At 46.0% G+C, this 72,089-nt stretch overlaps 2 protein-coding genes across 2 annotated transcripts in view; both read right to left on the bottom strand.

Moving 5' to 3' along the window:
- Positions 1–2,222, bottom strand: part of ndufb9 (NADH:ubiquinone oxidoreductase subunit B9) — a 21,741-nt gene extending 19,519 nt beyond the window's left edge. The window contains exon 1 of the mRNA XM_056237140.1: positions 2,076–2,222. Coding sequence (XP_056093115.1) covers positions 2,076–2,164 — 89 coding nt within the window. The 5' untranslated portion in view covers positions 2,165–2,222. The remainder of the gene's footprint in view (positions 1–2,075) is intronic.
- A 20,124-nt stretch (positions 2,223–22,346) lies between these two features.
- Positions 22,347–57,553, bottom strand: mboat1 (membrane bound O-acyltransferase domain containing 1). The gene is made up of 13 exons (XM_056237137.1): positions 57,249–57,553; positions 48,325–48,470; positions 40,941–41,018; positions 32,482–32,577; positions 31,152–31,207; positions 30,972–31,026; positions 30,154–30,334; positions 29,171–29,363; positions 28,474–28,577; positions 28,291–28,355; positions 27,714–27,846; positions 27,075–27,226; positions 22,347–23,139 (listed from the first exon to the last, which is right to left on the bottom strand). The coding sequence occupies exons 1-13, from the start codon at positions 57,399–57,401 to the stop codon at positions 23,016–23,018; spliced, it is 1,536 nt and encodes a 511-aa protein (XP_056093112.1). The 5' UTR covers positions 57,402–57,553; the 3' UTR covers positions 22,347–23,015.
- Positions 57,554–72,089: the final 14,536 nt, after the last annotated feature.

Below are 72,089 nucleotides of genomic sequence, written 5' to 3' on the forward strand. Positions count from 1 at the left end.
AGACGCAATTTCACAAACAGCGTGAGTGTTCAGCGGTGCCGCGTCTTCTATCTCTTCTCATAATGTGTTGTGCAAGGCATCAAGCGCTGCGGCGATAATACACACTCGCGTTTAGGAGTCGGGACCATAGACTGTAAGGTCGGGACATGACGGATATTCACTTGCACAATCGGGCCAGCAGTGCATCGTGACTGAAGTCTTTTTAAGTCTCACCAGTTTAAACATTCAAGGGATTTTAAACTAATCAGTGCTCGCACGCTCTCTGAGATTATTTTCTATGCGCACATTCATAGAAAATCCGCCTCAAAAACAGCTGGCCAGTAACTATTTTTCGCGGATTATATTGCTTTAACGCGCAAAATTGTCAATTTCGGTCTTTGTGAGTATACTCTAAACATAGTCGGTTTTGTCTTTAATAAGCATAAAACGCATGCCAGTATAATGAGCACAGGATCCGTGCACTAGCTCTTAAAGTGACGGCAGCCATATGTGTCCGTCATTAATTTTGAGGTCAAAACAACAAAAGATAGCTTTAAGTTAAAGGAATCAGGATTAATAGCCTATGTCTTTAATTTATTCAGGACTAAAATACTACCCAGGGTTATTTTCCATTTGATTACTTTATTCAGTTTCTCACTAGTGTTAGACCTATTCAAAAACTTTGTTCTTTAATTGTCTTTATTTGTATCTTTATTCTATTGTATTTATTTGTGCTACTTTTTTCAATTTAATTAAATTTAAATCAAGCTTCCTTGTGATGTGTAAATTCTTAACAACAATATTACCCCATTGTAAAAATGCAATGAGCGCAAACATTTAGGCAAGATAAATGTAATAATTTTGTTTGGAAAAAATTCTCCCCCTCGAACAAAAAAATCCCCCCCATGAGAATCATCTAAGGGGGGATTTCCCCCCCATTTTCCAAAACGAAATTCAGGCCCTGCATTTTTCTTTTTGCTGTATCGAAAACATACCGAACCGTGTCACCACTGTATCGTATCGAACCGTGAATTTTGTGAACCGTTACACCCCTAAAGGGCAGCAAAGCAAGTGCATTCTGGGAGTTGTTGTCTTTCAGCCACATGAGTAAAAAATACATTTTCTGCGTTTTCTCAGTCTAGAATGCTTCAACTTCAAAAATAATTTCACATTTCTACTATATAAATGACCAATATTAAATACACATTCATCTTCCCAGAGGTGAAGTATCCCTTTAAATCTGAGGTAGTAGATATATTTCTCTCGGTTGTTTAATTTTCTTAACTTCTTATCGCTGTGATGCAGAACTAGTGTTTCCCTCAATCCCTCATTCTCCAGGATTCCCCTCGGACAGGACACTTAATGGACTAATACAGAGATAAAGACCAAACTCGCACCTTATTGGGGATGTGTACTAGATACAGGAACAGGCAAGCGGACTGAACGTGAATATACTGGAATAAAATTGGCTTGACACTGGATATTCGATATTCGCACATTTAGTCTCTAAAGTTACACACGACATTGCTACACACGTTTCTAACTTCAAGCTTAGAAGAGAATTACTTGCAGTCATAAAACCAACTGTAAAGTGTTCATGTATCAGAAATAATGCACACCTTTTAGATTTTTGATATTTAAAATAAAATAAATTGTCAAATGTGTATATTGCTATTTTTTCAGTACCGCATGAGCTCATATTTATTTTAATATCAACTGGGTTAAACCCGGCTTTAAAAGAGGACAGCCCGGGTTCAGCACAGTGAGAAACTCATCTGAGATCCCAAACAGCGAGGAGTCACATCAACACAACACGAACGACGAAACACACAAACAAACCCCTGTTCTGAACATGACAAACTGAATTGGATTATATACAGTTTGATCAAAGCGATCGCCATCAAATAAATGCATCTCTGTGTCTTTTAATGTCACTTTACATCGATGCAAATGTGCAGGAAAGGTCATGTAGTTCATATTTAACCAAACCAGAGTTAGCATGAGATCGACCGCAGTGTTTATGTTCTCAGATCGGCCGATAAACACGGATTCAAATATATACACCTGCAACTATCATTTATAAAGTTAACCCTCACCTGAAGATGCACCAGGACTCGAGGTGTCTCAGGGATTTCTTGTAGAGTCGCAGGACCTTCTGCTGGTGGGTCAGATAGGCGGCCGCCATCTTGCACTGTCAGTCGCTGCGGTGCTGCGCATGCGCGTGAGAAACCGACATCCGAATCTTTAGTATCGAATCAGTGTTTCGGGAATCGGAACCGCTAGCACAATACTATTTCTGTCAAAGAAAGATATTCTAAAAGTAGTAAGAGTAGTAGGCTACTATTCAGCACTGGTTATTATGGTTATTCTGAATTTAAAACATTTAGTTTATCAGTACATTTAAAGAAATCGTAGGCCTACTTGTTTTATTTATGTATTAACTGTTACTGACGAATTTGCACCACAAGTTGTATTAGTATGTTAAATCTGTGTACTCCTGGATAGTAATTTTATGCGCAATTCTGATACATACATTTTAAATGTAGGCCGAAATATTTTTCAGTGCAACGAACACAGAGACAGTTTTATCATTTAACTTAATAAATGTTGAGTATAATTTTCTTTAAAAGTTCTTAAAACAATGATGTGAAAAAAAATTATGTTACACAAAATATGTGCTATAAATTAATAAAAGACTATTTAAGATTATTAGACTAAGATTATTTATCTTTAATGGTATTAACTGATATTATAGGCGACGTTACACCATACAGTAATGAAAACACTTGCAATCATTTCGTTCTTGCTGCATTTGCACACTTTGACCAGCAGATATTAATGACGTCACTGACCAGCAGATGTCCTCAGCGCGCCCAGTTTCCAAACAGTGAATCATTTTTAAAAGTAATCGGTTCAAATGAATCGAAGCCTCGCTTCTCCCACTGAAGTCACCTTCACAGCAACTGTTCCCAGTTCAATGTTTTACGCCCTTCCCTCTTTAGCTGCTTATGAATTGTTTATACACTGTTCTATAGGTCTTTATAGCTAACTTGTCTTACCCTGAAATGATGTTGATTTTTTAAACACATTTTCTATTGGTTTTAAAAACTCATTAATAGATAAATTATCTTACTAATGTATTAAACACACATAACATTTAGTTGCCATTAATATAGAAAAGACATTTACATTCATGCATTCACACAAAAATAAATTACAAGCTAATATAACTAGTCTCTAAGTTACAAATTAACAGAGATTGAGAAGTTTAATCAAGAATAAAACTTAATTATTAAGTTGCCGAACATTCCTGATAGTAACCATTCGCTATCATTACTATCTTTTTTATATTAATAAATGAATGGTGACTGAGACTGAATACTCTCTCTCTCTCTCTCTCTCTCTCTCTCTCTCTCTCTCTCTCTCTCTCTCTCTCTCTCTCTCTCTCTCTCACACACACACACGCGCGCGGTGTGAAACAACATTAGTGTTAGTAGATGACAGGGTTTTTTAACTATACCTCCAACAATAGGCACTTTATAAAGAAAACTTACCATTGAAAATAGAGGACAGAAAAATATATGCAATTATTATTATTTTGAAGGCAAGTTATTTTCTCTTGCAATATTCACTTGTTCATGTCCCTTTGTTATATTTTCATACATCTAATTCTGAAGTGCAAAATATGAAGGTATTATTATGAGCGAAACTGAAGAGAAAAGCCACACGATCTGTAAATTTGTCGCACAGAAATGTTTTAGGAGAACAAGTTGAAAACATGTCCATAACTACAACTACTCTTTGGTGTGTTTAGCTTTTTTTATTTTTTTATTTGAGAGTTTTTAAAATGTATTTGAATAGTTTAGTAGCCTACCTAGTCGTCATTATCATACAGTACTACAGTCTTTTGACAAATTAAATAAACCTCTGCATGTCTGTGGCCTGATAAAATGTATAGGCTAGCCTGGTGTGTAATAATACACAGGTACACAATGTAAACGCTGATTTCACGCAGCCGCCATTTTGAAATCGAAAGCGAGGCTCCGGTGGGAAGAACAGATCAACAACAGTTGGACAACCAACCTGAAGCTGCTGCTGCGATTTACACTACTGATGTTAATATCCAATATAGGATATGTATATAGTTCGTTTCTGCTTCTTTTTTTTTACTTTCTGAATTATATATATAAAAAATAATTTTATTTATAAATGAATTTCACTGTATATAGTCTAAACTATGAAAGAAATGTATGTATCTAATTTGTACATTAAACACAACAATACGCCAAGACAAGTTGCGATTTGAAAAGCGTGAAGTAATATTTTCAGTTTCATTAGTTTTTGCACCTTGTTTCAAGGAAATAGGGGAAATATAAATATTCATACAGTATAAGCGCCACCCAGTGGAACTCAATATTTCAGGAACTAAATATATTGTAACACCAAACAGGGTGATAAGTTACGAACTTATGAAGCAGGAAAGTATTAAATGCTTTTAAATATAAACAACTCTAAAGTAGCATTTAACATTAAATGTGTAAAAACGACAAAAAAAATAAATAAAACGAAGTTGAGTGGGAGCTGACGGTTACAATCCAAATGAACTCGATGGGAAGGCTGTGTCCTAGTGATGCTGTTTATCTGGGCGGTCTCGTCATCAAGCGGATCGAGGCCTTGGGTCCACATCCTTCATTCGGCCCGGTCTGAAGGACACATGTAATCCCCTATACCCTCATCACTATTCCCTACATTACTCACTCGTATAGTCCACTTGGAGGAGTGAATGAAAACGAGTGAGAGAACTCAGACACTGAGTCGCCGGAAGGGCAGTATAGTTTGTGCTTGCTGTTTAAATGGGTGGTATAATGCCCTTTTCACAAGATGTAAAATAAGTCTCTGATGTCCCCAGTGTGTGTGAAGTTTAAGCTCAAAATACCCCACAGGTAATTTTATATAGCATGCTAAAGTTGTCACCTTTTGAGGGTGAGCAAAAACACACCGTTTTTGTGTCTGTACCTTTAAATGCAAATGAGCCGCTGCTCCCGGCACAGAGGGCGGAGCTTAAAGAGCTTGTGTCCTTTTACCTCACATACACACACACGCTGAAAATATCAAAAACTTTTAGCCTTTTATGTTCAAATTGGAGTCAGAAAGATGGAGAGGCTCAAGAAGTGACAATGTAGAATATAACAGGACATTTCTGAATGATTAGTTGATACATTTATGTAGCTTATGTGTAGTTCTCTTCTAGTCAGTGATTAGGATATTCGGTCTTGATAATCTATAAATCGTGTTGGGGCGGGGTTTATGTAAATTTTAGGGTTAGTGATGTCACTAACCCGGGAGGAAGCTCGTGTAGTTCTACCAGCCGTGTGTTGTAGTTCTTAAAAAGCCATTTCTTTAAAAGCAAGAAGCAAGAAGCAAGAAATGTCTTTAAAAAGCAATTTCTTTTTGTTGTTTTTGCTCAAACAGCAACAGTACACACTAACTAAAGTTAGAAAAGTGAAATAATAATCAACCCCCCCTTCCATCTCACTAGATTATTACGATTAATGGCAAAATGAATGTTTGGAAATGTAAAGTAATATTTCCTACTGACACTACAGCAAAAGAAAAACAGAAAGACTTTATTATACAACAAACTAAGAACACGCAGGAGATGATAAGGAAATAACAGTAAAACACAACCACATAAACGAGACTGAACACTGAACAAAGGGAACTGAGGGCTTAAATACACAGGGAGTAATCAACGGAACTAAGAACAGGTGTAAAACTAATCAACAACAATTTCGGGAGCGAATTCAGCTTCCTGACAGCCTGATGAATAAAGCTGTCCTTCAGTCTGCTGGTCCTGGCCTGGAGACTCCGCAGTCTCCTCCCTGATGGCAGCTGTATGACGGGTGAGTGGGATCTCCTGCAATGCAGAAGGGTTTGCGGATGAGACGGGTTCCGTAAATGTCCTGGAGGGAGGGAAGAGGGACACCAATGATCTTCTCAGCTGCTCTCACTATGAGCTGTAGGCTCTTCCGACAAGATGCGTTACAGGCCCCGTACCACACAGTGATGCAGCTCGTCAAGATGCTCTCAATGGTGCCTCTGTAAAATGAGTACATGATGGAGGGCGCAGCTCTGGCTCTTCTCAGTTTACGGAGGAAGTAGAGACGCTGCTGTGACTTCTTTGCCAGTGCTGCTGTGTTTACGGTCCAGGAGAGATCCTCAGTAATGTGCACACCCAGGAACTTGGTGCTGCTCACTCTCTCCACAGTGGCACCGTTGATGGTTAGAGTAGCATGCTGAGTGTGCGCTCTTCGGAAGTCAACTACAATCTCCTTCGTCTTGTCCACATTTAGGGAGAGATTGTTGTCACTGCACCACCTGGCCAGGCGGCTCACTTCGCTCCTGTAGTTTGTCTCGTCTTTGTTGCTAATGAGACCCACCACAGTCGTGTCATCCGCAAACTTAATAAGGAGGTTGGATTTGTGTGACGATGTGCAGTCGTGAGTCAGCAGAGTGAAGAGGAGGGGGCTCAGCACACATCCTTGGGGGGCCCCAGTGTTCAGAGTGATGGTGCTGGATGTGGTACTGCCGACCCGTACTGCCTGAGGTCTTCCAGTTAAAAAGTCCAACAGCCAGTTGCAAAGCGAAGTGCTGAGCCCCAGCTGGACCAGTTTGTGAATAAGCTGTTGAGGGATGATAGTGTTAAATGCAGAACTGAAGTCCAGGAACCACATTCTGACGTATGAGTCTTTTTTGTCTAGATGAGTAAGTGCTGAGTGGACAACAGTTTGATGGAGCCGTAGATTTGAACGATTTGACCGATATGCAAACTGGAAGGGGTCCAGGGAGGGGGGGAGAGCAGACTTGATATGGTGCATGACTAGCTGTTCGAAGCACTTCATAATAATAGGAGTAAGTGCAACTGGTCAGTAGTCATTAAAGCAGGATGCAAATGGCTTCTTGGGAACTGGAATGATGGTGGTAGCTTTGAAGCATGTAGGGACAACAGCCTGACTTAATGAGATGTTAAATATGTCTATGAAGCAGGGGCGGAGTGGCAATCGGGAGAGTCGGGAGTTTCCCCGGTGGGCCGGTAGTGTTTCGAGGCCCGCGAGGGCCGGTCTGATAATAGTTATACCATGTTAAGTGTTATAGCCATGCGCACTTGAGGCCCAAGCGAGGAAAAAAAACACGTTTTTTTACATTTTCGATAACGGAGCGTAAAGACGCCAGTCATGAATTAGCTACAGTGGCGTGGGTCGTAGGGTGTGTAGTGCTTGAAAGCAGATTTTGACGCGTTCGACCCGAGTTCGAATCCGCCTTTTGCCGAACTCTCTCTTCTCCCTTTTCCCAACACATATGAGATGTAAACTGTACCGCCTATACCATAAAGGTCTCTAGCATTATATTTTGACAACGAACTAAAATCGAAACCATGATAAGGCTTTGTGCCTTTATAAAACAGCACAAGACTTTAATTAAGTATATAGGCATTCTGTGTGTGCTGCGTGATTGAAAGAAAAGTGCGCTCTTTGCTCACGCGATCAGCATGGTTATCAGGTGTTTTCTCCTAAATAAAAGCTCAAGGGTTTATTTCTTGCAAGTGAAGAAATTAGGACAAAAGTATTTTAATTTTCCTATACTATAGTGTAATGTAGTCTAAAATATACTTTGGAAATATTCATTTTCATTTATACAGTACATTTATAGGCTATATGGATTTTACGTCATTGGAATAATTATATAAATCATTATTACATTATTATAATAATTGTTTGGCATCCTAAAACACCATTGATAATGTAATGTAGACTGAGACTCTCATAACTAAAAAGATGCTTTAATGTCCAGGTACAAATCAATGCTTTTTCTTTGTTCAATGAGCAGTTCATGGGTTGAAGCTCTTAATTTTGATCTCTCAAAGAGCACCAGATTGATGCATTTAACCTTAAAATGTACAAAATTTTCCTATGTGAAAGAACAACCATTTATGAACTTTAATCCAGCATAGTACAACAAAGTTCCTTTTAAGTCATTAAAACTGTAAATGCCATATTAAAATGTCCTTGGACAAAATATACATTTGGCCTGCCTGACTAAGAGGGGGCCTACAGGACATTGTGCCCAGGGGCCTCTGAACTCTTAATCCGGCCCTGCCGGCGACGAGGGCCGGTGGTCTACGAAATTTCCCGGTAGATTTTTTTGTCTCTCAGTACCCGCCCAGGAATGTTGTCAGGACCCGGAGCTTTGCGTGCATTGATCCTTCGGAATGATCTCCTCACGCTGTCTGGGGTCAGCATCATCATCTGGTAGCCAGGAGGAGGTGGAACCTTCTGTGCAGTGGAACTGTTTGGTTTCTCAAAGCGGGCGAAGAAGGCGTTCACCTCGTTCAGCAGAGAGATGTTACTGTCACAGGTCCGCGGTGGGGGCTTATAGTCTGTAATGGTCTGTATCCCCTGCCATAGGCTCCGAGTATCTCTGCTGTCGCTGAATTGATGGGCTATCCTCCTAGAGTACTGTCTCTTAGCCTCTCTGATGCCGCGGGACAGGTTGGCCCTAGCTGTTCTCAGACCCACCTCATTTCCAGCTCTGAAGGCAGCATTCCACATCTTCAGGAGTCTGTAGACCTCCCCTGTCATCCACAGCTTCTGGTTGGCCCGGACAGTGATGGTCTTTGTGACTGTTACATCGTCAATACACGTGTTGATGTAGGCAGTGACATAACTGTTCGGTTCTTTCAGAATCTCTCCACCGAACGGGCTGTCAGGAGAGAACACATTGTTATAACTCGTTGTGGTTTTTTATTTACTTTGATTAACTGTCCTCTCCTGACGGCCCGTTCGGTGGGGAGATTCTGAAAGAACCGAACAGTTATAAACCGGTGGCGCATCTCTCCTGACGAGACAACATGCCAAAACTAGTACTCGCTCCTGCTTATAGCCCGTACTCATTCATGGATTCCAACACACCGTTTTGGGATTTTTACTGGTCCACGTTTCAACTCTTGACTGGCCCGTCCTTCAATTTTTTGATCATGAAGAATAGGACGCCATTGTCACTGTTCAGACACACAGATGTGTGGTAATCTGCCAGGTTTGGTCATATGGGCTATGTACTCTTCATTCTTCGTGAATGGTGGTGCAAGTGGTGGCGAAGGCAGCATAGATACGTACCACCCAGCGAGGGAGAGAGAGAGAGAGAGAGAGAGAGAGAGAGAGAGAGAGAGAGAGAGAGAGAGAGAGAGAAAGAAAGAGAGAGAAAAGGAGAGGCATCCAGAGGTAATGCCTTCAGAATCGGGGGTTTGGGCATGTAGACAGCGCCTGCAGAACTGGTGGCCGAAGAGACGAGGTCTAGGAGTCACTGGTCTTCCACAGGGATGAGGACTACCAGTCTCCTCACGTCTCTTATTAGATTGACTGACGTCAGCTGCTGAGGGTTCCTCTTAAGTTGCCCAACTATTAGGGAGGCAGGGGGGCCTGCACACGTCTTAACGTCTGCGTCTTTCACAAGTCCTTTCTTGTCAGGGTACACGGCTTGGATCCGTCCGAGCCAGAATTGCCCTCGCAGTGCGTTTTGATCAGCAATCCAAACAATGTCACCGATTGCTACATTCCTTTGGGTCTGGTGCCACTTTGGCCAAACGAATAAGTTGGGTCCGGCGAGTTCGCTCCACTTCTTCCAGAACATATCCACACCAATCTGGATGGATCTGAGACGGCGCCAGGGATGGGTACACAAGTCAATTCCTCTTGTATCTCCTCCTTGTCTGGTCCTCCCGAGGAGCAGAGTATTGGGGGTCAAATACTCTATAGAATATTCTTGTTCTTGTGCCCTGGCGTCAATCAGCCTTTCATTGGTGAGGTTAGCTGCCTGGTAGAAGAGGGTTTGGAGTTCACCCCAGGTGAGTGAGCTTGTTGTCCCTCCAAGGCTAGTGAGAGCCCTTTTTATGAGCTTAACTGCAGCTTCCGCAGCCCCATTGCGATGAGGTGCGTCAGCCGGATGAAAGTTCCATGCCCACACTGTCCCATTCTTGGCGGCTTTGTCCTCTACGGATGCTTCCCGTATGGTAGCTAAGTACCCATGCAAGTCTTGTAGGGCAGGTTTTGCTCCAATGAAATTGGTTCCCCTATCTGACCACAATTTTCTGGGATGGCCTCTCAATGCTACAAAGCGAAAGTAAGTTTGGAGAAAGCTTTCGGATGATTGGTCGTCAACGAGGTCCACATGAACTGCCCTTGATGCCATGCAACAGAATACTATGCCCCAGACTTTTTTTCCTGTTCTTTTCTTGACAGCATCCTTGATTTTGAATGGGCCAAAGAGGTCAAGTGTGGTATACTCGAATGGGTTAGCACGCTGTGAGCGTTCTGGCGGCAGATCACTCATCATCTGCATCTTCCCTTTCAGTTTGCGACATGTAATACAGTCGTTCGCAACTTTCTTTACCATCCTCTGACTTTGCACAATCCATGCTTTCCTCCTGGTGCGCAGAAGTGTGGCAACAACACCTTCATGGTTCTCATTATGAGCTTCTCATGACAGTAGTGTTGCGAGCCATGAACGAAATAGAATTAAAGGAACAGCTGTTCCATCTTCTTTCCAGCACTGGATTCGTCCTCCACAGAGAAGGATTCCTGTGCTCTCGTCCTTGTGGACCACCAAGCGGTTCAGTGTTGAGTCCAGGAACTGACTGCCATCTTGAGCTGCGAGGACCAGGTCTCGGAAGGCTTGCGCTCTCTCCTCAGTAGACAGGATAGAGTGGTTTGCCTCCCACTTTGATGAGTCTGGTGCCTGTCTCAGCCAGGTTTCTGCAGCCCGTCGAGTCCAGGCTATGGAACCACACAGCTTGGACAGAGAACTGAAATGTTGAGGTTCCACAAGGCGCACCAGTCCAATTGCCCAGCGCCTTCTCTGTCTGTCTGCCACTGATGTAGCACCCGGGACAGCTGGTGATGTCGGCCTACCGTTAACTTTTTCATGCTTGAGGTTCGCTTTGATGTCAGGCCCGTTGAGGCCAGTTTTCTCTCCTGACTGGGCCCTAGTGACCACTGCTGAGAAGGCTTTCCGCTGAAGTTTTCCCACATCTTCAGCAGCAGAGGGTATAATCTCACTGGCCATCTTCATAGGCCAGTCGGTCTTGGGCAATTTTAGAAACTTAGGGCCTTGCTGGCACACCGACCCTTCGCTAAGTTCTTCAGGAGTTGCACCTCTGGTCAGTATGTCAGCAATATTTCGTCTGCCTTCAATCCACCTCCAATCTTCCACATTTCCGGCTTTCTGAATCTCACCGATTCGATTTGCGAAAAAGGTCTGTAAGCCATAGCTGTCCTTTTGGATGGCTGCCAGGATTGTTTGGCTGTCCACGAAGTGAATCCATTGCTTGACCTTAATGTGGCAGTGTTTCTCAAAATATTTCTTTAGGCGGGTAGCAAAAACCGCGCCACAAAGCTCCGATTTGATCACATCTCCCTTTTGGTCAAGAAGGGTGAGTTTAGCTTTGGATTCTACCAACTTTACTTCAACTTTATCTCTGGTTTCCCACCGCAGATAGAGTACGGCTCCATAGGAGGATTCGCTTCCATCTGAGAACGTGATCCCTGTTGGTGGGCCTATGGCTCCAGGCGGCGTGAGGCTTCTCTCAAACTTTACCTGGCCAAGTCTCACGAATTCTTCAAAGAGCGTTATTGCGGCTTCTCGAAGTTTTAGTGAGAGGGGGGCATCCCATGTGTCTTTAGATGGGTTGTCCTTGCCAGCTTCCTGGAATGATTCTCGTACCAACATCACTCCCTTCTGTTTGGCTGGTGAGGCAAGACCAACCGGGTCGTATAATGCGGCAATCTGGCTAAGAAGTATGCGTCGGGTAAGGGGATTTGGTGTTCCTTCCCTGACATCCTCCATGCTCAGATTATATCCTGTCCTCATTTTCCCTCTGTTCTTAGAGAAGTTGATAGAAGTCAGCAACCAAAGCTTGTCAGTCTCAGATTCATAGCCGCCCCCAAGTGCTTTGTTCTCCCCATCATGCATTTGGTTGGGCAGTACCAGGGTCCTGGGTACAGTTGCTTCAGCAGGGGCTCCACTCCTCCCACTTTGGCGTGATAGAACCCACGGTTTGAGGAAGAAGCCTCCCGCTTTCAAAATCTCCTCCACCCCTTTGGTGATCCTTTCCAGCGTCTTGAGGTCATCGTGTGAGGTCAGGATATCATCCACATAGCTGTCCTCAGTCAGAGCTTCAATCACATCAGCAAACTGAGGAAGGTTGGCCATCTCCTTCATTACAACTTGGGTGATACATCGTGCGGGTTTATCACCGATATTAACTCTGACGACTACAAACACCTCAATGTCGTCTTCAGGGTTGTCTCTCCAGAGAAATCGGTGGAGGTGAACTTCATCATCTTTCAGCCATACTGAGTTATACATCTTTTTTACATCACCCAGTGCGGCATGAAGTCCACTCCTGAACCTCAAAAGGACACCTCTGATGGGATTGAGTACATCGGGACCCTTGTGAAGGAGATCATTTAGACTTATGCCTCGGAACTCTTGGCTACTATTCCACACAGGTTTCTTTTTATACCCTTTACTTGGTCTGCTTCTCCAGTTTGTCAGCCAACGCCAGGACCCTCTTCTTTAGTGTCTTGTGGCGTGTCCTGAGATCTAATGTCTTCGGACCAGGAACCAACTCCTTCCACTCTACCAGCATTTCTCCGAGTTCAATGACCTCTCTTTCAAGACCTCTATGCCTTAGCCTGCGGTCCTTGATTGACTTCCGAGGGTTAACTTCCTCTTCCTCTGCCTGTGTGATGGCCGACTCAGCTGTTTTAGCCTGCTTGAAAAACGCATCCTCTGCGTAGCTGGTCCAAAAGGTTTCCTGGGTGGCAATCTTTACCTCGAGGAACCTGTTCTCACACTCCGCTGTCTTTACATCAATTTGGTTTGCAGATGCTATGACCTCTTCATCCGTTGACTCCCTCAGGGCTTCAGCATACTCATATCCCGCATCTGTGACTTTAGAAAAATCTGTCCTGAAAATCTTCCATTCCCTGAGAACTTCGGTCGGTTCCAAAAGTCCCAGTTTGGTGAGAGTATGAGCCCTTTTGGTGACTGAAGCCTGTGCTCTTGATCGCACACTTTTAAGCTTTTCCAAGTCTGCCATTGTTACTCCCTTTGTCTTGACTAGAGAGCTGTCACACCAATGTGTATTCACGCTCCTTTATCCTTGATCAACGGGCAGTTTAATTAATGATAAACCTGGGGTTAGTCACCAAATTGAGAGGCCAGCTGATCCTGGGTTGATTGAACTTCCTTAATGAAGGAGTCCGTGGCTGTTTTTTACTGCACTCACTCCAGTGCAGTGGGCCTCGGTTTATAATTGACAATGGTGTAAATGACAATATTGATAACCACATACATAATATACCATAAATTCTGAATAATACACAAATATAAATAAATAAATATAAATTCCAAGAAGATAAAGAATCTATAAAGAAGGCGCAGCCATTGTCTTTCGAGACATTGTCTTGTCTTTCTGTAGGCTCCTCTCTGAGTGGAGGAGCCAGGGAGGCAATGATGGAGGGAGGCGATGATGGAGGGAGGCGATAATGGAGGGAGGAGCCAGGGAGGTGATGATGGAGGGAGGCGATGATGGAGGGAGGCGATAATGGAGGGAGGAGCCAGGGAGGCGATGATGGAGGGAGAAGATAATGGAGGGAGGAGCCAGGGAGGCGATGATGGAGGGAGAAGATAGTGGAGGGAGGAGCCAGGGAGGCGATGATGGAGGGAGAAGATAATGGAGGGAGGAGCCAGGGAGGCGATGATGGAGGGAGAAGATAATGGAGGGAGGAGCCAGGGAGGCGATGATGGAGGGAGGCGATAATGGAGGGAGGAGCCAGGGAGGCGATGATGGAGGGAGAAGATAGTGGAGGGAGGAGCCAGGGAGGCGATGATGGAGGGAGAAGATAATGGAGGGAGGAGCCAGGGAGGCGATGATGGAGGGAGAAGATAATGGAGGGAGGAGCCAGGGAGGCGATGATGGAGGGAGAAGATAATGGAGGGAGGAGCCAGGGAGGCGATGATGGAGGGAGGCGATAATGGAGGGAGGAGCCAGGGAGGCGATGATGGAGGGAGAAGATAATGGAGGGAGGAGCCAGGGAGGCGATGATGGAGGGAGAAGATAATGGAGGGAGGAGCCAGGGAGGCGATGATGGAGGGAGAAGATAGTGGAGGGAGGAGCCAGGGAGGCGATGATGGAGGGAGAAGATAGTGGAGGGAGGAGCCAGGGAGGCGATGATGGAGGGAGAAGATAATGGAGGGAGGAGCCAGGGAGGCGATGATGGAGGGAGAAGATAATGGAGGGAGGAGCCAGGGAGGCGATGATGGAGGGAGGCGATAATGGAGGGAGGAGCCAGGGAGGCGATGATGGAGGGAGAAGATAATGGAGGGAGGAGCCAGGGAGGCGATGATGGAGGGAGAAGATAATGGAGGGAGGAGCCAGGGAGGCGATGATGGAGGGAGAAGATAATGGAGGGAGGAGCCAGGGAGGCGATGATGGAGGGAAGCGATAATGGAGGGAGGGTTGAAAGAAACTGAGACTGAAGAACCTTGCTTTGGTAGAGGAGGTGGAGAGGGAGGCTGGGTGGGATCATCGGTGACACATGAGACTTTGAGCTGAGCGGGACCAGCGGGGACGGGAGACAACTGGGAATAAATTCTTCCAAATCCTTAAAATAATTCAAAGAGGCCAAATGCAGATAATATTTTTTTCACACGTTTCACTTTTGAAAAAATATTATTATTTTTTAAATCACTTAGTTTAAAAATACATTTTGGGTTTGCACTTTTTTGTAGTGAAGTATGAAGTAGGAAAAGTCACAAATTCTCATGAAAACCCATTTTGTTCCATGAATCTAGGGCACAATAAATCGTTTATTTACAGTGTTGATGCTTTTTTCACATGAAAGTGTGAAAACTGATGGTCAAATTTAATTTTGCTGAGGAGGAACATTGAGGGAATCATCTTTTTTATGTCGTCTTAAGTTTGAATAAATAAATTAATGCTAGGCCTGAGATTTAAGTGACTATATTCTGATTATAAACAAAATATTACACTGTTGATCCTGTCAAAGCTACATCAGGACATTGAAGATACAGACACACCAGCAGTGACATATTTCACCTGAAGTTTCCACCTGGGTTATATTGAGTGTCATGACGTCATCGCTCGCTTCAGTTGGGTGAGGCCTGTGATGTGAGACCGCAACGAGCCATCACATCAGCGTTCTTCTCTTAACTATATTAAACTTCTTTCAGGAGTAGCTACTGCAATATCACACAGTTTCCCACCATAAGGTCCAGGGGTCTCATTTATAAAACTGTGCGTAAGATCCTTACTAAAAGTGCACATACTCATCAAACTTATAAAACCGTGCGAATGCCACTCCCTTTATGAACCCCAGTGAGCGGATAATTAAGACATGCGTTATATTATTATTATATTATTATATATTATTATCTACGAAATAACCATATATGAGCTTACAACACCTAATTTTTCTATGCATATCCTCATCTGCATATCATTTGCATATGCATATTCATCCATACCATTCCATGTTTAACGGTACAAGACATTAGGAAAATATGAGATACGGATGTGCGTCACATTACATTGCTAAAAATAATTTAGTAGCCTATCTTTGCCTTGTTTCTCGAACCTTTTCTACTGGCCAAATAGTATTTTTAATTGCTTTATATATTTAATGGAAACTGATAGGCCATTACTGATCATTATTTGCATGAAAATATTTTCTCAGTCCATGAGTTTTGCTATTATCATGCGCTAAGCAAACATTAAAACACAGCATGCCACAGGAAAAGTGTTCAAAAGCAGTGCATACGCTACTAATATTTCTATTTATTAGAGTAATGTATGATGCCAGGAGACTCGTGTGGTTGACCTGAACAGGCTTTACTCGTGTGTGCCTATGCATTACAGATGGTGACGCAGTAGCGCCTCACAGCGTTCACTCATTACATTACAACATGTACTCATCATACATCACAAATTAGAATATTAAAAATGTTGTAACTTCTCTGCAATGATTTCATGTATTTTAAGTGCTTAACTCCATTAGGGAGAATTGCATATTTAATCTAAATGTGTATATCAGATGTAAAACAGAGTTTAAATCATTCTTTTATTGATATAAACTGTTATTGTGATCATGCACTGTATTTATGATTATGACTCATAAAGAATATTAGGTGGTTTTCCTTCATCAGTCGCTCAGATCTCCATCGGTGTCGTTAAACTGCTCGGTCTCCAGATGTTCGTACTCAGGATCAGAGTTACTCACAGATCAAGCGTGTGTTTAATAGATGACAACCTGTGCTTGGGAAGTGTTGTGTATGAACGAGGCTCCTGGTCCGTGTGGTGAGTGTGACATCGCCCTCTACCTCTCTGGAGGACTCGCTGAGCAGACGAGGGAGAGAGAAAAGACGAAACAACGCAGCTCAAAAGAACGAGAGGCTAGTGTACGTAAAAAAAATAGAGGAAAAAACTACTTAGACTAAGAAAAGGGCAGGGAAAATAAGACAAGACTAGAGCCAGGCCCGCATTAACCTGCCGTTAGGCCCTGGGGCTGAGAGGTTTTGTAGGCCCATTATAAAAAAAAAAAGTCTAATGATCACGTTTGTCTATACAACAAAAGCAGAAATAAGTTTCTCTCGGGGAGATATAGCCTAACGAAAACCGTATTCCATAAAAAGATCCACAACAACAGCAATGTAAAACCTCCACAGCACAGGCTATACTGGAAAGCAGTAAATAGTCTAGTTTTAGTCGACGAAATACAATAAGATTTTAGTCGACTAAATTTACAGTAGATTTAGTCGACTAAAATCGAATGGGTTTAGTGAAATTCTAATGCATTAATTTAGAATTTCTCTAAAATTTCCAAACCCATTATATATTCCCATAGAAAGCATCAATTATCCTGTTAATATGATTAATTTTTAAAGTTTGAACATGCAATACTGTACAGACACAGAGTTTTAGCATGGTGACATAACATAATATCTTAAAATTAAATAAAAACACTTCTTCTCCTACAGTAGAACAGTCTTTTTTTTCTTCAATTAATGATTATGCAGTCTTTAACTTACATACATCATTCTTTATTCTTTCAAGCAGACATATTTATTTGTATAATTTAAGTATAATTAATCCATATTAAAGCTATTAAAGAGCAGTGAATGCTTTTCTCTTTTTATTTTGTTGTTTGATTAATATTAAGTTTACAGACGGCATTATTTTCATTACGCACTGTCACTTTAAGACCGAGTGCGCAGATCCAATTACACTGATGCACATCCAATATTCTCACAACTGTACATTCTGTAAAGACATAACCGACTGCGTTTACGTGAATACTCTCTAAACCGGACATTTAGACATAATGTTGTCTAAGAGAGCTCAATTCAGTCCTCGCGCGCTGTCTGTCTATGTGCAGGCCAGGACTGCGTTTCCCAAAAGCATCGTAAGCCTAAGTTGATCGTAGAGACCATTGGTGGCAATTGTTCTACGATCAACTTAAGCTTACGATGCTTTTGGGAAACCCAACCCAGGGCTGCACGCTTCGGGTCGGGACCGTATCGTCTCTGAAAAAAATTCGTTGACGAAAATAATTACGCAAATTAACACTGCCCGCCTGTTTGCTTGTCCTCTCCACTGTTCATCGATCGGTGCTCCGCTTAATGAGCTCGACTCACCTTCATTTGCAGGTTTAAAAAATCCTGTTAGCTTTGGAATCTTTTTTAACAATTCCTTCTCACTGTTTTCTTTCTGTCGCGATATTTTTCGTTTATGAGCACCACTCTCAAACTTTCTTCCTCAAAATTTTGATAGCTATCATCAGCCTCTGTGACTAGCATAAATTTGAATAGACTGACGTTACTAGAGAAGATGACGCAACTGTTTCTCTACATTCTGATAGGCTGTCATATCATGCTTCCCACGTGGGTCACTTGTAAATTGGATCAATCAGCAGCCAAAAACATGAATATCAAGTGATTGACAGAAAATTCGACAAATTACAAAACAATGTGATTTTTTTTTGGCTTATGATAGGCCCCTTGTCTTCATAGGCTTCAGCCCCAGTAAGCCCGTGCATTAATGCGGGCCTGACTAGAGCTATGAATATAACTAGATCAGGGTTAACGCTGTCCTCAGACGAGAGCCAGGATAAAGAAGAGGAAGGAATGATGAGATAATGAGGTAACGAGAGGGACGGTGTAACATGTGACAGCGCACACATTTGAATGCTTTTATTTGGATCTGAAAGACATTACAAAGAAAACAAGATCCAAATACTCTGGGAAGGGTCTACAGTTCATGGCTAACATACTTGTACAAGTCTTTTCATTTATAATACTCGACACATCAAGGATAAACAAAACATCTCCGTCTCCATATCTGCATGCTCTCTATGGTGGCTGAAACACAGCAGAATTTTGCAAGCCTTTTTGCCTCCTTTTTTTGCAGCCCCCCTAACTGCACCCCCCTGATCACGCTCTTATGGACATGGCCTAAACTTCCAAATACCAAAATTATTAATTTACAATTGTATCCAAGTTGGTAAATGAGATCTACCAGTGGTTGATATTTCAATACACACACACACACTAGTGTTAGCACTTTGTTCTCAGTCTTGTCTCGGACTCAGACTAAGATGACTCTGGATTTTATCTCTAGATCATTCAAGAACACAATACCAGGACTTCACGAAAATTGATTTATTTGTTAACATAAATAATGTGATTGGGTGTAAAACTTCCTGCTTCCACTGCTATCAATAAATTATTTTTAATTTGATTTCTTTTGTTATCAAAAAACAAGGGATTGAGTCAAAAATGTCACCAAAATGAATACGAATGTCCACACAATTAAAAATTAAAAAGTTATTAAGCTCGTCATGAAAGTGAAGTTGTGCTACTGGACGTATATCGAGTGAAACGCTTCTGGAACAAGAACACATGTGGGCGGGGCTTGATTCTGTCAGGGGGAATTGATTGGATGGTTGTGGTCCAGTAACGGCTGCGATCTCATGTGAGTGACAGGCCGAGTGAGTGAATCGCATAGACAGTAAAAGAAATGGACACAGCGACCCCATAGATTTCAACGGAGAAAGTTGAAGCCCATTAGAAGCATCTCTTCCTGATAGCCGACTGCAGGCTCACACTGAACTTGACGGCGTAGATGTGACGTGAGCAACCGTGCCGAGACAAATGATGATGATGATTTATTTGTCCTCGAGAGGACATTTGTTTCCACCATAGATGCGTACATAAACAAACACACATGTATAACATATTAAGAACATGAACATATAAACATCTACAAAAAACAACACAAAAAAAACAACCAGAGAGCATACCTGGCGTATCAAAGGCCGATTTCCTATGTATTTAGAGCTCGTGTAGATACAGGAACAAAACTCTTACTACACCTGGCCTTCCTACACATCGGTGTCGGTGACCTATACCAGCGGCCAGAAGGCAGGAGGATAAAACACTTGTAAAGTGGGTGTTCTGAGTCATTTAAGATTTTTTGTGCCTTTCGTAACGTGAATGTCGAGACACTATCCGATAAATTGGGGGTAGGGATGCCAATAATTGTACTTACTAAATGAGTTATCTTTAAGAATTTGTTCTTGTTGGTAACTGTAAGCATATGAAAAAAACAAATGGCCCCATAAGTAAGGACCGGCTCAATAATACTGCGATACAGAAGCAGAAGAAGACGTGGCTGAACAGACAAGTGCCTGAGTTTACGAATAGCTGTCAGTCTTTGTTGACAGCGCTTGTAAACCCCTAGAGTATGCTGGTTAAAATTGAGATTTTGATCCAAACTAATGGCAAGATATTTGAAATGCTCTACTCTCTCAACATCTCTCCATCAATGATAATGCTAGAAGCATGGATCTGTGTTTTTGAGGTGCTAAAGATCTGGGGCCTCATTTATAAACGTTGCGTACGCACAAAAGAAGGCGTACGCCGCTCTCTACGCAATAATTGGTATTTATAAAAAGCAAACTTGACGGTAAAATGTGCGGTCCTTCACGCAAGCTCTGACCCAGGCGTACGCACAAACACGGGTGAAATGAGAAATGGCGACACCGTCGGCAGATGGAAGAAACACGTGAAAGTGTGTGAAACTGTAGACCGTTGTGTAAAATAAATGGCAATACTGCCTCTCCTAAATAACACGAAGACTTCACAAAGCAAGTCTTACAATTAACAGCCAACACGAACACCCGTTTGATCGATCTGCAACAGAAATGCAAATTAACACATATTTGCAAAAAGAAAAGTGAAATATGTTCTGCAATAATATTGGCATGTTATACAATTCATCCTCATAAATAAGATGGTAAACAGAATGAAATAATGTACAAAACTGATATTCCCGCCAATGTGTCCGTCAGGCGGAGCAGATTTAGCTAGATATAGCTAGTCAGTCAGATAGATAGATAATTAGGGAGAGATAGATAGATAAATAGATAGATGTATTATTTGTCCACTGGGGAAAGTTGTTTTCATAGTAAAAATGTCTTCATCAGCTAGGGAATCATGGTAGGCCTATTCATGCAGGTATTTCATGCATGCCTTTAGTTTTATTTTTGATAGAATAACCTATGACTTATGTCTCAACCATTCAGAAAGCTGCAAGAAATTACATTTGCGCTGAACTATTTCCCATTTCCAAGTAGATTATAACCGACATCTGTAGCTTGTAATTTTTTTTTTATTTCGGCCACAGTCCGAGGGTGTGAGGCTAGCATACGGCGTCTGCAACCTTTTGACACTCAAGTGCCTTTTTGGCATTAGTAGGCTAATGCCCACACTGTGCCCTCCAAACAACATTTTTCTCCTCTTTTCCACCTCGCCAACGATAACTTCTACTTCACATTGAGTGAAGTTACGTTTCTTTGATTTCCTCTCTATGTTTGCCATGATTTCGCAATCGATGAATATTAACTTGTGGGCGTTTCACGGACTATTTATGGGCAACTATGGGCGTGACATGAAGCCGCAAAAGCTGCGCTACATTTAGAATTGATTGTGATTTATTAAGGGAAAAATGCGTAGGATGTGCATGCGCACGGTTTTATAAATCCGAATATTTCTGTGCGTACGCACGTCCTATGTTTCATCCGTACGCCACTTCTGACGCAAATCCTACGCAAAGTTTTATAAATGAGGCCCCAGGGCCCTGACCATGAATTATTCATAAAGAGTCTAAGAATCCTCTCAGAAAACTCTTAATTTAGCTAAAAAACTTTTACGTAGGAGTCTTAGCTTAAGAGTGATTCGGGACCGATCTGAGAGCAACTCTGAGTAAGGAAAAGACAAAAGCTCTCATCTTAGTGAGGAGGCGGGGCTGACCCCGTTGCTATGTGTGACACACTCTTTTGAAGACTCTGATTGGTTGGTTGTCCAAGAAGAAAAAAAAAAGAGTGATTTTAAGTATAGGGTCTATTCTAAGCCTTCACTTTGAAATTACATGCGTCATTTTTCCTATTTGACCGTTCTCTCTCTCTCTCTCTCTCTCTCACACACACACACACACACACACACATTATATATGTGTATATAAATCTTTTTTTTAATTTACCATGCTGTTAATTTCCTATAAGGTATTTGATTGGCTTAGAATGATAAAACGTGTTCCACTGATTGCTGGCATGTCTATTTAAGTGGTGGTTTGAATGTTGGTTTTAATGTAACAAACATGGAATCTAAACCAAGACGGCCGAGAGAGCCGGACTGGACAGAGGAACAGTGTTTACTGTGAGCCCAGTTAGTGGACGAACACAAGGCCATCCTTAAAGGAACATTCGGGCCGGGTGTCGATCTAGTGTCTTATTAACTCGCTGTCATCCAATGTGTGAAACACATTTCTTCTCCCTCTTCGTCTTTCTGCCATTTTCTCCTCTGCTAAAGAAACTCTTAAGCCTCTTAAAAGTCCTCGTTCGTACTCCTAACAGCTTTGACCTTAAGACCTCTTTTAAGGGTTAAGATACTCTCTGAATTACTTTTTTCTTTACTAGGATATTTTCTTTCATTTCAAGAGTAAACGCCCACATTTCTAAGAATTTTCTTAGACTTTTGTCACTAGGAGCGACTCTTTGCTTTAAGACTCTTTCTGAATACGGGCCCTGATCCTGATCCTCCTGACGCTGTGCGGTGAAAACCTGCACAACCGTGACCTTGCTTAGAGTCACAAAATATTCTAGTTGCCAGAAATTCTAGTCAGTAAATATATTTAGTAAATCTAGGCAGTGTACACATTCAGTGCTCATTAATTCATTCACAAACCTCTTTATTTAGGCAACAACATCCACAACATATCTAATTTGACTATTCTTCAGTTAATATTTGCAGCAGTATTTATTATTTATTATTCATAGCCATTATATATTTACTACACTGTAATTGTACTGAAAATGAACATCTTAACACTATTATTAAATACATTATTATTTACACATTAGTATAAAATATCAATTCACTTCATTTTTATAAAAAAAAGAAAAACAAATCAAACAATTCTCTCTTGGCATCAGTGTAAAGTGATCATGCAGTTATATCCAAAATAAATTAGGAAAAATTGTGTTAAACTATTTTAAAAGACCATTAAAATGGGCAGCATTAATTTACTTAGTATAGGTGTCACATATTTGCCTCATAGTGAGTACAGCACTACTTAAACTGTGTGTTCCCTTATCCGTTCTCCAGCTGGCTTTGTGTGTATTTTTAGATTGAATAGAGTGCGTCTCTGGTGTGGTATATGTGTGTGTGTGTATGTGTGTGTGTGTGTGTGTGTGTGTGTACGGCTCAGCGCTGGCCTGTTTGCAAGTGAATACCCAGACCAGCTCTTTTTTAATTTTGTTCACACAAAGTAGCCTTTGTCTGTCAGTGCCTCTGCTCTCTCAGTGCACACACACACACACACACACACACACCAGAAGGGTTCAGTCCTCCTTCACATTATTGTTCGAATGCCGGTCAAGTCTTTCAGGCTTGAAGCCCCTGGGTTTGCTGGGTAAGAGGATCACAGCCAGAATACTGATGACATGCACATGAAAGTACATCGATCTGAAGGAGAGAAGAAACCATGAGATAAACATTACCAGCACAAACAACATCCAGAAAGTGATATCATCCAACAACATAAAAAGATAAAAACAAGATGGTCACATTATGCTCTAAAATAAAAATAATTTAGATATTTTTGCACTTTGAAGGATATTTCTCTGGAGAAATGTTGAGAAACATATTTTTCCACATTGAAAAATAGAAAAGCAAATCCCTCCAAATGCACTGATAAACTTAATTTATACCAGTGCAAATCGCCCGCCTTGTTGGCAGAGGTTATTAACGCTAACTGCGCCCACCACTGGCTGATTGAGGCAGACCAAACTACAAGAAAACCTGTTACCAGGATCAGTGGTGTGGAGAGTAAGACGGGTGCCATTAATATGCCTTTTCCTAAACTCATTCTCTCTTATCCCATGACATTTCAGCTCGAAGAGAAGTTTATTTTAAATAAAATATTTGTCTAATAGTGGGAATTAAGTGTTGATTAAGGCTTAGTGCACCCGGGCGATGGCGCTTTCTTCAAAGTGCGATTTCTCAGTGATTTCTGGCAAGCCGGCCTCTTCTGCAACACTGTCAAGGAATTAACCCAGCAAACAGAGGCCATCAAACCCATCGTGCCCTGGCACAATACCACTGCCCCCAGTCTGCCGAGGGCCAGCCCCCAGTCTGCTCGTCCCCGAGGGGGTCTCTGTGCGGCGTCTACACCTGTTCTGGCCCGGCCACAGCAAGGCGATACAGCCCGTCCCTTAGGCCTCAAACACCGAAGCAGCCCTGAGACGGGCGACCCAGAGATGGAGAGACCTGCTCTGACCCAGAAGGGGGTGATTTCACCACTCCTTGCCCCGGAGGAGGGCTGGGTGGAGAATCTACTGTTTCAAATAAAAGAGTTTATTTCTGTTCAGCCAAATTTTCAATTAAACAGCAGTTTGCTCAGTCTCTGGGTGCTGTCGGGCACTGAGCGACGCTGCGCTCCCAGATTCAAACCCCCCTTTCACCACAGGCCAGGTCACATTCCCAGGACGCGCTGCTTCCTCACGCATCTCTAGTTCTCTAGGGTTCCTCGGAGCCTGGTAAGTGTCACACCAGACACTGCCTTTACTTTGGGATGCTATGCTTCCCGGGATGAGCCCCAGCGCTCCTCCTCGCTGCCCCTCCGTGGGTACGCCGGTGGTCCCTCTGGTGGTGCTCTCACAGAGCCTGGCCCCTCTCGCTGGCTCATTCAGACAGTCAGACTCAGCTATGCGATTCAGTTTGCCAGGCGTACCCCAGGTTAAGCGGAGTCCTATTTACCTCTGTGACAGGCAAAGATGTCCTGTCCTGCGAGCGGAGATTGCAGTCCTATTGGAGAAGGACACAATAGAGCCTGTCCTTCTAGCCGAGATGAGGTCGGGGTTTACAGCCCTTACTTCATCGTACCCAAGAAGGGCGGTGGGTTATGCCAGATCTTGGATCTGCAAGTCTGCGAGTCTTGAATCGGGCCCTGCACAAGCTTCTGTTCAAGATGTTAACGCAGAAGTGCATTCTCACATGCGTTCGCCCTCAAGATTGGTTCACAGCAATCAACCTGAAGGAAGCAGACCGTTTCTTTGGTTTGCTTTCGAGGGTCAGGTATACCAGAACAAGGTTCTCCCCTTTGGGCTGTCCCTGTCTCCCCGTGTCTTTACCAATGTTGTGGAGGCTGCCCCGTTAAGGGAAGTAGGCATCAGTATTCTCAACTATCTCGACGACTGGCTCACTCTAGCTCAGTATCGAGATTTGTTATGTGAACACAGGGACCTCAGCCATCTGGGGCTTCGGGTCAACTGGGAGAAGAGCAAACTCTCTCCAGTGCAGAGCATTTCTTTTCTCGGTATGGAGTTAGACTTGGTTAATATGACGGCACATCCTATGAACGAGCATGCACAGTGTTATGACCTGTTCTATAGAGAAAAGCTTGACGTGAACATTTCAGATGTCAAACTGGAATCCAGCCCAAGCAGACAGATCACCAAAGACACCAAAACATAAGATCCAGAAAAAGTAATTTATTATGGTTGAATGAAAAATAAATTAATTAAGGAGCCATGGCTTCAGGGTGCCCCAAGGCCAAAATAATCAACAAAATAGGCTTATAAATAAAACATAAATAAATAACCTAATCGGGGAAAACAAAAATGACGAAGAAACTTCCCTGTCTGCCTATAAATAAACAAATCACAAAAGAGGTCAAAATAAATGGCAGGACACCCCTACACTCCTAAAACACAAGTAAGAGTCTGATTAATTCACTACAAACAAAAGCATAACCAAAGAAAGGTTTGGGATCTGTCGACAGGAGGAGGAATCCGGATCTTTCCACGACCCAAGGCCAGAATGAGCTCGCCATCTTCGGACAGCGACTCCTTTTTATTGCGGCGCATCAGCAGGTCCACCAATCATGTTTCTCTGCTCCGTCATAACATATTGCAGTGCTGCTCGCCGTGCACCGGCTTCGGCCGCTGCTCCAGGGCAAGCTTGTGTTGGTCAAGACGCATTACTCTGCGATATTTCCACATCATCAACCAAGGCAGCGTGAGCTCCCGTCGCATTGTCACAACTTCCCCGCCATCTCCTCCTCTTGATTCAGCAGCGGCTCAGGGCGCTGGAGACTTCATTCCCAGGTGGTCCAGCTGATTTTCAGTCAGTCTATTTGGAGAAGCCCAGGAAGACCTGTTTGCCTCCCAGGAATCCTCCCACTGACAGCTCTTTTACTCCCTGATGCTCCCCTCTGCACGGATGCGCTGGCACACAGCTGGCCCTGGGGGCCTACACAAGTATGCATTTCCCCCAGTGAGCCTGCATGCACAGATATTGTGCAAGGTCAGGGAGGACGAGGAGCAGGCCTTGATGGTTGCACCTTACTGGCCCATCCGGACCTGGTTCTCAGACCTGATGCTCTTAGCGATTCCCCTGAAGAGAAACCTTCTTTCAGAGGGACGGGGCACCATATGGCACCCGCATCCGGACCTCTGGAACCTCCACGTGTGGCTTCTGGACGGGACTTATGTGGCCTACCTCTGGTGGCGGAAGACACTATAACTCAAGCCAGAGGTCCCTCTACAAGCTTATTATTTGAAGAGGAGTCTGTTCGCTGAGTGGTGCGAGGCAAGCCTTTGGAGCTCTGTGCTTTCCTTTCGGCAAGTTGTAACCAAGTTGCAGCGGATTGCAGGTCCCTCGGAAAGCATGACCTGATCATCTGGGGCCGTATTCACAAAGAATTTTAAGGCTAAAAGTAGCTCCTAACTGACGAATTTAGGAGCAACTCCTGAAAATAATGGGCGTGTCACTCCTAACTTTAGGACTCCTAATTTTTGTCACTAAGAGTAATTCACGAAGCATTTTAGCCCTAAAAGTAGTACCTAAGTCTGGGACAGCTTAAAAGAAGTCGAGAGGACTCCTAACTCACTAAGACCAATTCACAAAGGATTGTAGTGCATATACCAGCGCCTTCCTTACTAAGAGTAGGTCTGAAAGGCGTTGTGAATAACTTTTAAGAGAAAACTCCTAGCTAAAATATTTTAGTGCCATTTAGGAGTACTCCTAGTGGTAAGATAAAATTCTTTGTGAATACGGCCCCTGATGTTTAAATCAATTGATGTTTAAAGTACAGCTGTTGTGTGGCAGACGAGGCTTCCCTTCTGGTTCTGTTCTGTTTAGCCTAAGTGGGGTTATTGCTGCTCTCCCGGCTCTTATCCATGCTAGGCTGCCCAGAACAGAACCATACCGCCAATCCAAACTGTATGCTAATTGTCAATCATCTGTGACGATAGCTGTCCTGACAGAACTAATTTTAAATATTGGCTAGATAACACCTTCCCTTCTTCATGGGCAGTTCTTGACCAGAATAAGCTGCAATGTAGACCAGATTTTATGCCAAATGTCTGACTACACGAATTGCATAACTGAGACTTTACCTGTAATACTGCATGGTGGGTTTGATGGCCAGCAGAAGGAAAGGCATTACAGTGTAGCAGATGGTCATCTGAGTGGCAGCCCAGGTCACAACATCATAGCAGATCTTGAGCTGGCGAGAAGACAAGAAATACTCCCGAAAGTTTCTGCGCACCTGATTACATCAAACCAAAACATGAGGCAGTAGTGAGTGAGTGGCAGGTGTGGCTGAGAATGACGAGCAATCAAGGGATTTATATAAATGTGTGGAGAAGTGGAAAACGACACTGACTAAACTTCAACTGACAAAGCTAAAACCCTTGCAGGCAAAATACACTGGTAAGAAGACAGCAAGGCAAATCCAATTGTTCTGTCCTTTTTATTTTGATGATTTATCTGGTAAGATTTCAGAAAGGCAACATGTTGAGTATTCAATGTTAATGTTTTGTCGAGTATTCTTGTAAGCACACAAGTGGTCCACTTACAAGTGGTCTTGTAAGTCTTAAATTAGTTAAAGTCTTAAATGAACGTAAATAATTGTGAGAAAATGGGATGCTTGTCAGATACGCGTCGTGCAGCAGTGGCAGGTCTTAAAGTGACAGCAGCCTAATAAACCTGGATGAGTGTGTGTGTGTGTGTGTGTGTGTGTGTGTGTGACTCACAGTGCGAGCTGCTAAGGTGATGGGTATAGCGGTGATGAATGTAAAGTAGTATCCGGGGTAAACTCCATGCCAGATCGCCGACAGCACGAATGTGAGAGGCATGCGGTGAAACGGAGCTCGATCATGACATACACTGGAGCATAACAGATGAAAGCATGTGAGACATGGCACTGAACTGACATATGCTAATACACATACATGAGATAATTAAAAAATACCTGTATGGGCCATTCTACAGAGTTTGAAACGTCTTGATTTTTTTTTTGTCTATTTCCACAAATTTTGTATGTATGCAAATTGTATAATATCCAAGGTACACATTTCTAGTAATTGTGCAGTTAATTATCATATTGTATTTTCAGAAAGTGTTGGAATATTTTCCCTCTCCCCAATTTTGTCACTAATGAAACACAAAAATAAATAATTTGATCCTAACCCTAATAAGAGAAACTCCTCCTTCTCTTGACTGGTTTAGGGGACACAATCTGCACTGGTTCAAAACTGGTTCCAATAACATTTTCTAGTCAATAGCAACAGATCAGTTGACTAATATATAAATATAACATTTAAAACTAACCGTTTTAGCCAAAGAGCAGTCTGTATATTCCAGTTGTCGATAAATGATTTAAAACTTGTTGCTGTCTGCAAACAGAGAAAAGATTTGTTTTATAATTGAGAGATCCACAGCCCTTCTGTGGCATTATACAAGGCAGTAGTGAATACACCGTTAGCATGGCCTGTTCAAAAGTAGTGAACAAACCTCAATCTCCCAGATGTGGACGTTGGAGACGAGGTCCCAGGACACTTCTCCTCTCGCGTTCACACCACTGACTCCAAACCCCACTGCATTGTGGACCGCATCCGCTGGAAGTGGGAAAAACACGCATTTACTGTACAGCGCTAGTCCTTTTAGATACTGTGTAAGGACACCCACACTAACACATTTCCAATCGTTCATTAGTGGATTTGTAAGCCTAACCCTTTTTCAAAATAACATTTAAATGATTATCCTTAATAGCATGCAGTTGTACACTATAACTCCCAGTATCTCCTATCCTAGCTTGATATGTGTAAACAATCTGTGTGAACATCCTTGGATTGAACTATCGTTTGTTTGTCCGACCAATGACAGAAAACCAGGGAAAACCTTTTTTCCGTCATTAGTTTTGTAATTCCATTTTGTGATGCTAGTGATACAGAAATGACAGGCCTCATCTTTATTACATGATTTTACATTTTTTTTATTTAAAATGACGTGACATTGTGCTCTAAGACTACAGGACCCCTGGTATCTGCCGTTTGGCTGTACATTTAATTTTAATATTTTGGAACAGACCCATGTTTTTCTGCCAACAATACATGACAAGAAATAACAGTATGTTCTAAAACGTCGACTCATAACCCGTTCTGCTTTCAGCCAATCCCACGGCCTCAGGTTTCTGTCCGCGTCTGCTTACCGAGGGTCCATGCGAAGTAGAACTTGGGTCTGGCAGCCTGGATGGAAACCAACGCGTAGGCCAATCTGGTCACGAAAGAGGCGTCGCTGACGAACTGCGGGTCCGCATTGTACGTTATGGGGAAGGCTTTGGTGATGATGAAGAACCAGAGCAGACAGCAGACGCACACGAGAAGCTTATTAACCACAGTCCTCTGTAGAAGAACAGCAGGAATCATCTCAGGAGACACAATAGCACAGGGGTGGGGAACGTTGATCCTGGAGGGCCACTGTCCTGCAGAGTTTAGCTCCAACCCTAACCAAACACACCTGAAGCTAATCAAGGTCTTCAGGATTACTAAAGCTACAGGCAGCTGAATGTTTTTTCCAGGGTTGGAGCTAAACTCTGCGGGACAGTGGCCCTCCAGGATCAACGTTCCCCACCCCTGGAATAACACAAGAAGTTTCCTGGGAAATGTGCAAGACAACCTGGCAATGTTTGATCACCCTAAAACTTTCTAAGCATTGATTATTTGATCCTCAACAACATTACTACACCAAATAAACATGCCACAAATTAATCAAAGCACACATGTAAATGGATATTTCACCCAGCAATGCATATTCTGTCATCTTATACTCACGCTCATGTGCTTCTAAACCCATTAGACTTTCTTGCTTCATTGGAATACAAAAGGAGTTTATCAGAATGTAAAGGCTGCTCATTTCCATACAATGAGGCATGGGCCTGTCAAGCTTTGACAAAAAAGCACAATAAAATAAAAGGGTTTTGTTTTAATGGCATGACGGTTTTACTTTTAATGATGGCAGAGTTTCATTGTTGGGTGAAGTTTTGCTCTACATGTTCACTGCCCTGAACACACACACACACACCGGCCTAATCCATGCTGTTCTTACTGAACTGATCTCTCTTATTCTGCTTCTGAGTCCTGTGTGCATAGCTGTGTTTCTGAAGCATTATTGGTATGGATCTGTTTGTCTCACCACAGGCGACGGCTCAGGCACTTTATCCCAGCCGTTCTGCTGTGAACTGCCGTCTCTGACTCGCTTCACACGCTGGCCCCTGATAAACTCAGTGTAGTCTTTATAGAGACTGCAAGGGCCCACCAAGACACTCAGGAAATTTATATTGTAGCTCAGATACTCCAACAGAGACGGGCGCGAGCTGTAGATGGAGAAAACATGCGGTCAGTGGAGAAGAACGTGACTTATCTCAGCAACAGGAATGTTCCCTGAAAAGCTTTTGTTTTTACACTGATCACTGTTTTAGTCACAAACATGATCTGATTCTGTGGGGCGAAGCTGTCATTCCCAAAACAAATGCAAGTAGGATGACCTTTGGTTCATATTTGCCTTTCTGTCTTTATTTCCTGTTTATTATTATTATTATTTTAAACCATTGTGCAAGCTGATATTACATTTCAAGTTTAATTTGTTAATGAAGTTTAAATTTAGGTTACGGAAGGGTTACAGTGGCTTGCAAAAGTATTCAGCCCTTCATTTTTTTTCCTTTGATCACGCCGAAATAGGTTGTAATCGCTGTCAACCGTGATTTAACTAAGTCCTGGGTTATGAGTCTGAGGTTTTTTCCCTTTTTAATAAATTTGTAAACTTAGCACAAATAGTTTTTGCGGTGTCTTTCTGGGGAATGGAGTGTAGACTGATGACTTTCGCGAGGCACTGTCTTTGTGTCCGGGACTTTTCTGCCATTTCTGCCATGAGTAACCACCAAATATTAGTAAATGTTAGCACAGATTTTGCCCAGTAAGATGTAGTTACTGCTGAGAATAAAAAAGTCATACTGTACTGCCAGACGCCTCTGATCGTCTTTAAGTTCCTCTTGCTTTCGACTCATACCTGAAACACGCAGGAAGACATGAGTCATGTTTTCTGAAATGATCGATTGATTATTTTCTAAGATGTCAGTGACATGACAATTTATAGCAACAAATTGACAAAAGATTGCACCAATGATTTCTCACCATCATGCACCTGAAAGGCAAGAGTAGTGACCTTCTGTGTTATTATCATCAAAGGCCTGAAAACAAGAGGAGACAAAGTAAATATCCTAATGAAGAAAGACCCCACATTTATCATTAAGAGAAACAGTGTTTATATACAGTAGGTCTACATAAGCAGAGTGGTTAGTTTTCCATCAGTTAGCATACAGGCTCATGTATAGTGTTCACAGCGAGGCTCACGGATCCACACTAACAGTCAGCAACTACACAGAGTTGGACAAGCCTTGAAAGAGAAAGACTGAAAGTAGTGATGATTTGCAGTGAATCAGATGTTGATTCAGGAACCGCTCTGACTGATTCAGTTCTTTGAGTGAAGGAATCCAGTAACGTGAGTGAAAATAAACCATTAAAAGAACTGAGTTCAGGGATTTCTTTTACACGAATCGGGTTTTTGCTCCACAGACACAAGACAACTCAACATGCACAGGCCGAGCACAGCCTGTTTTCTGTCCCCAACAACGTCCAAATCAACCCTGTACGCTTGGATCCAGGATTACACACACCATCCCTGTGTGTCCTAGCAGGTTTAGTCTGCAGTGAGTGGAGACACGTCTGATAATCTCTAGAGGAAACTATTACAGCCAATTAGACTTCAGTGTAATCCAGCGTGTTAGAAGTTAAAAATAAATAATATTGCTACTTCAACCTCTAAATGTGACACTGGTCTTTGTGTTTGTCAGCTGACCTCAGCCGTGTGATTTTACTCAGAGGAACAAGTAGTCTGTAACGTTTATAGCGATACTGGTCATTAAAACAAAATAGTGATTCAAACATCAATTTAATAAAAGCATATGATGCGTTGTATGTGTTCATCAGTGGAGAGGACAGAGGGAGCAGAAGGCATCTGGACTTTATGCTCATATGCAGCATTTGTTTTCTGTTTACATTTTATTTTGTCATTCAATTTACATTGAACGTCAGCCAGTTCCTGCCTCCTCCTCGTCTAGACAAGGGACTTTGTTACAATTACATTTAAAGAGAAAAGAGACGTGACCGAGGCACTGACAGCTCGACAGCATGTTATCTCTCCTCTTGTTTATCCAAGGGTGTGTACAAAACCTCAGCAAAGGAAAACTGGCTAAACTGGTAGATAAGAAACTAAGTCGAGCCTCAGGGAGTGGCCACATCACAGAAACCAGAGCATTTGGCATCTAGTGTGAAGCCGGCGTGTGTTTCCGGCACCCATGTTAACATGGGAGAGCATTCAAACTGCAGAATGTCCATCTTTGCTGTGCAACTCATCTGCTACTGATCAAAATAACACAAACAAATATATTAAAAATGTCCTTACCCTGAGAAATCTGTGGACAGGATCCCATAGTCGAATATGAAGACTCTGCTCACTTGGCAAAGCGTGAGGTATCCGAGCGAGGCAATCAGAGTATATCTGTAATGAGAACACCTATTAATTCAGTGCTAAAGTTTAAAAAAACTCTTCTGAGAAGTGTGTGAGCATGCTGAACTTATTGATTTCCACAGACTGGTAAATGATAAACTGAATTTACACCATTAGTACTGTACAGCTCTGACCACTGATTTATTAGTCATGGACTTAATTTTACACAATTTTTAATGTCGTAATTAGGGACGTCTCGAGCCGATCTCTGTGCCCATTAAGCATTTATTTGGTAAAGAAGAAACTACAAATTTATATATATATATATATACATACATATTGGAATTACTGGTACAGCCTTTGACTGGTTCTCCTCTTATTTGACAGGGAGGTCAATGTTGTATTCCAGAAGCACAAATCCTCCACCAGATCTGTCAGCTCTGGTGTACCTCAGGGCTCTGTCTTGGGCCCTCTTCTTATCAGTTTACATGCTACCAATTGGACAAATTATTCTAGTTTATTCAAGTTTAGAAGGGCAAGTATTTTTCCACTACGGATTGTACGAAGAAATAAATATAAACACATTTTATACTCTGTAAAATAAAAAAAGCATTTTTATTAATGTGTGTTTAAATGTAATTCCCTGAGGAAGAGACTTAAGTCGCTTTGGATAAAAGCATCAGCTAAATGAATAAATGTAAATGTAAAAATGTAAATGTAAAACTTGACCAGTGGGTTGAAACAAGACCAAGTGAAAGTACAAGTAAGGTGTGTGTTGAGACAAATCTGTGGTTCTGTAATGATAAGAAATCTGTAGTTTTACAAGATCCAAACAAACAACAAACAAACAAATAACAAAAAACACAATACTATAATTATGTTGGACAAGCATTGGTGTAGACTGTGGCTGTTTAGTGACGTCCCACACTATACATGATAACAGAAACTGTCCAGCATGTGAAGTCAGTTGCTAAAGTCCGAAAAAAATAGTATTTTGCTGTCAATTTTTAAGCACTTTGAATATGTGCTTATATCAGCCAAGTCAAATTTCTGCAATATTTAAAGAAAAAAAAATATATATATTTTAAAAGCATTTTAGAGTTAAATGCTATGGGAGTAATGCCATCTTTAAAAGTAGGGTGGGCAATTTTCGAATCGGCTAGCAATAGGGATCTCCCAGTCACGTGACCCCTAGCCGCGTGTCAGCCATTTTGACGGAATACATCCGTCAGCTACTCAGTGGGCCACCCCTAATAATAGATCCATTGCCGTGGGTAATATATATTATAAGTATATTATTATGCTAATAATATAATTATTAGTATATTATTATACTAATAATATAAATATTAGTATAATTAGCCTAAATATTGCAATACTTTGCGCTACAATATTGATTTTTTTCCTCCTCCACTATATTATTAGCGCAGCGGTCGTCAGCTAACTTTTCACGTCATGTCATCGCACTTAATATTATCATCACAAAAAGAAATAGCCAATACAAGAGGAAGATAAAGGAATTAGGAATCATAGATCCATATGAAGAACCAGACAAGTTCTTTTTACAGTCAATAAATGTGTAGAAAAACTTCCTGACATTGAGTTCGGTGACATTTACAGCTACCTATTCAGCTACACCAGAGCTTCATTAAAAGCATACAAAAGCTTAGCAGGCTATCGGTATCACGAGTCCGGATGCGTCAGCAACTCTTTGATTTGGACTCCAGCGGGGAAGGATTTTTCAATCATCACCGCAAAGGTTGATCAATGTATTTTTATCACCAAATTATAGTAGGCACACCTGTAATAATGTTTAAACTGAGTTTACAGGGAAAAACACAAAACAAAATCACCAACAAGATTAAGTGTATCTTAAATGAATTTGTTGAATCTAGTTTGTATGGAGGGATTATTGGGTCAGATTGAAAACTAAAAGTCTAAAACTAAAAGTCTTAAACGAAAACCAAAAGTCTAAGTCAAAAACTAAAAGTCTAAGTCGAAAATGAATTTGGTATTTAGAATTGGGCATTTTGTATTTAGGATTGGGCATTTGGTATTTAGGATTGGGCATTTGGTCATTTAGCCATTTAGGATTTAGGATTGGGCATTTAGGGATTTAGGATTGGGCATTTAATCATTTAGCCATTTAGGATTGGGCATTTGAGGATTGAGGATTGAGGAGTGTATGCAAATAAGAAGGCGTGGCCCAAATACTGGAGGCTGGGTTTGAAATGGCTGGTGCAGATGCACCTTATGGACAGCAGAGGGCGCTCCAGTGCTAAGGAGCACACTGTAATGAAACCGAACAGAGCGAGTGAGCAGGTCATGGTCTGGAGCGAGGACTGTACTTTATAATATATATATGATAACTTCAACTTAATGACAGCGTTGTATAGGGGTACTGGAACGGTACATGTATTCCTATTGAACCGAAACGGTAGCCTACGGGCGTCACGGTTCGGTGCACGAATTTACACGGAGAATACACGGTATAAAAATAAATAAAACTCTAAATAGCGATACATTTCGCTCTATTCGCGTTTGGTGTGAACGCAGCATAATAAACAGGCTGCGATATCAAGATTGCAATGCTGGAGTGTGTGTGTGTGCGCGCGCGCGCGAGAGAGAGAGATAGAGAGAGAGAGTGTGTGTGTGTGTGTGTATGTGTGTGAGAGAGAGAGAGAGAGAGAGAGAGAGAGGGGAGGCGCAGGCGCGATCGAACTAGGTGTGTGTGTGTGTGTGTGTGTGAGAGAGAGAGAGAGAGTGTGTGTGTGTGTGATTTTGGTTGGGTGACAGTTGTAGGTTACAGTTTGACAAGATTTTAGAGTGTGACAAAGGGACAATGTTGTATTTTATTGCGAGTGTACACAAATATACACACTTTGCAGTTTGAACTTTGCAGCACACACTCCAACATTGCAATCTTGATATCGCAGCCTGTTTATTATGCTGCGTTCACACCAAACGCGAATAGAGCGAAATGTATCGCTATTTAGAGTTTTATTTATTTTTATACCGTGTATTCTCCGTGTAAATTCGTGCACCGAACCGTGACGCCCGTAGGCTACCGTTTCGGTTCAATAGGAATACATGTACCGTTCCAGTACCCCTATACAACACTGTCATTAAGTTGAAGTTATCATATATATATTATAAAGTACAGTCCTCGCTCCAGACCATGACCTGCTCACTCGCTCTGTTCGGTTTCATTACAGTGTGCTCCTTAGCACTGGAGCGCCCTCTGCTGTCCATAAGGTGCATCTGCACCAGCCATTTCAAACCCAGCCTCCAGTATTTGGGCCACGCCTCCTTGTTTGCATACACTCCTCAATCCTCAATCCTCAAATGCCCAATCCTAAATGGCTAAATGATTAAAAGCCCAATCCTAAATAGCTAAAAGCCCAATCCTAAATGACCAAATGCCCAATCCTAAATACCAAATGCCCAATCCTAAATACCAAATTCATTTTCGACTTAGACTTTTAGTTTCAAACTTAGACTTTTGGTTTTCATTTAAGACTTTTAGTTTTAGACTTTTAGTTTTCAATCTGACCCAATAATCCCTCCATAAGTTTGACCCAAGAAAAACGAAATAATATGCGTATAGACATTTTTTTATACTTGTAACTATCATACTACAGTGACACTGACTGTCACTGTAGTATGATAAACTGTCATTGAGACTGCTGTCTCAACCTGTCTTTCTGACGATTTAATAAAAGTGTCAAATAAAATACAAGATCAGCTTTCGGTTTAAAGATATTCCTATTGTATGATCACGTATCTGATCGCATCCAACTGCACAGCATCGCTCAGGCATGATAGGAATATTTCGCGATGAGCTGTATTATCACCGGCGGTTTAGCATTTTCTATTCCGTCAAAATGGCTGCGCCAAATGGCGTGACGTCACGCGGGACGTCCCTATAGCAAGCTAGCTTTGATAGCATGAGATCCTCCTCCTTCGAAGCCACGCCTCCTCCGAAGCCACGCCTCATCCAAAGCCACGCCTCATCCAAAGCCACGCCTCATCCAAAGCCACGCCTCCTCCAAAGCCACGCCTCATCCAAAGCCACGCCTCATGCAAAGCCACGCCTCATGCAAAGCCACGCCTCATGCAAAGCCACGCCTCCTCCAAAGCCACGCCTCATCCAAAGCCACGCCTCATCCAAAGCCACGCCTCATCCAAAGCCACGCCTCCTCCAAAGCCACGCCTCCTCCAAAGCCACGCCTCCTCCAAAGCCACGCCTCACCCAAAGCCACGCCTCATCCAAAACCACGCCTCATGCAAAGCCACACCTCCTCCAAAGCCACGCCTCCTCCAAAGCCACACCTCCTCCAAAGCCACACCTCATCCAAAGCCACGCCTCATCCAAAGCCAAGCCTCATCCAAAGCCAAGCCTCCTCCAAAGCAACACCTCCTCCAAAGCCACGCCTCCTCTAAAGCCACACCTCCTCCAAAGCCACGCCTCATCCAAAGCCACACCTCATCCAAAGCCAAGCCTCATCCAAAGCCACGCCTCATCCAAAGCCACGCCTCCTCCAAAGCCACGCCTCCTCCAAAGCCACTACTCCTCCAAAGCCACGCCTCCTCCAAAGCCACGCCTCATCCAAAGCCACGCCTCCTCCAAAGCCACGCCTCATCCAAAGCCACGCCTCCTCCAAAGGCACGCCTCATCCAAAGCCACGCCTTCTCCAAAGCCACGCCTCCTCCAAATCCACGCCTCCTCCAAAGCCAAGCCTCCTCCAAAGCCACGCCTCATCCAAAGCCACGCCTCATCCAAAGCCACGCCTCATCCAAAGCCATGCCTCATCCAAAGCCACACCTCCTCCAAAGCCACACCTCCTCCAAAGCCACGCCTCATCCAAAGCCACGCCTCATCCAAAGCCCTTCAGGTGTGTGTGTGTGTGTGTGTGTGTGAGTGATCTCAGAATAAACCCCTTCAGGTATGTGTGTGTGTGTGTGTGTGAGTGATCTCAGAATAAACCCCGTCAGGTGTGTGTGTGTGTGTGATCTCAGAATAAACCCCTTCAGGTATGTGTGTGTGTGTGTGTGTGTGATCTCAGAAAAAACCCTTTCAGGTATGTGTGTGTGTGTGTGTGATCTCAGAATAAACCCCGTCAGGTGTGTGTGTGTGTGTGTGTGTGTGTGTGAGTGATCTCAGAATAAACCCCGTCAGGTGTGTGTGTGTGATCTCAGAATAAACCCCTTCAGGTATGTGTGTGTGAGATCTCAGAAAAAACCCCTTCAGGTATGTGTGTGTGTGTGTGTGTGTGAGTGATCTCAGAATAAACCCAGTCAGGTGTGTGTGTGTGTGATCTCAGAATAAACCCCTTCAGGTATGTGTGTGTGTGTGTGTGTGTGTGTGTGTGATCTCAGAATAAACCCCTTCAGGTATGTGTGTGTGTGTGTGTGTTTGTGTGTGTGTGTGATCTCAGAAAAAAAACCTTCAGGTATGTGTGTGTGTGTGTGTGTGTGATCTCAGAATAAACCCCGTCAGGTGAGTGTGTGTGTGTGTTTGTGTGAGTGATCTCAGAATAAACCCCGTCAGGTGTGTGTGTGTGTGTGTGTGTGTGATCTCAGAATAAACCCCTTCAGGTATGTGTGTGTGTGTGTGTGTGTGTGTGTGTGTGTGTGTGTGTGTGTGAGTGATCTCAGAATAAACCCAGTCAGGTGTGTGTGTGTGTGTGTGTGTGATCTCAGAATAAACCCCTTCAGGTATGTGTGTGTGTGTGTGTGTGTGTGTGTGATCTCAGAATAAACCCCTTCAGGTATGTGTGTGTGTGTGTGTTTGTGTGTGTGTGTGTGTGATCTCAGAAAAAAACCCTTCAGGTATGTGTGTGTGTGTGTGTGTGTGTGTGTGATCTCAGAATAAACCCCTTCAGGTATGTGTGTGTGTGTGTGTGTGTTTGTGTGTGTGTGTGATCTCAGAAAAAAAACCTTCAGGTATGTGTGTGTGTGTGTGTGTGTGTGATCTCAGAATAAACCCCGTCAGGTGAGTGTGTGTTTGTGTGTGTGTGAGTGATCTCAGAATAAACCCCGTCAGGTGTGTGTGTGTGTGTGTGTGTGTGTGTGTGTGATCTCAGAATAAACCCCTTCAGGTATGTGTGTGTGTGTGTGTGTGTGTGTGTGTGTGTGTGTGTGTGTGTGAGTGATCTCAGAATAAACCCAGTCAGGTGTGTGTGTGTGTGTGTGTGTGATCTCAGAATAAACCCCTTCAGGTATGTGTGTGTGTGTGTGTGTGTGATCTCAGAATAAACCCCTTCAGGTATGTGTGTGTGTGTGTGTGTGTTTGTGTGTGTGTGTGTGTGTGATCTCAGAAAAAAACCCTTCAAGTATGTGTGTGTGTGTGTGTGTGTGTGATCTCAGAATAAACCCCGTCAGGTGTGTGTGTGTGTGTGAGTGATCTCAGAATAAACCCCGTCAGGTGTGTGTGTGTGTGTGTGTGTGTGTGTGTGTGATCTCAGAATAAACCCCTTCAGGTATGTGTGTGTGTGTGTGTGATCTCAGAATAAACCCCTTCAGGTATGTGTGTGTGTGTGTGTGTGTGTGTGTGTGTGTGATCTCAGAATAAACCCCTTCAGGTATGTGTGTGTGTGTTCATCGACCTCAGCAAAGCTTTTGACACCATCAACCGTGAACTGCTCTGGAAACACCTCTCCAAACTTGGGGTACCACCCAAGTTTCTCCGCATCCTACAGCAACTGCATGACGGGATGCAAGCCAGAGTGCTCACTGGAGAACTCCAGTCAGAGTCCTTCGAGGTAAACGTTGGGGTGAAGCAAGGCTGTGTCTTGGCTCCGGTGCTCTTTAACATCTTCCTCTCTGCCATCACCTGCCTCTTCCACCGTGTCATGGGACATGAAGACGGTGTCCATGTGGAATACCGACTTGACGGAAGCCTCTTCAACATCCGTCGGCTCCAGGCCCGCACAAAGACAAAGACCCACCAAATCTGTGAGCTTCAGTATGCTGATGACTGTGCCGTCTTAGCTCACAGCCCAGACTCTATGCAGCACGCCCTTAACACAATATCCCGTCTGTACCAATCCTTTGGCCTACAGGTCAACATTCAAAAAACCGAGGTCATGTCCCACCTCACTACCCCCGCCCCTACACCCCCCAGTTTTCACATAAACGGTGTTCCACTTAAAACAGTGGACCACTTTACCTACCTCGGCTCCACTTTGTCCTCATTCTGCTCCCTGGACAAAGAAATACACACCCGGATAAATAAAGCATCATCATCTTTTGGACGCCTACGCAGCAGGGTTTTTGAAAACCGTAACCTGAAGGTCAGTACCAAGGTCGCTGTTTACAATGCGGTATGTGTCTCTACTCTGCTCTACGGGGTAGAGTCATGGACCCCATACCGCCAGCACATCATCAACCTAGAGGCTTTCCATATTCGCTGCCTACAGAAGATCCTCCGGTTGTCCTGGGAAGACCGAATCCCCCATACAGTCATCCTCAGGAACACTGACTCAATCTGTATGGAAGCAGCTGTTGCCAAAAAACATCTGCGCTGGATAGGGCACACCATACGCATGCCTGAACACCGATTGCCCCGCCAAGTCCTCTACAGTCAACTAATGGGCGCAAAGCGGTCCGCTGGAGGGCAAAAGCGGCGCTTTAAGGACTACATCAGGGACATCCTAAAGAGAGCGAGCATTCCCCTCACGCAGCTTGAATCACTGGCACTCGACAGACCTCCCTGGCATGTCACCTGTGCAACTGCAATCTCTCAAATACATCAAACCAACCAAGACCGACGATCCGAGAGGCGCATCAAGAGACACCAGTGGGCGGCTGGTACCCCCCTGGTATCTGGTTTCCCCTGCTCCATCTGCGGACGAGTGTGCGGCTCAAGGATCGGACTCAACGCCCATGAGAAGTGGCACCAGCGGCAAGGTCGCTAAACCCACCCCCCTCCCACCCCCACCCCCACCCCCTGGAGCAAGCGTCATCATCGTACACGATGGACAGCTAGAGAGAGAGAGAGTGTGTGTGATCTCAGAAAAAAACCCTTCAGGTATGTGTGTGTGTGTGTGTGTGTGATCTCAGACAAAAACCCTTCAGGTATGTGTGTGTGTGTGTGTGTGTGTGTGTGTGATCTCAGAATAAACCCCCTTGATCCTGATCACCCTATCGGGTTTATTCTGAGATAACAACTGGCTGGATGTACATTATCCCTCACTTAGACCACTTGTTGATGGCTATCAGGATGTGAAGAGAATTTCAACCAGCATAACAACTACCCTGCCTTTAAGTAAAACTTAAAAGGATATAATATTTAAAATGATTAATTTATACTAAAGAAAATAAATTAAAATAATAATTTCCAGTATGTGGTTTCAGTTTTCGGCCAGTATTAATAAAGCAGTTCTGAGGCAGAAAGCGTATTTGCTGCTCACCTGTGAAGATTGTGGACACTGGCTGTGATCATTATACCATAACAAGCCAAGACCAGGAGGAAGACATGCACAGCATACCTGTCACAGCGAGAACATGCTGAACATCTGATCACAGCACACGTCAGTTCACTTACACAAGTACACACATGACAGACAGACAGACAGATATACACTCACCTAAAGGATTATTAGGAACACCTGTTCAATTTCTCATTAATGCAATTATCTAATCAACCAATCACATGGCAGTTGCTTCAATGCATTTAGGGGTGTGGTCCTGGTCAAGACAATCTCCTGAACTCCAAACTGAATGTCAGAATGGGAAAGAAAGGTGATTTAAGCAATTTTGAGCATGGCATGGTTGTTGGTGCCAGACGGGCCGGTCTGAGTATTTCACAATCTGCTCAGTTACTGGGATTTTCACGCACAACCATTTCTAGGGTTTCAAGCTGATAGAAGAGCAACTTTGACTGAAATAACCACTCGTTACAACTGTGAAGCCACAACAAGCACAACCTTGAGGCGGATGGGCTACAACAGCAGAAGACCCCACCGGGTACCACTCATCTCCACTACAAATAGGAAAAAGAGGCTACAATTTGCAAGAGCTCACCAAAATTGGACAGTTGAAGACTGGAAAAATGTTGCCTGGTCTGATGACTCTCGATTTCTGTTGAGACATTCAGATGGTAGAGTCAGAATTTGGCGTAAACAGAATGAGAACATGGATCCATCATGCCTTGTTACCACTGTGCAGGCTGGTGGTGGTGGTGTAATGGTCTGGGGGATTTTTTTTATTGGCACACTTTAGGCCCCTTAGTGCCAATTGACCGTTCGCAGGCCCCTCCCCCAAAACGGCTATTGTCCAATCACACATCATAGCAACCGTTACTATGTGAGCAGGTCCGTCAAACATTGACTCCAAGCAAGATGGTGAAGCGGTGCGCCCACGGCGTTTGTAAATCGGACACTAGATACCCCGAGAGATTGTCTGGAGGAGTTGTGTTCTTTCCGTTTCAAAAGCCGAAAACACAACGTGCGCTGTCCCTACAATGGATAAAAACAGTGTGGACGGCCCCACTCCCAGTTAAATGTGTCGAACATGGTTAACTCGCGTGCAGCGTGCGTGAGACTGAGACAATGTGTCACATGCCTGTCCTGTCTTGTGTTGCACATGGGTGTTGTTATGTTGTGCCATGTGCTGTTGTGATTGTTGATCCCTCCTCCTCGTTACCTGATTAGTGTTTGAGTTGTTCCACCTGTTCCCTCTTGATTTGTTCCCTTTTTAAGTCTCCTCTTGTATGCAGTCTTTGTCGGTTCGTTGTCATACGTCTTCCCAGTTCCTTGTCGATGTTCATATGTTCAGAGTCAGTGTTGGTTTTATGCTCATTTATTATGTTTTCCCCCTCGTGGGTTTTTGATTTGTGTTTGTACTGTTTTTGTTATTTAATCCTCTTTGTTTTGCACTTGAGTTCTCTTCCTTGTTTTTGTACTTGTACACGTGACAGAACGAACCGACCTCTTTGAGAACTCAGCAGCATGGAGGATTTTTGCTGGAGGTATATTGATGACGACGACTTGGATTGCCCAGATTACATCATTTCCACATTTGGATCAACCCAATTCTCTCCGATCGGCGGTGTCAGAAGGACTCCGCCAAACCTGGGTTCCAGCGGGGGGTTTTCGGACTTCTCTTCCCCAGCCAAGGAGCGGGAGAGGAGAGATTTTCGGGGGACCCGCCAGGTAATTTTTCGTGGGACCCGGGGAGGTTGTAAAGGAGGAGGAGGTGGTCGAGAGGAGGGTCAACATCACTCTCCATCCTGGCCCCCCTTCGATCCTGGACCGGTGGAAGACTGTTCTGGGCCGGCTTCTCGCCGTCATGGACGGAGGAGGAGGAGACGCCCGTCTACCCAGCGAGAGACTGCTCACGTCCCGTCTGCCCAGCGAGAGACTGCTCACGTCCCGTCTGCCCAGCGAGAGACTGCTCACGTCCCGTCTGCCCAGCGAGAGACTGCTCACGTCCCGTCTGTCCAGTCTGAGACAGAGCCAGAGATCCCTTTTGGCGTGGCCGCCAAAGTTGTGACAGACTATCTGGAGCGTCTGACTCGGATCTTGGAGAGGCCGGTCTCTGCTATGCCTGTTCCTGAGCCGGAGGCAGAGCCAGTGCCTGTTCCTGAGCCGGAGGCAGAGGCAGAGCCAGTGCCTGTTCCGGAGCCGGAGGCAGAGCCTATGCCTGTTCCTGAGCCGGAGGCAGAGCCAGTGCCTGTTCCTGAGCCGGAGGCAGAGGCAGAGCCAGTGCCTGTTCCGGAGCCGGAGGCAGAGCCTATGCCTGTTCCTGAGCCGGAGGCAGAGCCAGTGCCTGTTCCTGAGCCGGAGGCAGAGCCAGTGCCTGTTCCTGAGCCGGAGGCAGAGCCAGTGCCTGTTCCAGAGCTAGAGCTCATGTCGGTGCCGGACCCAGTGTTTGTGTCTGTGTTTGTGTCTGTCTTTGTGACTGTTTCTGTTCTAGTGTCTGTTCCCGAGCCGGTGTCTGTTCCCGAAAGATCTGCTCCGCCCTGGCCGCCCGAGGGCTCTTCGCCACCCTGGCCGCCCGATGGACTATGTGTTTCGCCTTGGCCGGCCGATGGACTATGTGTTTCTCCCTCACCGCCCTATGGACTCTGTGTTTCTCCCTCACCGCCCTATGGACTCTGTGTTTCTCCCTCACCGCCCTATGGACTCTGTGTTTCTCCCTCATCGCCCTATGGACTCTGTGTTTCTCCCTCACCGCCCTATGGACTCTCTGTTTCGCCCTGGCCGCCCGATGTCCCTGTCCCGCCCTGGTCTGTCCCTCCCGTCCCGCCCTGGTCTGTCCCGCCCTGGTCTATCCCTTCAGTCCCTCCGATCAGTCCCTTCCGTTCCGCCTTGATGTTTCCTTCCTGCCCCGCCCTAGCCTGATGGAGCGTCTGGTAGCCGCTCCGTAGGGAGGGGGTTATGTCACATGCCTGTCCTGTCTTGTGTTGCACATGGGTGTTGTTATGTTGTGCCATGTGCTGTTGTGATTGTTGATCCCTCCTCCTCGTTACCTGATTAGTGTTTGAGTTGTTCCACCTGTTCCCTCTTGATTTGTTCTCTTTTTAAGTCTCCTCTTGTATGCAGTCTTTGTCGGTTCGTTGTCATACGTCTTCCCAGTTCCTTGTCGATGTTCATATGTTCAGAGTCAGTGTTGGTTTCATGTTCATTTATTATGTTTTCCCCCTCGTGGGTTTTTGATTTGTGTTTGTACTGTTTTTGTTATTAAATCCTCTTTGTTTTGCACTTGAGTTCTCTTCCTTGTTTTTGTACTTGTACCTGTGACACAATGAGATTAGTCAAAGACACATGGAGAAAGCAGATCAAGAGGACCCACAAAGGAAGTACGTTTTCTAAAGTGTTGTTGTTAACATGATATTTTCGGGGGGAAATGAGCAGCAGCACCTGTAGACTACAGTTAAGACTAACGTTAGAGGAGTGCACGTTCGCAACGGGGAACGCATGAAGCTTAACTTACTTGACAACATCAGTTCATATCAATATCGTAACGAATAGAAATAATGTATGGTTATCTGCATCTTTCCGTCTATTATGTATAGTTACTTTTTAAACACGAAAATCGCATTCAGCATGACACGCAAGCGGTTGCCGTGGTAATGAACAACCTGCTTGTTAAAGCGAATGAATAATCCTGTATCTGAGGCAAAATCAGATATATATTTCTATATATATATATATATCAGATATATATTCGAGTTATATATTTCTAACTCCAAACAATTAGCCACTGAAACAGCTTATAGAATCTTCTTCAAGGCTGTGCTGGTTGCATTTGAGGTAACGTTACAGGTCATGGGGTTTCTCAGATTTCGCTTGAGACCGGTTTGAGAGCTTGAGAGCATTATTAGCCTCGATAGTAGTCGTGTCTCCTTCATTGCGTATTTTTATATTTTGAATATATCCCTCCACTGCATACTGTAACCCCTTTTGCCTCGATCTGGAGGATATCGCGGAGGTTTTGCTCCAAAAAAGGTCACTGACGCACCTCTTCCCGTCATGGCAATCTGTGGCGCTGGTCGTGTTTGACCATTTGTTTGACGGGCGTAGCAACAATAACTAGGGGGCGTGGCTTTTGCGAATGGTCAATTGGGCATCGTTTAAATGCCACGGCCTACCTGAGCATTGTTTCTCCATCCCTTTATGGCCACCATGTACCCATCCTCTGATGGCTTCTTCCAGCAGGATAATGCACCATGTCACAAAGCTCCAATCATTTAAAATTGGTTTCTTGAACATGACAATGAGTTCACTGTACTAAAATGGCCCCCACAGTCACCAGATCTCAACCCAATAGAGCATCTTTGGGATGTGGTGGAACGGGAGCTTCGTGCCCTGGATGTGCATCCCACAAATCTCCATCAACTGCAAGATGCTATCCTATCAATATGGGCCAACATTTCTAAAGAATGCTTTCAGCACCTTGTTGAATCAATGCCACGTAGAATTAAGGCAGTTCTGAAGGCGAAAGGGGGTCAAACACAGTATTAGTATGGTGTTCCTAATAATCCTTTAGGTGAGTGTATATATATATATATATATAGATAGATAGATAGATAGATAGATAGATAGATAGATAGATATACTGTATAGATAGATATATACAGTGGGAAGAACAAGTATTTGATACACTGCCGATTTTGCAGGTTCTCCCACTTACAAAGCATGTAGAAGTCTGTAATTTTTATCATAGGTACTCTTCAACTGTGAGAGACGGAATCTAAAACAAAAATCCAGAAAATCACATTGTATGATTTTGGCTGGGATTGGCTACAGGACAATAGACGAGCAGCTCGGTGAGAAGGCAACAACAGTTGGCGCAATCATTAGAAAATGGAAGAAGTTCAAGATGGCGGTCAATCTCCCTCGGTCTGGGGCTCCATGCAAGATCTCACCTCATGGGGCATCAGTGATCATACAATGTGATTTTCTGGATTTTTGTTTTAGATTCCGTCTCTCACAGTTGAAGAGTACCTATGATAAAAATTACAGACTTCTACATGCTTTGTAAGTGGGAGAACCTGCAAAATCGGCAGTGTATCAAATACTTGTTCTCCCCACTGTATATAGATATACACTCACCGGCCACTTTATTAGGTACCCCATGCTAGTAACGGGTTGGACCCCCTTTTGCCTTCAGAACTGCCTCAATTCTTCGTGGCATAGATTCAACAAGGTGCTGGAAGCATTCCTCAGGGAGTTTGGTCCATATTGACATGATGGCATCACACAGTTGCCGCAGATTTGTCGGCTGCACATCCATGATGCGAATCTCCCGTTCCACCACATCCCAAAGATGCTCTATTGGGTTGAGATCTGGTGACTGTGGAGGCCATTTTAGTACAGTGAACTCATTGTCATGTTCAAGAAACCAATTTGAAATGATTAGAGCTTTGTGACATGGTGGAAGTAGCCATCAGAGGATGGGTACATGGTGGCCATAAAGGGATGGACATGGTCAGAAACAATGCTCAGGTAGGCCGTGGCATTTAAACGATGCCCAATTGGCACTAAGGGGCCTAAAGTGTGCCAGGAAAACATCCCCCACACCATTACACCACCACCACCAGCCTGCACAGTGGTAACAAGGCATGATGGTTCCATGTTCTCATTCTGTTTACGCCAAATTCTGACTCTAACATCTGAATGTCTCAACAGAAATCGAGACTCATCAGACCAGGCAACATTTTTCCAGTCTTCAACTGTTCAATTTTGGTGAGCTCTTGCAAATTGTAGCCTCTTTTTCCTATTTGTAGTGGAGATGAGTGGTACCCGGTGGAGTCTTCTGCTGTTGTAGCCCATCCGCCTCAAGGTTGTGCGTGTTGTGGCTTCACAAATGCTTTGCTGCATACCTCGGTTGTAACGAGTGGTTATTTCAGTCACTGTTGCCCTTCTATCAGCTCGAACCAGTCTGGCCATTCTCCTCTGACCTCTGGCATCAACAAGGCATTTCCGCCCACAGAACTGCCGCTCACTGGATGTTTTTTCTTTTTCGGACCATTCTCTGTAAACCCTAGAGATGGTTGTGCGTGAAAATCCCAGTAGATTAGCAGTTTCTGAAATACTCAGACCAGCCCTTCTGGCACCAACAATCATGCCACGTTCAAAGTCACTCAAATCAACTTTCTTCCCCATACTGATGCTCGGTTTGAACTGCAGGAGATTGTCTTGACCATGTCTACATGCCTAAATGCACTGAGTTGCCGCCATGTGATTGGCTGCTTAGAAATTAAGTGTTAACGAGCAGTTGGACAGGTGTACCTAATAAAGTGGCCGGTGAGTGTATATAGATAGATAGATACATAGATACATAGATAAATAGATAGATAGAGAGATATATAGATACATAGATAAATAGATATAGATAGATAGATAGATAGATAGATAGATAGATAGATAGATAGATAGATAGAAATATAGATACACAGATAGATAGATATACTGTATATATACATGGATGGATGGATGGATGGATGGATAGAGATATAGATACATACATAGATAGAGACATAGATAGATAGATATATATATACTGTATATATATATAGATGGATAGATAGATATACTGTATGGATGGATGGATGGATGGATAGATATACTGTATAGATACATGGATGGATGGATGGATAGATATACTGTATAGATACATAGATGGATGGATGGATGGATGGATGGATAGATATACTGTATAGATACATAGATGGATGGATGGATGGATAGATAGATATACTGTATAGATACATAGATGGATGGATGGATGGATAGATAGATATACTGTATAGATACATAGATGGATGGATGGATGGATAGATAGATAGATATACTGTATAGATACATAGATGGATGGATGGATGGATAGATACATAGATGGATGGATGGATGGATGGATGGATAGATAGATAGATATACTGTATAGATACATAGATGGATGGATGGATGGATAGATAGATATACTGTATAGATACATAGATGGATGGATGGATGGATGGATGGATGAATAGATATACTGTATAGATACATAGATGGATGGATGGATGGATGAATAGATATACTGTATAGATACATAGATGGATGGATGGATGGATGGATAGATAGATAGATATACTGTATAGATACATAGATGGATGGATGGATGGATAGATAGATATTCTGTATAGATACATAGATGGATGGATGGATGGATGGATGAATAGATATACTGTATAGATACATAGATGGATGGATGGATGGATGAATAGATATACTGTATAGATACATAGATGGATGGATGGATGGATGGATGGATAGATAGTTTCCCACAGACAAGGCGTGTCCTTACCAGCCGAAGCAGAAGATGAGGATCGCAGCGCCGAACACGACAGCGACCGTATGCCGAAGCTCAGCGGAGACTCGATGCGGCCCGAGAGCGAGCCGGAACCAGAACGCAACCGCTAGCCCGAACACCTGGCAGGCGATGAAATTCACCTGAAGAAGTGAGAAACAGCTCAGAATGGTTCATGTCTCTGTCCCACTATGTTTTCTTTATATGCTGCCCTTATGGTGCACAGTCTCTTTCACTGCTTCAGTGCCTTGCCAAAGTTTTCACACCCCTTCATTCTTCTTTTATATTATGGTATGTTGCAAGCCTTATGCTATTCTTAATTCCTTTTTCCCCACATCAATCTACACTCCACACCCTATAATCACGAAGCAAAAAACAGATTTGTGACAACTTTATTAATTAAAATATTCAAATACTTATTGTCTGTCACCTAGACTCTCCCCTGTGAAGCGGAGACCACGAAACACTGATCCTCCACACACTCGTCTCCACACCGGCTGATCCTCAACCAGAGGAACTGGAGAATATTCTGAATGTTCTGATCAATCTGACCTCTGACCTGTAATGCCTGGATCATTATCATAATCACACACTGTTGGCTCGTTGGCCAGAGGAACTGAGACGGAGTCTGGTTTCTCACGAGGGATTCTTCATTCTGTCCCTGATGGAGTTTCGGTTCCTTCACTGTCGCCTCTGGCTTTTGGCTGCTTAGGGACATTTAATATCCAATAATATTATTGATCTCCTGCGTTGACAGCATTATATGAGAACTGAGCTGAGCTGGACGACGACATCACGGTTTCTCCAGAGCGTCTATATATATATATATATATATATAAATGAACTAAATTAATAAAAAAAAAATACAACAGAAATGAACCATCACTGAATTTACTTATGCTGGACTGTGACGCTATTGTCTTCTAGATCTGCTGTACAGCAGAGATAAACTCGGTTGCAGTATTCTCCGGTTATCTCTGTAGAGCTGCTCTGAAACACTTTTGTGTTGTAAAAAGCGCTGTATAAATAAAGGTGACTTGACTTTTTTCCAAGATGGCGCCAGTGTGGTCGGCAAGCCGTCATCTGTTGTTTATGTCCTCTTTATTGAGTTTACTCGTTTTGTTTGTGTGTCTGTCCGCACAAAAAATTACCACAGCGCTTGTTTATGATCGTTTATTTCTCCTCAACATTCAAAGGACTATTGAAATTTTCTCAGACCCGAATCACGGGGGGTACAAGATTCCTGATCCACCTTTCTTGACCTCCCTGCCATCTGAAATATGTCGATTACCAGTCTGCGAACACCATCAGAGGAAGAAACGGTATAGAAGACGGGGAACACGTGGCGGTGTGTTGGTACGCGTGAGGAGGACCCTCCGTGCCTCGCCACGCGCAGGCCCGATTCACATGAATCTTGTGTGTTTGGCTTCCAGCTACGACCATGGCCGGGTTTTGTATTCTTCTAAGCACTGTCCTGATTTTGCCTACCTGGATCAACCACGATCAGTGCCATCGTCAAGAAGGCCGTCAAGACTACGCGTCTGCAGAAGAGGAGTGAATCTCTGCAATCTTCGTTCATTGGAATATTCATCGTTGCTGCAGCAACACGATTTTAAAGCACGCTACCGTCAAACCATACATCAGGAAACAGACTGCAATGAAGTGAAGATGGCGTTACTAAATGTAAGATCGATCTCAAACAAGACATTCACAATTAATGAACTTATTTTATCTCTTGGGCTCGACTTTCTATTTATAACTGAAACGTGGCTAAATGCCGGTGAACTTGGTCCACTCACTGAAGCTTGTCCTAAAGATTATACATTTTTTAATACAATACGGTCAGCTGGTCGCGGTGGGGGCTTAGCTACTATTTATAGAGATCAATTTAAATGCCGTCTATCTGCCACAGAACCGTTTTCCAGTTTTGAGGCACAGCTATTTAAGAAGGATGGCTGTAATTCAATTTTATGTATATTAGTTTATAGACCCCCAAAGTATAATAAGGATTTTATAAGTGAATTTTCTGACTTTTTATCTTCTGTTGTGCCAAATGCAGATAGGATTCTGATACTGGGCGATTTTAATATACATGTTTGTTGCCCTTCTAAACCTATGGTTAAAGAATTCTTACATATTATTGACAATTTTAATCTCACACAGTCTGTTCTTGGTCCTACTCATAAGCAAGGGCATACACTTGATTTGATCTTATCATATGGCTTTTCAGTCAGCAACGTAGTTGTCAAAGAATTTTTTATGTCTGATCATTTGATTATTTCTTTTAATATAGATGTTCCGAGCCCTGAACCACTCTATGTGCCGGTAGCCCGGTTTGCTCGTTCTTTTAACTCATCTACATCTGAAAAATTCCAGGATGCTTATATTAGTTCCCCAAAAACTCATGAAATTGAGTCAAACTGTCTTGGAGTAAAGCCAGATGAGTTAGTAAATATGTTTAATATGTTATGTTCAAATATACTGGACGTTGTTGCCCCGCTTAAATTGAAGAGAACTAGAATTTGTGTTCACCCTTGGCTTAATGATGAGGGTTATTAGACAAAAATGGAGAAGAGCAGAAAGGAAGTGGAAGAGGGACAAATTACAAATATCTTATGAATGCGTTAGAGACTGTATGATCCAATATCAAGAAGTTGCTAAGTTTGCAAAAGCAAAATATTTTTCAGAGCTTATTGCTAAAAATGCACACAGTCCAAAAATACTATTTAATACTATAAATAATGTGCTGAATCCGATTTCTAATTTATATCCTGATCCCTCTGCTACGGCCTGTGAAAACTTCCTTAAATTAATGTTATAAGATCATGCTTTTCCCATTCTCTTTTGGACCTACCGCAGTCTACATCGTTACAGATTTTTACAAATATATCAGAGTTTTCTCCAGTGTCTCATAGTCATTTGCAACACATTTTTCGACAAATGAAGTCTACCTTTTGCTCACTTGATGTTGTCCATCCTCGCCTTATGTCAGATATACTTGATTTTATTAGTCCGAGCCTATTGTCAATAATCAATAGTAGTTTGGTTAGTGGGATAGTTCCATCCTATTTTAAACATGCACTTGTGCAGCCGCTGCTCAAAAAGCCAAACTTAGATCCAAAAGTTTTGAATAATTACCGTCCCATCTCTAAATTACCATTTTTATCAAAAGTTTTGGAGAAGGTTGTGTTTAATCAGCTTTCTTCCTACCTAAAGGAATATGGTGTTTTGGATAAATATCAGTCTGGTTTCAGACCACAACACAGCACAGAGTCTGCACTACTTAAAGTTTTAAATGACTTATTTTTGATCGTCGACTCTGGTAAATGTGCTGTTTTAATTCTGCTGGATCTTAGCGCGGCATTTGACACTCTCGATCATGACATTCTTTTAAATCGTTTACAGCAAATAGGGATTCAAGGTTGTGCTTTGAATTGGTTTGCTTCATATTTAAAGGACCGAACCTTCTCAGTAGAGATAGGTAGTTTTTTATCACCTCGTGAACCAGTTAAATATGGGGTTCCGCAGGGCTCGATCCTGGGTCCTGTTTTATTTTCTTTATACATGCTTCCGCTGTATACTATTTTTAGTAAATATAATATATCTTACCATTGTTATGCAGACGATACTCAGTGTTACGTTCCTTTACACTCAAATGACGATTCTGGCTTAAAGTGTTTATTTGACTGTTTGAGGGACGTCAAACAGTGGATATCCGCCAACTTCCTTTAGTTAAATGAATCCAAGACGGAAGTTTTAATTTTTGGCTCATCTAAGTTTACAGAGTTGGTCGCCAGTAATTTGGGACCTTTAACTACAAATATCCATACACATGTTCGCAATCTGGGTGTTATTTTTGACTCAACTCTGACTTTTGATAAACAGATAAATGGTGTGGTCAGAAGTTGTTTTTATCAGTTAAAGAATATTGCAAAAATTAAGGCAATTTTAACACCCAGAGACATGGAATCTGTGATACATGCTTTTATTTCATCAAGGTTAGACTACTGTAATGTACTATACTTGGGTGTTTCACAGTCTTTACTGTCACGTCTTCAACTTGTCCAAAATGCTGCTGCAAGACTGTTAACAGGAACAAGGAAACGAGAGCATATTTCACCAGTTCTCTCTTCATTGGCTCCCAGTTAAACAACGTATTGAGTTTAAGGCGCTGTTGTTTGTCTATAAGGGATTGCATGGACTAGGTCCTTTATACATCTCGGATCTCCTTTCAACTCATCATAATGCTGTTAGAAATCTCAGGTCATCCAGTAGTCTACAGTTGACTGTTCCGAGGACTCGTTTAAAATTAAAAGGAGATCGGGCCTTTTCAGTGGCCGCCCCACAGCTTTGGAACAATCTGCCATTACACATAAAGTCTGCACCTACATACACTGATTTTAAATCATTGCTTAAAACTCATTTATTTATTGCTGTTTACGGTCATAAGCGGCTGTAGTGGTATTGCATTGTTTTGTGCTTTGTGTATTGTTTATTTGTTGTTCTATGTCTTATGGATACCTGTTTATACATTGTACAGCACTTTGGCCAACAGCTGTTGTTTTTAAATGTGCTTTATAAATAAACATGTCTGACTGACTGACTGACTTGGTACAAACTTAATTACATTGCAGAAGTATGAGATGAACATCAGTCTGGCGGGTAGTGTGTAGTGTAGTGTGTAGTGTGAAGTGTGTCGTGTGTAGTGTAGTGTGTAGTGTGAAGTGTGTCGTGTGTAGTGTAGTGTGTAGTGTGAAGTGTGTCGTGTGTAGTGTAGTGTGTAGTGTGTAGTGTAGTGTGTCGTGTGTAGTGTAGTGTGTCGTGTGTAGTGTGTCGTGTGTAGTGTGAAGTGTGTCGTGTGTAGTGTAGTGTAGTGTGTAGTGTGTAGTGTAGTGTGTCGTGTGTAGTGTAGTGTAGTGTGTAGTGTGTAGTGTAGTGTGTAGTGTGAAGTGTGAAGTGTGTAGTGTGTAGTGTAGTGTGTAGTGTGAAGTGTGTCGTGTGTAGTGTAGTGTGTAGTGTGTAGTGTAGTGTGTCGTGTGTAGTGTAGTGTGTAGTGTGAAGTGTGTCGTGTGTAGTGTAGTGTGTAGTGTGTAGTGTGTCGTGTGTAGTGTGTCGTGTGTAGTGTAGTGTAGTGTGTAGTGTAGTGTGTAGTGTAGTGTAGTGTGTAGTGTAGTGTGTCGTGTGTAGTGTAGTGTGTAGTGTAGTGTAGTGTAGTGTGTCGTGTGTAGTGTGTCGTGTGTAGTGTAGTGTGTAGTGTGAAGTGTGAAGTGTGTCGTGTGTAGTGTAGTGTGTAGTGTGTAGTGTGTCGTGTGTAGTGTGTCGTGTGTAGTGTAGTGTGTAGTGTAGTGTGTAGTGTAGTGTGTAGTGTAGTGTAGTGTGTAGTGTAGTGTGTAGTGTAGTGTGTAGTGTAGTGTCGTGTGTAGTGTAGTGTGTAGTGTAGTGTGTAGTGTGAAGTGTGTCGTGTGTAGTGTAGTGTGTAGTGTGTAGTGTAGTGTGTCGTGTGTCGTGTGTAGTGTAGTGTGTAGTGTAGTGTGTAGTGTGTCGTGTGTAGTGTAGTGTGTAGTGTAGTGTGTCGTGTGTAGTGTAGTGTGTAGTGTAGTGTCGTGTGTAGTGTGTAGTGTAGTGTCGTGTGTAGTGTCGTGTGTAGTGTAGTGTGTAGTGTAGTGTGTAGTGTAGTGTCGTGTGTAGTGTAGTGTAGTGTGTAGTGTAGTGTGTCATGTGTAGTGTAGTGTAGTGTGTCATGTGTAGTGTAGTGTAGTGTAGTGTGTAGTGTGTAGTGTAGTGTGTCTTATCTATTCATCCAGTCCATTAAACACAGTGTGTGGGCGCCATCTTGTGGACATTCATCATATCGCACTGGTTTTCATTTCGTGTCCTCAAACAGAGCACTAATCTGTTTATTCTAAAGTTACACATTCTACATCAGGGGTCTCAAACTCAGCTTAACTGGGGGCCGCTGGAGGGGGAGTCGGGGTCAGGCTGGGCCGCTGGAGGGGGAGTCGGGGTCAGGCTGGGCCGCTGGAGGGGGAGTCGGGGTCAGGCGGGGCCGCTGGAGGTGGAGTCGGGGTCAGGCGGGGCCGCTGGAGGGGGAGTCGGGGTCAGGCGGGGCCGCTGGAGGTGGAGTCGGGGTCAGGCGGGGCCGCTGGAGGTGGAGTCGGGGTCAGGCGGGGCCGCTGGAGGGGGAGTCGGGGTCAGGCGGGGCCGCTGGAGGGGGAGTCGGGGTCAGGCGGGGCCGCTGGAGGGGGAGTCTGGGTCAGGCGGGGCCGCTGGAGGTGGAGTCGGGGTCAGGCGGGGCCGCTGGAGGTGGAGTCGGGGTCAGGCGGGGCAGCTGGAGGTGGAGTCGGGGTCAGGCGGGGCCGCTGGAGGTGGAGTCGGGGTCAGGCGGGGCCGCTGGAGGTGGAGTCGGGGTCAGGCGGGGCCGCTGGAGGTGGAGTCGGGGTCAGGCGGGGCCGCTGGAGGTGGAGTCGGGGTCAGGCGGGGCCGCATCAAGTATTCCACAAAAAAATAGTATTCAAGTATTCCAAAAAAGGAGCACAACTGATCCAATCTTCTCAATATTTATTATTAACGTTTCTTCTGAACTGTTCCTCTGAATTTGAACATTCCTTTCTGTACATGATTGGTTCTTCATGAGCTGTCCTTCTGACAGTTGAAGTTCATTTTACAAACTTTCTTTGTCTTTTCCTTATACACAACATCTTTGTGATTCTATATTTGCTCATGTCCTTTTTATTTTCAATATGATATTGATTGTTTTTTTGGAAGGCACATTTCCTTTTATTATACTTAGAAAAACAATTATTGCTTTTGAAATACAAATATTTGCAGTCATGTCTGCCCGTCTTATTGAGTTCTTTCTACACATGTATAGTGTCTCAGGCAAATTACTGACTTTGCACAAATCAAAGCAAACCTTCTTATCAACCTGTAGGACACATATTACAAGCTCAAAATGATTATTCTCACATTGTTTTAGAGCAGGGGTCTCCAACACGTCGCTCGCGAGCTGCCAGTAGCCCGTGGCCTGATTGGTGTTAGCTCGTCAAGGGGCCGTTCACATATCGCGCTCACATATTTTGCGCGCTCAAGTTCATTATTTCAAATGTAGGCGCGCGGCAAGCGCGCTCATAATTGAAGCGACGCGCTCATTTTTTCCAGGCGCAGTATGTTTGTACTTCGCAGTTGTCTATGACAACTATTGACAACAAACCCACCCGTAAGCTGTCACGAGACTATCTATGGTAGCCCATAAAGGATAAGAAAAAAAAACGCGACACACGCAACGATGGGCCGCACTAACATTAAACTTTAAAGTCAAGTAGGGAGCCACAAAATATCACCCCGCGGGCCGCGAGTTTGAGACCACTGTTCTACACTGATTAAAAAATAAAATAAAATGTCTTTTTTAGGGCTGGGCAAGTTAACGCGTTATTATCGCGTTATTATCGCGTTAACGCATTTATTAATTAATGGCGGGCGCGGGCGCGTGCGTGAGGCGAGCTTGACCGCAACAGTCTCACAGAAACGCACCCGCTTGTCGCTGCACCTGTGCTCGACCACTTCACCTCACTCTAGGCTGATTTATAATGCGTCGGACCTACGCCGGAGCCTCTACGCTATAGACTACGCGTTGGTTTTTATTACTTCTGGGTCGTTGTCCCCCTTGACGCGCAACACACATGCAGAGGGAGCATGCATGTGAAACCCGGGGAGCGGTTCTAGCAATCACAGCGCTTGCGGTACGCGTAGAATTGACGCATTGTTACATTTTTGGAGAGGTGCACGTCAGGATACGCAGCTACACACAGCAGGTACACAGCTACGGCGTGAGTTCGACGCAGAAGTATAAATTGGGCTTTACATCTGTTTAATGTAATCTTAGTGTACGTGGGAAACCATGTCATGACCAAATCTAAGATAGATCAGCGAAGTAACGTTGGTCGACTTATATCTGTAGTAGTGGTCATGACCTCTGACTACATGACTCTTTACTGATGAAAGACACCTGTTGATACCTGTTCAGGAAAAAAACAAGAAAACTGGACTCGTTTTAACAAGCTAGATAAAAGGTAATGCCCTGGCAGTGGCATAGCTTTGTTTTAATATTCGATTTGATTACGTTAATGTTTAAGTTGAGATTTACAATAAATATTGTATTGCTGTGTAAAGGGAATACTGCTGGTATAAAGCAGCTTATTTGTTTAAAGTTTTTGCAAACCACATGTTATTGCACTTTTGTGTACATATAGCAGTACATTTAAATCAAAAGTGCGCAATACACTACTTTGGAATTCATTATTCACTCTTGCGCGTAACAATGCGATAAAAAATTTAAGCGTTCCCCAGCACTAGTCTTTTTTAATGTTAGTTTTATTTTATTCAGAAATAAATTATTTATAATTCAGATGAGAATAAAGTTATTGTTAATTAAAATTAAGAAAAACAACTATATTGATCTGAAATATAGCAAATTAATTTTAAATTAATTCAGGTACAAATACCAAACATATCTCAAGGTATTTTTGTCTTTTTATTAATTTAATTAATAAACTAATTATATAAAACTATTGTCAATGCACTACAAATAAACTGGTTCTATGCCTTTACTTTATTAATAAAACGTATTTAAAAAATACAAGGCTTAAGACATATTCCTTTAATCCAAAATATGTGTAATTTTCACCCCACAAACACATTCATCAGCGAGAAACTCCAGAATGTGCTGGAACTGGAGAGAAACATGCGAGACCAGTTCTCCTACACCGTGAATATCGTTTCTTTGATAGTTATCTGAGATACAAGTTTTATATGCTACGTGTTACTGGTCTGGCAAAGACCACTCTTAATGACTGTTTACTTTATAACCCCAGATTTAAAAGTGTCGTCATAGCTCGATGTGTTCCGAGTCCTGCCAGCTTTACCTGATCCAGAGGAACGCCGACCCGCTCGCTGACCGGACTCAACCAGGAGCACCCAGTGGTTCTAAACGCGGTGTCCGTGTTCTCCTCCTCATTCTGCATGGTGTAGATCAGTGTATCCCAGTATCCCAGTATCACCTCACACACATCGACCATCGACGGCCAAACATCCCGGGTGAGAGAGTCGTGTATCAGAACTCCAGCATGATGAACACACGAGCTAACACTGTGTAAAGTTGCGTGTGTTGAAGTGACAGAAGGCGTGGCTGGAGCTGTCAGTCAGCTGTGTGTGTGTGTGTGTGTGTGTGTGTGTGTGTGTGTGTGTGTGTGTGTGTGTGTGTGTGTGTGTGTTACTCGACAGCTCGCTTGAGATGCACTAAAGCAGTCGGTCGAGACTCGAGAGTGAGTCACTTCTCAGCAACGAGATATCACGTGTTTCACACTCACGCGCTTTGTATGTTAGTACATTGGATACAATCTAATTCAATGCTTTTATTTAAATATTTACCGGCTATTTAATTTCTAGTTTTTTGTTTTGTTTTGATTTTTAAATAGGCTAATGAATAATTACAATAATATGCAGCGTCAATCCCGTGTGGACGATCAGCGATCCAAATGAAATGAATCTGATGTGGTTTTTACAGCAAAGTCTATCTTGAATCTTCCCTGAATCTTATAGTTTAATGAAACAGGTTTGAGCAACACACACACACACACACACACACGTGTCAAAAGAGGCACGTGAAGAGATCCTCTTGCTCTACTGTAGGCGTGTGATCATCTGTTTGGCTGAACTCTATAACTCGAGGTCAGGGTTACAGGGTTAGTTTCCAGTGTACCACACCAAACCGATCAAGCTTTGCTGGGACCAGGGCGGGTCTGATCCTCCATTATACCCAGGATACTCCATTTTTTGTGATAGTACACAATATTTAAAAATAAACAATCCATTAGTTACATGTGCGAACATCTAGATATATTGTGCGGTTGTATTTTTCTTTTATGGTTCTTCTCCACTCATTCAAGCTATGCCAAAATCACCGTAATCACATCCAGGTCCTTATTCCGAGATGCTTTCCGAAGCTTTTGCACACCTCATGTCTGATCGCTTCTCAAGGAGCAGAAGATCTGCTTTATAATCTCACTCCAGTCTCCAGTTAAACCACTGAAACATCAGTGCACGGTCGTAGAAAGCTTGGAAATATCAGAGCATTTTAAAATTGTGATTTCCAGGCCTTAGAAAATCATAGAAATAAATAAAATAAAAACGTAAAAAATGTATGGACTATAGTAAAATATGGAATAGTTTTGCTCAGTTTCGGTCAGCTTTAAAATATTTATCAGCATATTGCACTCTCTGGTAGCCTAGTAACACCATGCAGAATCTGCAAAATATTAATCATTTTAAAAAAGAGAGAGATTATAAATTGGATGTTGTGTCATTGCCTAGATGATCCACGGCTGTTTTTATGAATTTGTTTTTTTTTATGATAAGTCGCATGTTTGTCCTGTTCTGCCCACAGTTCCCAGAAGATCCAGCTCCTGCACAGCATCTTCTGCTTATTGAACCCTTTCCAACAGTGACTGCATGATTCCTGAGATCCGTATTTTGCCCTCATACTGAGGGACTCATACACAACTATCACACACTCACTGATGCTCCAGAAGGGAAACACAATGCATTAAAAATCAGGGGGTGTAAACATTTGCACATCGTTTTAATTTTGTCTTCTGGGGAATGTGTACGGATTGTATGTAGCTGCTGAAGGGTAGTACTAATAATATGATCTTTAAATAAAACAAGCAATTTCCAGCAGTCATCCTGTTCAAAAGTGTACACCCCGGCAGTGTGTGGTGTTGCATTGAGCATCAGTGGGTGTGTGTGGCGTTCATCATCCAGGCAACAACACACACTATTAACAAACAAGCTTATGCAAACTTTTGAACAGGATCTTTTGTGGAAATTCAGTTATTACTATGTCTTGTAAAACCTAAAATTCATGTCAAAACCCTTTTTTTTTAAACAACAGTACTAAATAAACACAAAATGCATATTTATAATCCCTCCTTTTTAAAGTTTTATCATTTAGCAGATTCTGCCAGGCTGACTCAACTGTAGCCTTCATACATGTACAGTTCCTCTCAAACTACTTTTGGTGTAATAAACAATCCTAAAGTTTCTTTTCCTTGAAAGACACGAAATATGATTAGAAATCAAAGTGAATAAATCAAATCAAGTGTGACCAACACTGTAAAATAATGCTTTTAAGAATTTTAACAGATTTACCCAGCAAGAAGAAAGGAGCTGGGTAAATAGTCAGATGATTTTGTTATCATTTGTAGTGAATTTTAATGTGGAGTAGAAACAGGGGGAGTGACTTTATTGACATGTGACACTTTGCTCACGGCTGATTGGTCCACTTCAGGTCTGAGATCTACCTGGAACATCACCTGACCCGGAGCGCGAGTTACTATGGCGACGGACATGCTAAAAGCCACACTGGCCACACTAAGCTGGAGCCAGAGGAGGGTAGAAACGACATACATCTTTAGGGAAAATTTGTACTTTTCAGAGTAGATGTAAAGACGCAACAATACTTAAACTCGAGAACATTCCTAATGAAAACACTGTACTTTTACTTTGTTACGCTGGGCGACATTCCTTGTCTTACTTTATTTTAATGCAATACAAGCGCGCAGTCTCTTTTTTTCTCCATTTACAAATGAATCACTCTTTTGAGGCGATTCTGTTCAAAGACTTGATCAAACAAGTTGACAAAACTGTTTTGTGAATTAGTTTGAATGATTTGTTCGGTTTTCCTGCGCGCACTGAATCGCGACCGGAGATTTAAGAACACGAAGAGCGTTGGATGAAGTGGCCGTGGATCTGCGAAAGCATCGCAGCGATGACGATCTTTATTAGTTGAACATCTGCGTTTGCGGTCCGTCTATATAGGTTTAGCTTCATTTGATCTGATTTCATACAGCTAATACATTTTGGAAATAATACTTAATTATACATTAATACGCGACTCTTGTTCACAGTCTGAAATGAACACCGCAGTGATTTGTGGGTATAGCGCAGTGGCGGCGACTGTTTGTCTGGAAAACAAACGCCTTTGCTTAGACACAGTTCTCCAGTTTGCAGAAATGTACATTTGATAGCCTTTGGACAACAGACAGAAGAAGATCCGCTAATGTGCGTTTGATCGTAGTGTGTTCAGATGTTCAGTAGCGGTCATGAGCGCGAGCACATGTGAAGAGTTTAACTCTTTCTTCTCCGTGTCAACGCAAAACTCTGCAGATTCACTTCATTTTGACATTGTCTAATAATTCGAATGTAGCGTTATTATTATACAAACCAAACGACATGCAATGATATTTTTGGGGCTACAGATGAAATGCCAGAAATAATGCTTGTCTCTTCTGTGTTTGTTGCAAAGACATCTACTTATGATAATATAGTCATATAAATAAATTATATATTATCTATGTAAATAATAAAAAAAGGGATAGAGACTGGACCAGTATAGGATGAATGAATGAACGAACGGACGGACGGACGGAACGAACGAACGAACGAACGAACGAACGAACGAACGAACGAACGAAAAAGCGCTTTCATATGTACTACTGTACACCCAAAGCGCTTTACAATCATATCAGTGGTTCTCTCCTCAACCAGCACCAGTGTGCAGCTCCACTTGGATGATGCGACGGCAGCCACAGTACAACGGCGCCAGTGCGCTCACCGCACACCAGCTATAGGTGGGGAGGAGAGAGAGTGATAGAGCCAATTCAGTGGATGGGGATTATTAGGAGGCCATGATTGGCAAGGGGCCAATGGGTGGAATGTGGCCAGGACACCGGGGTTACACCTCTACTCTTTACGAGAAGTGCCATGGGATTTTTAATGACCACAGAGAGTCAGGGCCTCAGTTAACGTCTCATCCGAAGGACAGGCCCAGTGTGCAGAGGCTGGACAACAGCACAGGCCCAGTGTGCAGAGACTGAACCACAGCACAGGCCCAGTGTGCAGAGACTGGACCACAGCACAGGCCCAGTGTGCAGAGGCTGGACAACAGCACAGGCCCAGTGTGCAGAGACTGAACCACAGCACAGGCCCAGTGTGCAGAGACTGGACCACAGCACAGGCCCAGTGTGCAGAGACTGGACCACAGCACAGGCCCAGTGTACAGAGGCTGGACCACAGCACAGGCCCAGTGTGCAGAGACTGGACCACAGCACAGGCCCAGTGTGCAGAGACTGGACCACAGCACAGGCCCAGTGTGCAGAGGCTGGACCACAGCACAGGCCCAGTGTACAGAGACTGGACCACAGCACAGGCCCAGTGTGCAGAGACTGGACCACAGCACAGGCCCAGTGGACAGAGGCTGGACCACAGCACAGGCCCAGTGTGCAGAGGCTGGACCACAGCACAGGCCCAGTGTGCAGACACTGAACCACAGCACAGGCCCAGTGTACAGAGACTGAACCACAGCACAGGCCCAGTGTGCAGAGGCTGGACCACAGCACAGGCCCAGTGTGCAGAGACTGGACCACAGCACAGGCCCAGTGTGCAGAGGCTGGACAACAGCACAGGCCCAGTGTGCAGAGACTGAACCACAGCACAGGCCCAGTGTGCAGAGACTGGACCACAGCACAGGCCCAGTGTGCAGAGACTGGACCACAGCACAGGCCCAGTGTACAGAGGCTGGACCACAGCACAGGCCCAGTGTGCAGAGACTGGACCACAGCACAGGCCCAGTGTGCAGAGACTGGACCACAGCACAGGCCCAGTGTGCAGAGGCTGGACAACAGCACAGGCCCAGTGTGCAGAGACTGAACCACAGCACAGGCCCAGTGTGCAGAGACTGGACCACAGCACAGGCCCAGTGTGCAGAGACTGGACCACAGCACAGGCCCAGTGTACAGAGGCTGGACCACAGCACAGGCCCAGTGTGCAGAGACTGGACCACAGCACAGGCCCAGTGTGCAGAGACTGGACCACAGCACAGGCCCAGTGTGCAGAGGCTGGACCACAGCACAGGCCCAGTGTACAGAGACTGGACCACAGCACAGGCCCAGTGTGCAGAGACTGGACCACAGCACAGGCCCAGTGGACAGAGGCTGGACCACAGCACAGGCCCAGTGTGCAGAGGCTGGACCACAGCACAGGCCCAGTGTGCAGACACTGAACCACAGCACAGGCCCAGTGTACAGAGACTGAACCACAGCACAGGCCCAGTGTGCAGAGGCTGGACCACAGCACAGGCCCAGTGTGCAGAGACTGGACCACAGCACAGGCCCAGTGTGCAGAGGCTGGACAACAGCACAGGCCCAGTGTGCAGAGACTGAACCACAGCACAGGCCCAGTGTGCAGAGACTGGACCACAGCACAGGCCCAGTGTGCAGAGACTGGACCACAGCACAGGCCCAGTGTACAGAGGCTGGACCACAGCACAGGCCCAGTGTGCAGAGACTGGACCACAGCACAGGCCCAGTGTGCAGAGACTGGACCACAGCACAGGCCCAGTGTGCAGAGGCTGGACCACAGCACAGGCCCAGTGTACAGAGACTGGACCACAGCACAGGCCCAGTGTGCAGAGACTGGACCACAGCACAGGCCCAGTGGACAGAGGCTGGACCACAGCACAGGCCCAGTGTGCAGAGGCTGGACCACAGCACAGGCCCAGTGTGCAGACACTGAACCACAGCACAGGCCCAGTGTACAGAGACTGAACCACAGCACAGGCCCAGTGTGCAGAGGCTGGACCACAGCACAGGCCCAGTGTGCAGAGGCTGGACCACAGCACAGGCCCAGTGTGCAGAGACTGGACCACAGCACAGGCCCAGTGTGCAGAGGCTGGACAACAGCACAGGCCCAGTGTGCAGAGACTGAACCACAGCACAGGCCCAGTGTGCAGAGGCTGGACCACAGCACAGGCCCAGTGTACAGAGGCTGGACCACAGCACAGGCCCAGTGTGCAGAGACTGGACCACAGCACAGGCCCAGTGTGCAGAGACTGGACCACAGCACAGGCCCAGTGTGCAGAGGCTGGACCACAGCACAGGCCCAGTGTGCAGAGACTGGACCACAGCACAGGCCCAGTGTACAGAGGCTGGACCACAGCACAGGCCCAGTGTGCAGAGACTGGACCACAGCACAGGCCCAGTGTGCAGAGACTGGACCACAGCACAGGCCCAGTGTACAGAGGCTGGACCACAGCACAGGCCCAGTGTGCAGAGACTGGACCACAGCACAGGCCCAGTGTGCAGAGACTGGACCACAGCACAGGCCCAGTGTGCAGAGGCTGGACCACAGCACAGGCCCAGTGTACAGAGACTGGACCACAGCACAGGCCCAGTGTGCAGAGACTGGACCACAGCACAGGCCCAGTGGACAGAGGCTGGACCACAGCACAGGCCCAGTGTGCAGAGGCTGGACCACAGCACAGGCCCAGTGTGCAGACACTGAACCACAGCACAGGCCCAGTGTACAGAGACTGAACCACAGCACAGGCCCAGTGTGCAGAGGCTGGACCACAGCACAGGCCCAGTGTGCAGAGACTGGACCACAGCACAGGCCCAGTGTGCAGAGGCTGGACCACAGCACAGGCCCAGTGTGCAGAGACTGGACCACAGCACAGGCCCTGTGTGCAGAGACTGAACCACAGCACAGGCCCAGTGTGCAGAGGCTGGACCACAGCACAGGCCCAGTGTACAGAGGCTGGACCACAGCACAGGCCCAGTGTACAAAGGCCCAGTGTACAGAGGCTGGACCACAGCACAGGCCCAGTGTGCAGAGACTGGACCACAGCACAGGCCCAGTGTACAGAGGCTGGACCACAGCACAGGCCCAGTGTGCAGAGACTGGACCACAGCACAGGCCCAGTGTGCAGAGACTGAACCACAGCACAGGCCCAGTGTACAAAGGCCCAGTGTACAGAGGCTGGACCACAGCACAGGCCCAGTGTGCAGAGACTGGACCACAGCACAGGCCCAGTGTACAAAGGCTGGACCACAGCACAGGCCCAGTGTGCAGAGACTGAACCACAGCACAGGCCCAGTGTGCAGAGACTGAACCACAGCACAGGCCCAGTGTGCAGAGACTGGACCACAGCACAGGCCCAGTGTACAGAGACTGAACCACAGCACAGGCCCAGTGTGCAGAGACTGGACCACAGCACAGGCCCAGTGTACAGAGGCTGGACCACAGCACAGGCCCAGTGTGCAGAGACTGGACCACAGCACAGGCCCAGTGTGCAGAGGCTGCACCACAGCACAGGCCCAGTGTGCAGAGGCTGAACCACAGCACAGGCCCAGTGTGCAGAGGCTGGACCACAGCACAGGCCCAGTGTGCAGACGCTGAACCACAGCACAGGCCCAGTTTGCAGAGGCTGGACCACAGCACAGGCCCAGTGTGCAGAGACTGGACCACAGCACAGGCCCAGTGTGAAGAGACTGAACCACAGCACAGGCCCAGTGTGCAGAGGCTGGACCACAGCACAGGCCCAGTGTGCAGAGACTGGACCACAGCACAGGCCCAGTGTACAGAGGCTGGACCACAGCACAGGCCCAGTGTGCAGAGACTGGACCACAGCACAGGCCCAGTGTGCAGAGGCTGGACCACAGCACAGGCCCAGTGTGCAGAGACTGAACCACAGCACAGCCCCAGTGTGCAGAGACTGAACCACAGCACAGCCCCAGTGTGCAGAGACTGAACCACAGCACAGGCCCAGTGTGCAGAGACTGGACCACAGCACAGGCCCAGTGTGCAGAGGCTGGACCACAGCACAGGCCCAGCGTGCAGAGACTGAACCACAGCACAGGCCCAGCGTGCAGAGACTGGACCACAGCACAGGCCCAGCGTGCAGAGGCTGGACCACAGCACAGGCCCAGCGTGCAGAGACTGGACCACAGCACAGGCCCAGCGTGCAGAGACTGGACCACAGCACAGGCCCAGTGTGTAGAGACTGGACCACAGCACAGGCCCAGTGTACAGAGGCTGGACCACAGCACAGGCCCAGTGTGCAGAGACTGAACCACAGCACAGGCCCAGTGTGCAGAGACTGAACCACAGCACAGGCCCAGTGTACAGAGACTGGACCACAGCACAGGCCCAGTGTGCAGAGACTGGACCACAGCACAGGCCCAGTGTACAGAGGCTGGACCACAGCACAGGCCCAGTGTGCAGAGACTGAACCACAGCACAGGCCCAGTGTGCAGAGGCTGAACCACAGCACATGCCCAGTGTGCAGAGACTGAACCACAGCACAGGCCCAGTGTACAGAGACTGAACCACAGCACAGCCCAGTGTGCAGAGGCTGGACCACAGCACAGGCCCAGTGTGCAGAGACTGAACCACAGCACAGGCCCAGTGGACAGAGGCTGGACCACAGCACAGGCCCAGTGGACAGAGGCTGGACCACAGCACAGGCCCAGTGTGCAGACACTGAACCACAGCACAGGCCCAGTGTACAGAGACTGAACCACAGCACAGGCCCAGTGTGCAGAGGCTGGACCACAGCACAGGCCCAGTGTGCAGAGACTGGACCACAGCACAGGCCCAGTGTGCAGAGGCTGGACCACAGCACAGGCCCAGTGTGCAGAGACTGGACCACAGCACAGGCCCAGTGTGCAGAGGCTGGACCACAGCACAGGTCCAGTGTGCAGAGACTGGACCACAGCACAGGCCCAGTGTGAAGAGACTGAACCACAGCACAGGCCCAGTGTGCAGAGGCTGGACCACAGCACAGGCCCAGTGTGCAGAGACTGGACCACAGCACAGGCCCAGTGTACAGAGGCTGGACCACAGCACAGGCCCAGTGTGCAGAGACTGGACCACAGCACAGGCCCAGTGTGCAGAGGCTGGACCACAGCACAGGCCCAGTGTGCAGAGACTGAACCACAGCACAGGCCCAGTGTGCAGAGGCTGGACCACAGCACAGGCCCAGTGTGCAGAGACTGGACCACAGCACAGGCCCAGTGTGCAGAGGCTGGACCACAGCACAGGCCCAGTGTGCAGAGACTGAACCACAGCACAGGCACAGTGTGCAGAGGCTGGACCACAGCACAGAAACAGTGTGCAGAGACTGGACCACAGCACAGGCCCAGTGTGCAGAGACTGAACCACAGCACAGGCCCAGTGTGCAGAGACTGGACCACAGCACAGGCCCAGTGTGCAGAGGCTGGACCACAGCACAGGCCCAGTGTGCAGAGACTGGACCACAGCACAGGCCCAGTGTGAAGAGACTGAACCACAGCACAGGCCCAGTGTGCAGAGGCTGGACCACAGCACAGGCCCAGTGTGCAGAGGCTGGACCACAGCACAGGCCCAGTGTGCAGAGACTGGACCACAGCACAGGCCCAGTGTACAGAGGCCCAGTGTACAGAGGCTGGACCACAGCACAGGCCCAGTGTGCAGAGACTGGACCACAGCACAGGCCCAGTGTGCAGAGGCTGGACCACAGCACAGGCCCAGTGTGCAGAGACTGGACCACAGCACAGGCACAGTGTGAAGAGACTGAACCACAGCACAGGCCCAGTGTGCAGAGGCTGGACCACAGCACAGGCCCAGTGTGCAGAGACTGGACCACAGCACAGGCCCAGTGTACAGAGGCTGGACCACAGCACAGGCCCAGTGTGCAGAGACTGGACCACAGCACAGGCCCAGTGTGCAGAGGCTGGACCACAGCACAGGCCCAGTGTGCAGAGACTGAACCACAGCACAGGCCCAGTGTGCAGAGGCTGGACCACAGCACAGGCCCAGTGTGCAGAGACTGGACCACAGCACAGGCCCAGTGTGCAGAGGCTGGACCACAGCACAGGCCCAGTGTGCAGAGACTGAACCACAGCACAGGCACAGTGTGCAGAGGCTGGACCACAGCACAGAAACAGTGTGCAGAGACTGGACCACAGCACAGGCCCAGTGTGCAGAGACTGAACCAAAGCACAGGCCCAGTGTGCAGAGGCTGGACCACAGCACAGGCCCAGTGTGCAGAGACTGGACCACAGCACAGGCCCAGTGTGCAGAGACTGGACCACAGCACAGGCCCAGTGTGCAGAGACTGAACCACAGCACAGGCACAGTGTGCAGAGGCTGGACCACAGCACAGGCCCAGTGTGCAGAGACTGAACCACAGCGCAGGCCCAGTGTGCAGAGGCTGGACCACAGCACAGGCCCAGTGTGCAGAGACTGGACCACAGCACAGGCCCAGTGTACAGAGGCCCAGTGTACAGAGGCTGGACCACAGCACAGGCCCAGTGGACAGAGGCTGGACCACAGCACAGGCCCAGTGTGCAGAGGCTGGACCACAGCACAGGCCCAGTGTGCAGACACTGAACCACAGCACAGGCCCAGTGTACAGAGACTGAACCACAGCACAGGCCCAGTGTGCAGAGGCTGGACCACAGCACAGGCCCAGTGTGCAGAGACTGAACCACAGCACAGGCCCAGTGGACAGAGGCTGGACCACAGCACAGGCCCAGTGTGCAGAGGTTGGACCACAGCACAGGCCCAGTGTGCAGACACTGAACCACAGCACAGGCCCAGTGTACAGAGACTGAACCACAGCACAGCCCAGTGTGCAGAGGCTGGACCACAGCACAGGCCCAGTGTGCAGAGACTGAACCACAGCACAGGCCCAGTGGACAGAGGCTGGACCACAGCACAGGCCCAGTGGACAGAGGCTGGACCACAGCACAGGCCCAGTGTGCAGACACTGAACCACAGCACAGGCCCAGTGTACAGAGACTGAACCACAGCACAGGCCCAGTGTGCAGAGGCTGGACCACAGCACAGGCCCAGTGTGCAGAGACTGGACCACAGCACAGGCCCAGTGTGCAGAGGCTGGACCACAGCACAGGCCCAGTGTGCAGAGACTGGACCACAGCACAGGCCCAGTGTGCAGAGGCTGGACCACAGCACAGGCCCAGTGTGCAGAGACTGGACCACAGCACAGGCCCAGTGTGAAGAGACTGAACCACAGCACAGGCCCAGTGTGCAGAGGCTGGACCACAGCACAGGCCCAGTGTGCATAGACTGGACCACAGCACAGGCCCAGTGTACAGAGGCTGGACCACAGCACAGGCCCAGTGTACAGAGGCTGGACCACAGCACAGGCCCAGTGTGCAGAGACTGGACCACAGCACAGGCCCAGTGTGCAGAGACTGGACCACAGCACAGGCCCAGTGTGCAGAGACTGAACCACAGCACAGGCCCAGTGTACAGAGGCCCAGTGTACAGAGGCTGGACCACAGCACAGGCCCAGTGTGCAGAGACTGGACCACAGCACAGGCCCAGTGTGCAGAGGCTGGACCACAGCACAGGCCCAGTTTGCAGAGACTGGACCACAGCACAGGCCCAGTGTGCAGAGGCTGGACCACAGCACAGGCCCAGTGTGCAGAGACTGAACCACAGCACAGGCACAGTGTGCAGAGGCTGGACCACAGCACAGGCACAGTGTGCAGAGACTGGACCACAGCACAGGCCCAGTGTGCAGAGACTGAACCACAGCACAGGCCCAGTGTGCAGAGGCTGGACCACAGCACAGGCCCGGTGTGCAGAGACTGAACCACAGCACAGGCCCAGTGTACAGAGACTGAACCACAGCACCGGCCCAGTGTGCAGAGACTGAACCACAGCACAGGCCCAGTGTGCAGAGGCTGGACCACAGCACATGCCCAGTGTGCAGAGGCTGAACCACAGCACAGGCCCAGTGTGCAGAGACTGAACCACAGCACAGGCCCAGTGGACAGAGGCTGGACCACAGCACAGGCCCAGTGTGCAGAGGCTGGACCACAGCACAGGCCCAGTGTGCAGACACTGAACCACAGCACAGGCCCAGTGTACAGAGACTGAACCACAGCACAGGCCCAGTGTGCAGAGGCTGGACCACAGCACAGGCCCAGTGTGCAGAGACTGAACCACAGCACAGGCCCAGTGGACAGAGGCTGGACCACAGCACAGGCCCAGTGTGCAGAGGCTGGACCACAGCACAGGCCCAGTGTGCAGACACTGAACCACAGCACAGGCCCAGTGTACAGAGACTGAACCACAGCACAGGCCCAGTGTGCAGAGGCTGGACCACAGCACAGGCCCAGTGTGCAGAGACTGGACCACAGCACAGGCCCAGTGTGCAGAGGCTGGACCACAGCACAGGCCCAGTGTGCAGAGACTGGACCACAGCACAGGCCCAGTGTGAAGAGACTGAACCACAGCACAGGCCCAGTGTGCAGAGGCTGGACCACAGCACAGGCCCAGTGTGCAGAGGCTGGACCACAGCACAGGCCCAGTGTGCAGAGACTGGACCACAGCACAGGCCCAGTGTACAGAGGCCCAGTGTACAGAGGCTGGACCACAGCACAGGCCCAGTGTGCAGAGACTGGACCACAGCACAGGCCCAGTGTGCAGAGGCTGGACCACAGCACAGGCCCAGTGTGCAGAGACTGGACCACAGCACAGGCACAGTGTGAAGAGACTGAACCACTACAGGCCCAGTGTGCAGAGGCTGGACCACAGCACAGGCCCAGTGTGCAGAGACTGGACCACAGCACAGGCCCAGTGTACAGAGGCTGGACCACAGCACAGGCCCAGTGTGCAGAGACTGGACCACAGCACAGGCCCAGTGTGCAGAGGCTGGACCACAGCACAGGCCCAGTGTGCAGAGACTGAACCACAGCACAGGCCCAGTGTGCAGAGACTGAACCACAGCACAGGCCCAGTGTGCAGAGACTGGACCACAGCACAGGCCCAGTGTGCAGAGGCTGGACCACAGCACAGGCCCAGTGTGCAGAGACTGGACCACAGCACAGGCCCAGTGTGAAGAGACTGAACCACAGCACAGGCCCAGTGTGCAGAGGCTGGACCACAGCACAGGCCCAGTGTGCAGAGGCTGGACCACAGCACAGGCCCAGTGTGCAGAGACTGGACCACAGCACAGGCCCAGTGTACAGAGGCCCAGTGTACAGAGGCTGGACCACAGCACAGGCCCAGTGTGCAGAGACTGGACCACAGCACAGGCCCAGTGTGCAGAGACTGAACCACAGCACAGGCCCAGTGTACAGAGGCCCAGTGTACAGAGGCTGGACCACAGCACAGGCCCAGTGTGCAGAGACTGGACCACAGCACAGGCCCAGTGTGCAGAGACTGGACCACAGCACAGGCCCAGTGTGCAGAGGCTGGACCACAGCACAGGCCCAGTGTGCAGAGACTGGACCACAGCACAGGCCCAGTGTACAGAGGCCCAGTGTACAGAGGCTGGACCACAGCACAGGCCCAGTGTGCAGAGACTGAACCACAGCACAGGCCCAGTGGACAGAGGCTGGACCACAGCACAGGCCCAGTGTACAGAGGCCCAGTGTACAGAGGCTGGACCACAGCACAGGCCCAGTGTGCAGAGACTGGACCACAGCACAGGCCCAGTGTGCAGAGACTGGACCACAGCACAGGCACAGTGTGAAGAGACTGAACCACAGCACAGGCCCAGTGTGCAGAGGCTGGACCACAGCACAGGCCCAGTGTGCAGAGACTGGACCACAGCACAGGCCCAGTGTACAGAGGCTGGACCACAGCACAGGCCCAGTGTGCAGAGACTGGACCACAGCACAGGCCCAGTGTGCAGAGGCTGGACCACAGCACAGGCCCAGTGTGCAGAGACTGAACCACAGCACAGGCCCAGTGTGCAGAGGCTGGACCACAGCACAGGCCCAGTGTGCAGAGACTGGACCACAGCACAGGCCCAGTGTGCAGAGGCTGGACCACAGCACAGGCCCAGTGTGCAGAGACTGAACCACAGCACAGGCACAGTGTGCAGAGGCTGGACCACAGCACAGAAACAGTGTGCAGAGACTGGACCACAGCACAGGCCCAGTGTGCAGAGACTGAACCAAAGCACAGGCCCAGTGTGCAGAGGCTGGACCACAGCACAGGCCCAGTGTGCAGAGACTGGACCACAGCACAGGCCCAGTGTGCAGAGACTGGACCACAGCACAGGCCCAGTGTGCAGAGACTGAACCACAGCACAGGCACAGTGTGCAGAGGCTGGACCACAGCACAGGCCCAGTGTGCAGAGACTGAACCACAGCGCAGGCCCAGTGTGCAGAGGCTGGACCACAGCACAGGCCCAGTGTGCAGAGACTGGACCACAGCACAGGCCCAGTGTACAGAGGCCCAGTGTACAGAGGCTGGACCACAGCACAGGCCCAGTGTGCAGAGACTGAACCACAGCACAGGCCCAGTGGACAGAGGCTGGACCACAGCACAGGCCCAGTGTGCAGAGGCTGGACCACAGCACAGGCCCAGTGTGCAGACACTGAACCACAGCACAGGCCCAGTGTACAGAGACTGAACCACAGCACAGGCCCAGTGTGCAGAGGCTGGACCACTGCACAGGCCCAGTGTGCAGAGGCTGGACCACAGCACAGGCCCAGTGTGCAGAGGCTGGACCACAGCACAGGCCCAGTGTGCAGAGACTGGACCACAGCACAGGCCCAGTGTGAAGAGACTGAACCACAGCACAGGCCCAGTGTGCAGAGGCTGGACCACAGCACAGGCCCAGTGTGCAGAGGCTGGACCACAGCACAGGCCCAGTGTGCAGAGACTGGACCACAGCACAGGCCCAGTGTACAGAGGCCCAGTGTACAGAGGCTGGACCACAGCACAGGCCCAGTGTGCAGAGACTGGACCACAGCACAGGCCCAGTGTGCAGAGGCTGGACCACAGCACAGGGCCAGTGTGCAGAGACTGGACCACAGCACAGGCACAGTGTGAAGAGACTGAACCACAGCACAGGCCCAGTGTGCAGAGGCTGGACCACAGCACAGGCCCAGTGTGCAGAGACT

The sequence above is a fragment of the Rhinichthys klamathensis genome, unplaced genomic scaffold (assembly GCF_029890125.1).
Source record: "Rhinichthys klamathensis goyatoka isolate OS25496 unplaced genomic scaffold, OSU_Roscu_1.1 h1tg000479l_1, whole genome shotgun sequence".
Lineage (NCBI taxonomy): Eukaryota > Metazoa > Chordata > Actinopteri > Cypriniformes > Leuciscidae > Rhinichthys > Rhinichthys klamathensis.

Coding starts and splice junctions, on each gene's coding strand:
- mboat1 (XM_056237137.1), bottom strand. CDS start 57,401: ATGGTCGATGTGTGTGAGGTGATACTGGGATACTGGGATACACTGATC. Junction 30,335..30,971: donor CAGAGGCGTCTGGCAGTACA/GTATGACTTTTT, acceptor CTCCATCTACAG/CTCGCGCCCGTCTCTGTTGG. Junction 27,847..28,290: donor ACTGCTCTTTGGCTAAAACG/GTTAGTTTTAAA, acceptor GTTATGCTCCAG/TGTATGTCATGATCGAGCTC.